The sequence below is a fragment of the Panthera tigris genome, chromosome D3 (assembly GCF_018350195.1).
Source record: "Panthera tigris isolate Pti1 chromosome D3, P.tigris_Pti1_mat1.1, whole genome shotgun sequence".
Lineage (NCBI taxonomy): Eukaryota > Metazoa > Chordata > Mammalia > Carnivora > Felidae > Panthera > Panthera tigris.
Window position 1 is genome coordinate 86,727,196 of NC_056671.1, and position 72,089 is coordinate 86,799,284.

General features: G+C 39.3%; 1 long non-coding RNA gene across 1 annotated transcript; it reads right to left on the minus strand.

Moving 5' to 3' along the window:
* Nucleotides 1–10,189: 10,189 nt before the first annotated feature.
* On the minus strand, nt 10,190–34,249 carry LOC122232637. Its single transcript, XR_006210000.1, has 3 exons — nt 34,159–34,249; nt 33,799–33,910; nt 10,190–11,725 (listed from the first exon to the last, which is right to left on the minus strand). It is a non-coding gene; the product is annotated as an uncharacterized LOC122232637 (long non-coding RNA).
* Nucleotides 34,250–72,089: the final 37,840 nt, after the last annotated feature.

Here is a 72,089-nt window from a genome sequence, read left to right on the forward strand (position 1 = left end):
TCTGATAAAAGGCAATAAGAGGGCAGACTTTGAAATAATCCCAACCAAGGGATGTTAGGAGATGAATAGCAGGCCATGTCCCGACCAGGAGGTTAATTGCTGAAACACAAAATATCCTGCGGGAATATGCTGCTTGGAGGTATGATCTTTCAACCCTGGGGTGCTAAAATCCTGGTTCTTGTCATCAGATATTTTAATTACATGCTCTGTACAAGAATTTCTGTATCACGATGAATTTGAAATCCTCTAATTACCTAGGATTTAAAAAGCAAACAGAAAATGGAAATGTCAGAGGTCAATACAAATAAAAGCAAGAATCTGCGAAGCCTGCCTGAAGAGGAAGCAGGAATCAGAGGACGAGAGTTTGAAAAGAGCTAATTGGCAAAGTCCAGTCTTTAACTTAGGCAGCGATTAGAAATAATTATAATGAATAGAGCTTCATGATTGTGATGGGTTAAAAATGCAACTTTTTATTTCAGCAAGTAATTTCAACACACTTGAAATGTTTACATTATAAAGAAATTATAAAGCTGAATCATGACATTTTTATGCCTAAACACGATTTTTGTACTGAAATAGTTGTATTTAAAAAAAATAGCCTTAATGTTTATTTGCAAGTTTTGCAATATGGCCCAGTACGTTCTTTTTTATGATATAAAACGTTATAGATTTGAAACCTTTATGCTCCTCAGTTCTCTGGGTTACCGGGCAAGCTTGCTGTTTTCCCACTTGACTTTCTTTTCTGTCTTCCCAATATAGGTCTCTGCTTGGCCTCTGTCATGAATATGAATTAATTCTCATCCTACTTCAGAGGGTTGTTTAAAAAGGAAAATAGAACATTTCCAAATTTATATAATTTCCTAACTAGACTCCTTAAATTCAAATTCATGCTTGTTCTCTTGGAACCAGAGTTTTTATGAAAATCTTCACATAAAATGCTTCGAGATCTCTGCACCTGTCTTCCGCATAAACACCAGCGATCTGAGAATGCCGGCATGGTTCAGGCTCCAGTGTCCTTTGCCTGCACGATCTCATTAGGCTTCTAACTGGTCTTTGAGCTTTCTTACTTGCCCTGCCAATATCAATGCCTCACAGCAGCCAGAGTGATTCTCTGGTCGAAGCCTTCGCTGCTGTCCTGTCTCACCATGACCTCGTTTATTATCTCTCTGCTTTACTCCAGCCACAGTGAGTCTTTGCTTCGCTAAAAATGCCCAGCTCCTTGGGCCTCAGGTCTTTTGCACTGACCATTCATCAACCTCGGAATAGCTTTTCACAAGCATCCTCCTGACTTCTTCCTTTACCTTCTTCTCTGCTTAAATATCCCTTTTTAAGTGAGGACCTCACTTTCCCACCCTGTATAAAATAATCACCCCTCCCATCTTGAAACTGGGTCTTTCTGTATCTGTACCTGCTTTAATTTTCTTCTGTGCATTCATTCTCCCCTAATAAACTACATATATATTTTTTTCTGTTCCTTCCATGACAGCAGGGATACTTTGTTCCTAGTAAACAGTCAGGTGCTCAGTAAATAGTTGCTGAAATCTTTGAGTACATGAAAACTGTGAAAATTGGTTTCTCTTTTTTTCCCTTTGGCTTTGCTACTCCTAACATTTATTTTCACCGTTCAAGAACTAGGGTGTTTTTTTGGGTCTTTCTCAGTATCATGAAAATGCACAGCTTCTGGGGTCTGAAACAGGCATGATGTTCCCTCATCTGCCTTACATTCCTGGAAGATCGTTAGGGGCCATAGCTGTCCCATTCCACATTCTGTCATCGGTGCTGATCACAGAGCCTGGCACATTTTAGATTCTCAACATTCAGTAAATGGCTGAATTTTGCAGAAATATGGTGGAATAATTTATATATAGTTAGGCAGATTCAAAGAGTTACAGAATGGTATGCATGATATGATAAACATTTGCAGGATAAAATTAGAAACCAAAAAGCATCGTGTATATAGGAATACTTCATTTTGTTGTGTCTGGCTTTATTGTGTTTCTAGGATTGTGCACTTTTTATGAATTGAAGGTTTGTGGTAGTCCTGCCTCTAGGGTCTGTCAGCACCATTTTTCCAAAAGCATTTGCTCCCTTTGTGTCTCTGTGTCCTATTTGGGTAATTCTTGAAATATTTCGGACTTTCTCACTACGATGTTGTGGTCGTTGGTGATCAGTGATTATGACTTGCTAAAAAGCCCAGATGACGGCTAGCATTTTTTTAGCAGTAAAGTATTGTTTAAGGTAGGTACATTGTTCTTTTAGTCATAATGCTATTGCACACTTAATAGACTACAGTGCAGTATAAACATAACTTTTATATGCACTGGGAAACCGCATAATTACTAGACTCACTTTATTGCAATATTTGTTTTATTGTGATGGTCTAGAATGAAATCTGCAGTATCTCCGAGGCATGCTTGTATTTACATTTCTTTAATATGTTTGTGTAGGTAAAGTAAGGGTGTATTACTCAGTAGTTACTAGTTCTCAGTGTTTAAAAAAAGAAAGTGAATTGGAGAGGGCAATGGGGAGACCATTAATTATATTTTAGACTCTCCTGAATTTAAATGGCTGGAAAAAATCTCTAGATGTAATTCTAACAGAGAGCTTGAAATACTGGTACTGGTTTATTTTTGTCCCATTGCTTTATACAGAGTGTTTAAAAGACACAATAGAATTATAATATCAGTAGTGTAATCAATAACCAGCAATACCAAACGGTAATCAATATTCCTATTTACAAGAAGCCAGTAACAATAAAGTGGAAAATAAAAACATTTTGTTAGGTTTAAGTATCAAGTGTGGTTTTCCCATTGGTATAAAATGAGAAGCTTGCTCAGTTTCTTGGTTATTTGGGCTTTGAAGACTTTCCAGTCTGATCTCAAGTGATTTGTTTCTGGGGTGGGGTGGGCAGGTATTTTCCTTGCTCTATTAGAGATAAGTAATTATGCATTCTTATGTATTCCCACTTAATATCTGTATAACACCATTAAATATGTTCTGTATACAGATGCTCCGCAATTATAACAGGAACATATGGTGTTCCTGCCTGTTACTGCGGGAGTTTAACTCCTTGAGGTCAAGGGCCTTGTCATTTTATTTCTGTATGCCCAAATTCTAATATAATGCTTGGCAGCAGTAAATGTTCATATCTATTAAATTATTGCATGCATTGTGTGGTCTGTGTTGCCGTGGAGGTGAATCATTGAGTAACACTGAGCACACTCAGTTTTTACTTAGGTGACTGGAGAAAACTTAGAACGTTCTACATATTCTAACTGCAGCAAGAAAGTAGGGCTAAGGAACAAATTTAGAGGTGGTTCTTCATGCTGGAACCAGCTCTCCTTGCAGTCCTGCTAACTGCCTGTTCTAGGTGCTTCTCTCTGGCACTGTGGCCCATTGTCTGTGTTCATCCCACTTCACCAAATTTAGTGCCAAAAATTCTCAACAAGGCATAAAAATGATCAGTGGGAACGTCATCCTCATGAGTTTTCTCCGTAAGAATTCTGAGGTTATAAAAAGATTTTCTTCCCTACTTCACAAACTTCAGGTACAAACAAGGAAATGATTTTGTGGGTATGTGAGAGAGGCTTTATGTCGCCCCTAGTCTGGGTCGCATACTTCCTGGATGTCCAGAACTGACTGTGAGCTCTTAAATCCCCTGTAGCAAAATTGCATAACAGGGTTATAGATAGAATGTTTTCATAAGATATAAAAATAAAACCACTATTTAAGCATATACCAACATTGTAGAGAACATTCATGATTCGTTTACTCAACCAGTCAGTGGTAATTGACTACTTATTACATCCCAGATACTGTTCGAGTCTCAGATACAACATTAAATGAGACAGACCTAGTCTCACGATGTTTAAATTCTGGAGTGGGAAAGTCAAAGAGAAATAGGGATGGTTCCCACGGGGTAAGTTTAATCAAAGAAGACTAAATCAGGATTAGAGATAGAGAGTGGTGGCAGAAGATATTATTGACCGTAACATAAGAGCATCAGACCGTTCAGATTTGGAGGTATTGTTTTGGTGGGGCAAGGAATGAGGTTATTTGGAGAAGCCGTGGGAAGCCTCCTCTGGTTCAAGAGTCTAGAGAGTTGATATATTTATAAATCATGTGTGCCACTTACTTCAGAAACATAATTGTAGTATACTTTTAGGTGTTAATGTGTTATGCCAACATTCCCCAGGGATCAGGGCACAATATTTGACTTTGATAATTAGGAAAAGTTAGACATCTGTTATTTTAGGTCACAAAGAACCATACTCACCCTTGTAATCCTATCACTTTTTGCTACATTTATTTTGATGCTATGTTATTAGGCCCATGCGTAGTTACGATTGTTATTTCTTCTTGGAAAATTGATTTCTCTTTCCTTCTGTAATTTTTGTTCAGGTGTTGAAATTCTAACCCCCAGGACCTCAGAAAGTTACTATATTATCCAAGTGGGCTTTTTAAGAGATGAGTAATTTCAAGGGAAGCTGTCAGGGTGGACTTCAATAGGATTTGACTAGTGTCCTCAGACAAAGAAGAAATTTGGGGACGCAGAGGACAGACCACGTGAGGACACAGCAGGAAGGTGGCCTTCTGCAAGCCAGGGAGAGGAGCCTCAGGAAAAAGGAAAACTGCCAACACCTTGATCTTTGACTTCCAGCCTTTAGAAGTTAAATACTAACACATTAGAAGTGTTAAAAAATTCCTCTTGTTTGAGCCACCCAGTCTGGTATTTTGTTATGGCAGCTTGAGCAGACATATGTAGTCCTAGAAAACTAATACAGTAATGTCCTCTTTCTTCCTGATTTTATATATTTATGTCTATACACATACACATACCTATCACACTGCAACTTTCTTAAGAGAGTTCAAAAACAGTCAATGATTACCAGTTGTATGTGTATAGACATAAATATATAATGAGGTGTATATGTGTGTGTGTATACATACATATATATATATATATACACATACATATATACACACATATCTACATATATATACACACATATATGTGCTTTGTTCTTCCTGATTTGATATATATATATATGGTGTCTGTGTATATATTTATATATATATGGTGTGTGTGTGTGTATATATGTATAGTGTGTGTATATAGTGTGTGTGTATATATGTAGTGTATGTGTGTATATATATATGTAGTGTGTATATGCATATATATGGTGTGTGTATATACATGTATTTTTGTTTGTTTTGAAGTCTACCTGGCTCATACTAATGTGAGTACTCCAGCTTTCTTTTCATTGTTAGCATGGATATCTTTCTTCATACCTTAATTTCTAACCTGTTGGAGACTTTTTATAAATTAAGTTTCTTATAGATAACATATAGTTAGGTCTTGGTGGTATTTTTTTTTTTTTTTTTTTTGCGATGGGGGGTCCTTTTTGAATCTCTGTCTTTTAATTGGTATATTTAGGCCATTCACATTTAAAGTGGTTATTGAGGGGCACCTGCCTGTGTGGCTCAGTTGGTTGAATGTCCAACTCTTGATTTCACCAGCTCAGGCTATGATCTCATGGTTCGTGAATTCGAGCCCCACATCAGATTGAGATTCTCTCTGACCTTCCCCTACTTGAGCTCCCCTCCCCTCTCTCTCTCAAAAGTAAACACTAAAAAAGTAAAGTGGTTATTGAAATAGTTGATTTAATGTCTGTTTGTAATACTGCTTACACATTTGTTCTTTGTCTCTCTCTGACTTCGTCCTCATATTCTGCCTTATCTGTTTTTAATGTAGCACATATGTGATCCCTTTTATTTCCTCTTTTACTGTATTATACCTATCTTGTAAAATTTAGTGATTGCCTTAGAGTTGACAACATAGATTTTAAACTACTATAAATCAGTATTTAAACATACTGCTTCACGTGTAGTACAAGAATCTTAGTGTATTTCTGATTCTTCTTTCCTGTTCCTTTGTAACGTTTCTGATCTTTCTTTAGCTGTGTCCAGCCCCCTGATAAGCCTATCAAAGCCATTCTTCAATTTTATTATAGTGCTTTGATTTCAAGAATTTCCTTTTGAGTCTTTTGTATAATTTCCATTACTATGCTTGTGTTACCATCTGTTCTTGCTTGTTCTTTCTTTTTCCATGAGCATCTTTTACATATTAATTATGTTTATCCCTGACAGATAATTCCAAGACAATTGTCATATCCGAATCTGGTTCTGATGATTGTTTTGTCTCTTCAGACTGTGTATTTTCTAGTCTTTTGGCATGGCTTGTAATTCTTTTAATGAAAGCTGGACATCTTGTATTGGGTAATGTCAGCTTAGATAAATTGTTCTTTAGTGTGAGGCTTTATTTGAATCTGTCTAGAAGTTGGTCTGTTTAATGTTTCTGTGGTATGGATGACAGAACCTTCAAATTCTTTTAGTGTTTTTGTTTGTTTTCCTAACTACTCCTCTTCAGAGTCCCTGTGATGAGCTCTTCAGCTGTAATCCACTTTTACCATAGGGAACCCTGTTGGTATGTGGTAAGGTGTATGAGGAGCACGAGTGTTCTAAATTCTTCAATCGTCAGGCTTTTAGAAGGTCTTTGTTTTGGGTTCTATAGTCCTAAGAAATGTTTCTACCATGGTTGGGTTCTTTCCCACTTTGCCCCCTACTCCTTTCCCCAGCTGCAGTATTTCTAACCTATTTTCTTGAAGAACTGACCTCTGTCGACTTTGTCTTCCCCCACCCTCTCCCTTAGGTTAGACAAGAAGGGTAGAGAGGGCTGGATTGGGAGACTGATCCAGCTTCCCCTAACTAGATAAGGCTCTGGCAGAGTCCTTTCTGCTGAAGAGTAAACCTTTGTTAAAAGAATGTGCTCCTGTATTTAACAATGATAACGGCTTCCATCCTATCAGAGCCTTTCTTGAATCTTCATCATGAGAACCTGGAGGTAAAGCCCATGCAAGTATGGGAGCTCCCCCAACTGTGGACCACAGGAATTTTTTACCTTCATGCTGGTACATGTTCAGCCTTTAGTAATTAGTCAAAAACATCATTCAAGTGTTCTTACTGGTTTTTGGTTCCAATGGCTTCAAGTCTGAGTAAATAGATTTCAGCAATGTATCTCTGAATATGCCTTTCTCTTCAGATTTTAGAGAGACCTATCACACTGCAACTTTCTTAAGAGGGTTCAAAAACAGTCAATGATTACCAGTTGTCCAACTGTTTTTCTTGTAAGGACAGATAGGAGTTCCATGGAAATGACCTTTTGGATCTGAAGCCATAAATTCAAACACATCTTTTTCCTGTCTAACAAATATCGTGTAATTTCTTATCCATAAGATTGTAAAATTAGGGGGAAAACTTCATCACAATGGGTTGATTACTTTAAGATTTTCCAATAAGGCAACTTTTGAGCCCAGATCTGAAAGCAAGTCAAGGAGAAAACCACGTGGACATTTTGGGGGACATATGATGAGAAGGAGAATAGATACAGCACCGGATAGATTTTGAATGTAGATTCCAGAGAATATTTTTTGATGGATTAGAAATGAGTCTCGAATGATTCCAACTGTTTTCTTCTGTGATCCTACACATCTTGCTGCTATATGTGGTCCATTACTCTGAGAGGTAATATTCAGGAAAGAGAGGGTAGATTCTAAAAAAAGAAATTTGCAAGGGAGATGCCTCTCCTAGATCAGAGTTAGCATAGCATATTGATGCAAGGACTGTTGAAGTAGACTGCCCGGATTCAAATGCTAGCTCTGATAATTAGTAATCGCATGATACTGGGCAAGTTTCTTAACCTCATGGAGCCTCGGATTTTTCTTTGTTTCTTTTTAAATGGTAACGCAAGTCCTATATACCTCACAGAGTTGTTGCAGAAATTACATGCATTACCTTAATGTAGTGTTGTTTCCGTAGTGAGTAAAACCATTAAAACTTGTCCTATTATTAGAGATGGTAGAAAAACTATTGTTGGTTGCTTACATGCCAGATACTTCACAAATATCATTTCCTTAAGAGGTGTTGTTAGGTGGTGGTGGTCTTGTTTTGTTTTGTTTTTACTGGGGGAAGTGTGAGCCCCAGGTAATCTAAAGGGACAGGATTCTTGTCACTGTTCTCTGCCCTCACCACTTCAGCCGCAGGGCTGTAAGGCACTTGACAGTATTACCCATTGTCAGTTTGCTGCTGCTCGCTTGTACCCATGAACACAGCCCCCTCGTAGCAGTGACTTCTATACCCACATGCAATGTTCCTGCTTTCTTGATGGGAATCTAACACTGTAACTTGTGCCAGAACAAACCAGAAACTGATCCCCAAAGTGGGATTCGGGAACTGAGTTGTTCACATATTTGAAGCATGTGTGATTCCTTTTTCCTGGAAGCAAATGGGCCAGGGTACTACAAAGCATAGGTGACCTCTCTCCTCAAATTCTCACTGCTGGCATAAAGGGATGAACAGATGCAGCTTGTGGGCCAGGTGTTCAGAGAGCCACTGACCTTGGCCTTTGGTCACGGTGGTGGCAATATTGGCCGGAAAGATTATAGAGTTACTTGACTTCTAATAGCACCAGAGGACACACACAGGGCAAAAGAAGAAATGAAAGCTTTAAGGCTATGAAGGAGAAAGCACATAGATGATTGGAAAGTCATGGTGGCAGTTGTGAAGAACTTTCTAATCTGCGGTATATGTTAAGGCACATGTGTCCAAGAATTAAAGCAGAGCCCTTGTAGAAGAGTGGCAGAATTGGAGTCTGTTAAATGGTCAAACCCGACGCTAGTGGGGAGAAGTGGCATGCTAATATATGCCAAGAACGCAAAGCCTGAGGGCTTTGTTCTCCAAAGCTCTGAATCTCCCCTGGTGACAGAACCAGACCCTCCACACCCTGCCTGGGGAACCAGCTTTTACATAAAATCTACTCCTCATGACTGGACCTGGGGGCAGATTCCTCACAAGGGGCGCCAGTATCTCTGCATCCTATTCCATTAACTTTCATAGCCTGTGTGGGTCCATAATTAGAATCGTATGCCAGCGTAGGAATCACAGACAGTTAGGAGGAGGCCTGCTCCAAGAGGAGGATACTTGTACAACCAGAAAAGGTACCAGTCTTCTGTGTTGCCATGATAACTCTGCATGGTCTAGTGTAAAGATGCTCAGAGACTGACAGAAACCCACACTGGTTCTCTTCCCCCAGAGTATGACCTATTATGATAGAAAGGGACAAGAACAAGTTCTTGGACGTGTTCCATCAAGATAAGCCGCAAGTCATACCATGTCCCCGAGGAAAAGGAAGAGATTAGTGTCATTGTCAAAGGCTGCAAAGATGCAAGGTTGTGCTTCATACCACATCCCGGTTTTAAATCACTGGTTCGGTCACAGCAAAAGCCAGATGGATCAGGGAGAACGACAGGAAATTATTGCAAATTTAATCAGATGATGTTATCAATTGTAGCCGGGTTTCTGGATGTGCTATTTGTATTCTAGCGAATTGACACAGTCTCTGGTGCCTGGTGTTCAGATCTGGCTCTAGCAAATACTTTTATATTTTCAGGAAAGAAAGCAGAAACAGCTTGTTTCTGAAAGGGACAGTAGTATATCTTAAGAGCCTCGGAGCTGGGTCAACCCTTCTGTTCCCAGTTATAATAAAGTCCAGAGGTAACTTGATTTTTTTCGAATCCCACGGAGCATTACACTTTTTCTGCATACGACGATTAAGCTACTTTGACCCAGTGATCATGAAGTAGTACCAGGCATGACTCAAAATGATCTAAACGTGCCGGGGGGTGCAAGATAAACCTTGAGAAGTTTCCGAGTCTTGTCTCATGGTGGACTTCCAGGTCTCTGCTCGTTTTGGACAAATCAGTATCTCTCTCGAAGAGAGAAATTCACATACATTTACCAGATAACCCGGGAGGCTGAGCTGGAAAGGGGTCCGCGGACTGTAGTGTTAGCCGTCCTGACACTTGAGTTAGGTGACACGATACACCAAATGTTGTTGCATGTGATTATGACCAAGAAGAAATAGTGAATATCTAATGAGCCCAATTTTGTCGACAGGAGGATGATAGTTACAGGTCCCTAGAGTTTTGAAGTAAGGCCGTCTCCTCCTTTCTACCTGAAAAGTGTCTCTCGACTTGCTACTGAGCACTGGTAGAAATTGAGCAGCTGACCAAGGGTACGAAGTGACTATACCATTTATGTTAATCCAGGTCCTCTGAGAAGCAGATGCCAACAGAAAATTAGAAACGGAGAGAATTTATTGGGGGAAACGCTTGTGAAGGATGGAAGAAGTAACCAGAGAGGACTTTCAGACTATAATAACAGTGTGAGAAGTCTGAAAATAAGACAAGGAGGGCAGGAGGACTGGATAAAGCACAGCCCCAGACTGCAGTGCAGTTTTGAGAAAGTATCAGTTAGGCTAATGGGAGGTCTAGGGTAGGGATTTATCATTACAGGAGTCCGGCATTGGACAGAGGTGGCTCAACTCTAGTACTCCCACTGTACCTACTCATTGAGTGGTAGCAGCCAAGAAAGCATGGCTTTGGTGAAAACACTAGCAGATTCCAAGGGCATGTCTGTGAAAGGCTATGAGCTAACTGCATGCTCTACGTTAGCATTTCTTTTGGAGAGACACCTGAGGAAACACCTTCTTGGCTGCCATACCACCCAAACTTCTTTTCATGATGAGGCTATCTGATCTATCAAAACATGCCCGTCTCCTTATAAACTGGAAATGGTATATATGAGACGGGCTTCTAGCAGGTCTGGAAGACCCAAGTATACTTCAAGGGCATGTGGCTCAGACATTCATGACACTTGGTTTTACTTCACTACTTCTCAATGTACAGAGGCAAACCTTTAAGGAAGTTCCTGTAATCTGATTATGGTCAACTAAAGTATTTGCATGGTAAGTTGGTACCAGGTAATATTGGGATGCTATAGAATTACAATCTAACTCAGATTAGCCTTGTAAGACATTGACGAAGAGAGTCCCCATGGGTAGAACTTTGGGTCGTACATTGGTCCACTTAGTATGAAATGAGGAAAGACTGGAGGCAAATATTTACATCGATCCATGAGCAGTGGTTAATTGTTTGGCTGTCTGGGCAGAGACTTGGAAAAATGAGACTTAAAAAGCTAGTGACAAAGACCCCTACGAGAAAGGTATATATCTTGAAAGGGGAACAAAGTTTAAAATAATTTGCATCCCACAAATACATCTACCAGAAGATATTGACGAAAACAGCAAAAAGTTTGTTCTTGTTAGGTAGACAGGATGACCCATCGGTGCATGCCAATAAGCTTCTTTCCCTGATCATTCAGGCGTTTTTTTCAATGGGCCCTTGCACAAAATGGTCATGTTGTCAGGGATGATGACTTTCTATGAGCTGAACAATGCCAAATTTCCCTTCATCAAAGCTAATCTGGCAGCTGCTTACTGCTGAGTTTCCCACCTGCCAAAGGGGCAGCTAAACTGACATGCTCTGGGAAGGACCAGTAGTGTAGATTGCAGGTTCATTACTGTGATCCCCTCTGTGGTAGGCAGCTTCCCAAATGGCTCTTAATGATCTTTGCCTGTTGGACTTCATGCTTTGTACAATTTTCTCTTATCCAGAGTGGGTTGGATATGGTGAATTCCTTTTAACTAATGGGTTTGCATGGTGAATTTGCATGGCAGGTTTGCATGGCAAAATGATGAAAATAGGCAACAAAAAGACCAACTTCTATTGCTTCTCTCTTCCCTTTCTTCTCTTCCTTGTATCTTTCCCTGGAAGAAAAAAAATGTATGTTGTGAGTAGCTATAGGGAGAGCTTATGTGACAAGGAACTGACATCTCCCTATCAACAGCTGCAAGTATGAGCTTGGATGTTAATCCTCCCTTAGTTAAGCCTTGAGATGAATGTGACCCCAAATGACATCTTGAGGGCATCCTTGTGAGAGATTCTGAGTCAGAGGCATCATAATTAACTGACACATCCTTAGCCTAAGAAACTGTAAGGTAATATCTATAATTTAAGGTGAGTTGTTGATATAATTTGGTACACGGCAATGGATAACACAGACTTTGTACTGGACCTTAACAAATCCTATGTATGTAGGAGTGGCTTCTGGATTGGCCAAGGGCAGAGAGTGGAAGGATGGCAAAGAGAGGGTTAATGAAAATCTTAGTTGCTTTGAGCTTTCGTGTGGAGCTCCTGAGACATGCCAGTCTGTACCCTGGTGATCTCTTTCATGGATCCTCCCCCTCTGAATCTTGACCACTGCCCTGTATAACACGTTAATTGCAGCCTGGTGAAAAATGTGAGAGGTACCCAGATATCTGACCTACTGGTGATGTGAGTTAAATGTTTGTTCAAGCTGCTTAATGTTGGGATAATTTGTGTATACACACACACACACACACACACACACACACACACACACACACATCAATAGATACCTACATACTTTCTCAGTTATGGAGGAGAGTTTCTTGGTATTCTGAGGACAGATTTTTAATCTCGGTGGAGGTTTGCTCTTTTTCTGTTCTCAGCATTTCTATTAGCCTCGCCGTGTGTGGACAGAATGCCTTCCCTGTTACCGTGGTACCCTGTAAATCTTGCCTCCACTAAGGTTATATTTTGTCTTAATAGGCTTCAATCCCCTGAATTCATTGGACTTACCATGTCCTCATTTACCCATAAGCAGCAGGTTTAACAGAATGTGACTCAGCTATAGCATGAGCTTGGAGACAAAACTGTGTTGTTGGGGTACTGGTTCTGTTGAGCACTGCCTGTGCTTAAAAACCACTTCTGACATTTGGTTTTTTTTTCCCTTCGTAATCAGAACGCACAAATGTGGAGGAAAATAGTGAAAATGGAAGTAGATCTTGTCATTATGGAATCCGGAAGAAGCTCTTCTCTTTGTCCTAGCAACTTGGGACTCTAGTTTGAAAGTTCTGTTGCTGAGAGGACAAGTAATTTTACCCAAGAACATAGCCGTGGTTCTTCTGAATTGAAAGTTGAAATTGCTCACTGCCCGTGTGTGTCCTCCTGTGGTTGACTTAATAGGCAAAGAAGTCACTCTACTGCCTGGGATGACTGATATTATCAGGAGGACGTTGGATTTCTGCTGTAGACAAGGGGAAAAAAGAAAAGGAGCTCTGGATCCTAGATGAGATTCAGTGTGGCAGTTCTTAGTACTCCCTTGGCTAAGCATCCAGGTCAGGCAATAGATTTATAAATTTATGGGATATATTGTTTTTTAATTTAAATCTGGAAACATGGTCCATTAAGGGTAATTCAAATGATTTAGGCACTCCATGCTGGATTACAAGGAAGTACAACCTATCTTCCCTCAGAATGCATTGTTGTTCTCAGTGTTATTTAGGGACAATCCTATGTGCTTTAGAGGTGCTGAAATCAGAGCTCTGATAAGCCCTCTTGAGGTTAGAAGAATCTATCAGAGGTGACCAAAACTCCTTGCTTCAGAATTAGCTGCCACTTGAGTGCAGTTTCATGGAAACCTAGAAATACTGTGTGCTCACAGTTGTTCCAGCGAAGTGGTAAGGACTGGGGCTTCATCTCTTACTGTATGTGGCCATCCCAAAGCTGCGTTTGTTAGCAAAGGAAAGGGAAGATGATGGTTTTATGTTTCCCCAAGAACCCACCATGCTTCAGCCTATAAGCCAAGGTGGGTGGTGCCAGCCTGCCTTTGTGGTGGCAGAGTAGAGCAGGTGTCAGTGTTTGCTGTTCCACATTACCCCAAGACCCTGTGCTCACTCATCCATCCTGATTTGTTTCTTGCAAGGCAAGCAAGCGTTTTGGACCCATCCCTTCTCTTTTGGTGATTTTATCACGCCAGTTCCATTTCCTCTTAGCCATTGGTCCTTGATTGATGCTACCGGGTCTATTCTGAAAGGTTTAACTGACCTTGAATCTCAGAAATAAATGATTGAAAACTTTCCTTCCCAGAAGACCTGAGATTCCTTATTCAAATAGACCTGCTCACCCCTCAGTGATCTTGCTCATTGCATGCCAGAATCCCTTAAAAAAAGACAAAGTACTTTTAAGTCATGGGCCCCACCTCTTCAGACACTGTGCTTTATTTGTGTTGATGATACTGATTTTTAAAAGTAAAAGTATTGGCATTTTTAAACTATGTATTTTTGATGATATAATGAGGTTTTATACTTTAGATTCTTTGATGCAGTGTTTGTGAAAGACATATGGGAAATCTAACCAATTCTATATCCCAATCCTTGAAGCAGTAGATACAGAGCGGTAAAGACTTAAAATGATGCCCATTAGTATGAAATAGATTACAACCCACTTCTCTAATATTGATCAAACATATTTAATATACCATTAGCATTTGCAGAATGATTCACTAATGTATTAAAATGCCATCGATGAAGGGTGTTAATTAGGTGTTGAAAATGTAAGCAGATTGTTCTGTCAAAACCAAACAGTGATTTCACCGATATCATAAGCTCTTAATTGTAGTGGCAGTCCTCCTTATGGATTCCTTAGGAGATAAATAATTAGCTCATTAGGTGACTTCTTACTCATATTCGCCAGCAATACCATTATTTTACATGGATTTTTTATAAGGGACCAGGAATAAACTTACACTAAGATAAAGTATATTTCTGGCATCAAACTCTTGAGTCTGTGAGGTGAAGTGATATGCATGGCTGGTCTGGACTCTTGGGTACCTGCTTTGAAAAGTTGAATGTGAAAGCATAGAGCTTAGAGAACTCCTGTTGCTTCCATTTAAAGATCTTCCTGTGAAATACCTTTAAGTGTTGGTATTAGCTAATGGTAAAAAGTAATAAATACAAAAGTGTTTTGATTTTAGAATCTGCTTAGTTGCCGTGATACAAAATTAATTTGTTATATGTTCTCTGAAGCTGATGAAAGGAGCATTCTTTAAAAAAAAACAAATGACAGGGGCTCCTGGGTGGCTCAGTAGGTTGAGCGTCCGACTTCAGCTCAGGTCATGATCTCACAGCTCGTGAGTTCGAGCCCTGCGTCGGGCTCTCTGCTGACCGCTCAGAGCCTGGAGCCTGCTTTGGATTCTGTGTCTCCCTCTCTGTCTGCCCCTAACCCACTCACATTCTGTCTCTGTCAAAAATAAATAAACATTAAAAAGACAAACAAAAAAAAAATGACAAAAAATACCTGACGCGGAAGTCTAAGTACTATTAGAAAGTGGATATTTATCTTCAGTGTGTAGTGAAGGGAACAAGATCAGAGAATGCTATGATGCTATGAGTAATTATTTGCTAGTTACATTACCAGCAGATTGAATCTCCAATGTGCTGAATGGTTTGAGTAGGATTGTAGTTTCGCTTCCTTTTAATTTTCATGAGTACCTCTCCTCTTACTGGTCTATTTTAATTTTGGTAATGTCAACCCTGGATTGTAGTCTCTCAGTTTTGCTGGTTAGCTACCACACCAGCTATTAATTAAACCCTTTATTCTTGATGAATATTTTCCACCTTCGCCTTATTGAGAGACTGTGACTTCTAGTAGAACGGATTATTAATATTATAAACTATTAAATTATGCATGTATATTTAAAAATGCTTTGTAATTTTTGTCTTTGTTTTATTTTTAAAATCTTAATTATTTCATAAATTCTGTGAGAAACTTCTGATAAGGTTTGTCAAATTTATTTTCAGGTCATCATATGTATTTCAAACCCTGTATTTTCAAATATTCTAGATGTAGATGATAAAGTCAGACATCATTTTAATGATACCTATGAGGGAAAAACTGATGTGGGGGAAAGTGAGATTGATCCAAATGTAGTTTTGCAAGAAAAAATCGTAAGCCTTTGGGAGTCAGTAAAGGTACTCATTCAGAGTTTTAAACCTGTTCTGTTATTATGAAGTACGTCTTTACCTTTTTCAAGGAGGGATTATGAGAAAATTTATTTGAATTAGTACAATTTGTAAGAAAAAAAATTTTTTTGAGGCAGATTCTGTAACAATCCTCTGGGGTGATTTGTCCTTAGGGGAGAAGCTGAGTAAGTCTTTAATGTGGATAGGACGATTTATGTTCCTCTGCACTTGAATTGCCAACTGCTGACCATCACAAACCAGCTCTAACAAATGACACACAGAGATTCCCCTTAGGTTATGCACTTTCCTGGTTTTTTTCATGAATTGCCATTTATTGCTGTGACTTGCCATTTCCTATAGCTACTACTTAGGAAGAAATAAGCAATGACCCAATCACATATGAATTCACAGTCAGTTGCTACTTTCTTCTGGATTTGAAAACAGACCTTATGGCCAAAGCTGTATTAATGAGAAATAGGAAGCAATATACAATGCCTGCTTTCATTAGAATGGGTGAATACAAAGAAAAAAACTATGCTTTGAGCTTATGTTATTAAATCTTTCTAAAAGCTTATTTGTATTAATGTTTGAGAGACAGTGAGAGTGAGCCTGGGAGGGGGAGAGAGGGAGAGAGAGAATCCCAAGAAGGCTCTGTGCTGTCTGTACAAAGCCCGACATGGGGCTTGATCCCACGAATTGTGAGATCATGACCTAAGCCAAGATCAAGAGCTGGTCACTTAACTGACTGAGCCATCATTTCTAAAGGACACATCTTTTTCTTTAATTTTATTTAAACTCTCCTTAGTTAACATACAGTGCATTATCAGTTTCAGGAGTAGAATTCAGTGATGCATCACTTACAACACCCAGTGCTCATCACAAATGCCCTCTTTAATACCCATCACCCATCTAGCCCATCCCCCCTTGCCCATGTCCCTCCGTCAACCCTCAGTTTGTTCTCTGTCATTAAGAGTCTCTTGTGGTTTGTTTCCTTCTTTCCTCTTCCCCCTCCACCTTCCCCTATGTTCATCTATTGTGTTTCTTATTTTCCACATACAAGTGAAATCGTACGGTATTTGTATTTCTCTAGCTGACTTAGTTCTCTTAGCATAATACATTCTAGCTCCATCTATGTCCTTGCAAATGGCAAGATTTCATTCTTTCTGATGGAGTAATAGTCCATTATATATATATGGACTATTATATATGTATGTATGTACATATACACACACACACACATACACATCACATCTTTACTCAGTCAATGGACATCAGCTTGGCTATTTTTGGTAATGCTGCTATAAACAAGAGTTTTCACTATTAACGTGTCACAAAATAAGCAAAACTCTAAAAATTTAAGAATAAATACAAAATTTTTTGTATGTTTATGAAACCCTCTCATAAGCACAATATTTAAGTAGCTTGCTGATTATGTCTCGTTATTCAGAGGCATTGATATTATATAGCAGTGTAAACCTACATGTACTTGAGAAATTATACAAATAACTGTGTAATAAAACATTCATGATTCATGTAGAAAGTTATGGAGATGCATAAACCATCAGTTACATTGTCCATCACATATCTCTTGAAGCTAAGTAGTTACAATCATTCCCTCTACTTCACATACTCATTGGGCATAATGCTCTATAAATCAGTTAACTATGAAACTGTTTTATTCAATGAAAGGTAAACATGAATTATTTTAGAAAACAAAGATTTGAATAGATCCAACTGAATTAAAAACCTTTGAAATTTACATTAGATTTAGGTGAGAGAGATCTTTATTTTTTATTTAGCAACTGCTTATCTCAAATCACAAAAATTGTGATTTAGTAGCCAGCTATATGCAATCACAGTTCTTGGTCTATAGATAGTGTTAAATGGTAGATGATTTTGGATGCTAAGTAATTTTGCTGTGATGTAAGGCAATAGGTGTATGAATCTTAGAAGATCTTACTAGTGGTAATGATTTGGTATTGCAAAGCATCTTTCCAGTGAGACATTTTCGGCCAAACATATAGATATATTTTCAAAGTGTATAATCAGTAGGGTAATATTCTATTCCCATAATACTTAAAAATATGTTTTTTCAGATTATGGGACCTAAGCTTCTTGTATAGAATATTATTCTTTTTACATAAACATTATTTTAAAAGCACACGTTTCTAAGACATGTAAATCTATCTTTATTTTTCCCTTTAGACATAACTTTCAAAATTATACTGCTGCACCTAAAGTGTAAAGGTTACGCTTATCCTAGGGTTCTTACATTCAGAAAACTCATAAAGTTTTAAGAGCACTAGATATTGGCAGGATCACATTACCATAGCAACCCATATCCACGGCCAACCTCCCTGAATATTTAACTTAAAAGACTTAATGATTAGGCCAGTGCGACGAGTTGCAAAAATAAAGCAAAAAAAATATTTGTACATAATTCTGGAAGTTAAGGAGTGGTTGAAATACATTTTCTTGTTCTTATTTAGAGAAATCAAAATCTTGAAGTTCAATTAAAGTACATCCTTTGTAACAAAGGCTTAAAATGTACTACTTTGCATTAAGCTATGTATTGGGGGTTGGGGAAAGAAACTAAGACTATATGAAAGCACCCAATTCTGTTAGAGAACCAGCTACTGTAATCTGAGACAGAATGTGATAGCTGTCAGCTCTTTGTGCTGTGGAATCTGATGTGTTTTGAGGCCAGAGAAAAAGCTCCACAGAGAAGGTGACAGGCAATTCTTAGGGAAAGAACAATACAAACACAAGCATATATTTGGAATGAATAAGCACTGGGTTTATTGGGCCTGAGGGTGAGGAATGGAGCAGGTGGGAACAGGATATAACACTCAAACCATGGAGTAGTACTCAGTGTAGCATTTGTTGAATGATGGCATAGTAACTTGTCTAAATCTCAATTTTTGGTTCAGGATAGCTGGCATTTGAAATGTAGAATTAGGTGGTTTTGATAAATAGCTTGGTTGTGACCATGGACTAATGAAGTAATAAACAAGAGATCTTAGATGTCGGCATATCTTCCCTGGCTCCCTAAAGCACAGTTATGGCAGATTCCATGCATGGAGAGTGAGGCTTCCTCCAGGTGTAAGAAGTTGTCCTTCGCATTCTCAGAGAGTATACCTTTCCTTTGTCCCTACACCTGTTCATGTGAGTCTGTCAATATGGCTGCCCACACACCAGATGTGAGCGACTGAAACAAACTCCGCCCATTTCTGGGAGTCTGCTGGTGAGATTAGGTTAGGGGAATTCAAATTCCAAGGAGTGTTCTTCAGCAGGCCCAGGGTTCCAGCCCATCTGTGTGTGTACCCACACACAGCACCGAGAAAACTGTCCACGGTGATTTTTAAATTCTTTGACAAAGTATACTTTCTTGGTGAGATAAGAAGGAATATTAGTTGATAGCCAAGGTGGTGAGGAAACGCCTTTAGCTTAGGGCTCAGGTGGTAGAGGTGTCTGAGGCCTGCTGAGTGACAAAGGACTGCCAACTCCTCCAAAGTGAGATGGTTTGCTTCATCCTTACATAGTGTAGCCTGGCTTCCATTGACAGAAATGAATACAACGTAAAGGAACTAGAATGAATAAAAAGTAGGAAAATGTTCTGAAAATGCCTTTTTTTCTGGTCTGTAGTTCTAGGAGATCTACGTAATTTCTGCCTTGATCTTCTGACACTGATTTACTAAAGCCATTGAGTCTCAGAAGGAGTTGTTTGGCGAGTCATGGGAGGAAGGCAAGGTGGTTATGTTCGTGGAATGCGTCTGTAATTCTCTGCTGAGGACTGATACATAATCCCCTCTACCATACTAATTAGAGATTGATTTTCTAATCATGTATTTAATTTTTTTTAATGTTTATTTTTGAAAGAGAGGGAGAGAGACAGAGCATGAGTAGGGGAGGAGCAGAGAGAGAGGGAGACACAGAATCGGAAGCAGGCTCCAGGCTTCAAGCCGTCAGCACAGAGCCCGATGCAGGGCTCGAACCCACGAACCGCAAGATCATGACCCGAGCCAAAGTTGGACGCCCAACTGACTAAGCCACCCAGGCACCCCCTAATCATGTATTTGCTTTAATCAATACTTTAATCAAAGTGTTAAGATCAGATTCTTTTTCCTTTAAATGAAGAAATCTTCTATAGAGACCACAAGCTCGTGAGAAATTGGTAAAATAAAACTAGACAACAAAGATAAGTAAGGGTTTTTTTCTCCTCAACTCAGGTGCTCACTACCGATTGGGGGCAGGAGGGTCACTAGGTCCAGTGGCTTTTTCTTGACAGGCTATGTCAAGGGTAGCTGGTCTCAGCAGAGATGGGCACTTGACCAAATTCCTCAGTCTTTTGTGGAAGTTCAGCCAGCAAACCCTCTTTGGGACCAGCTAGTTACCGTCCTGCCGTAATACAAGTGATGAGTCCTTCCTTAGCTGGGCTTCCCAGACACAGGTGACGTTCTTGTACTTTATACACATATTACTGGATTCCAACTTTGTATTTTAAATGGAGGACTGGCACATCATTTCTGATAGCTGTGTTATGACCAAGTTGTGTCGTTGGCTCTATGTTTAGAGCCTATGGGCTTCAACTAATCAGTGGTCTTGAGAGCAAAGAAAAAATTTCATTACAAAGCAGTATTAGGTGAGGCCTATTTGGATAGGCCAGATCTCCAGAGGAGCTCCTAGAGGCCCCTTGCAGGAGCCCACCCTTTTGGAGCTTGTGCAGGAGGTGAGAGTACGGATGTAGGTCTTCCAGACAAGTCTCCAGAGACTTGCAGAGAACAACACAAGCATAATTTCTCAGAGTTCCAGAGGCTGGAAGCCAGCATGGTTGAGTTCTCTTGTGGGAGCTCTCTTCCTGGCCTGTAGATGACGTGGGATATCTTGCTTGCTCTCATCTTACGAGGATACGGTGCTATTGGATTAGGGCCCAGCCCTATGTTTTCATTTAACCTCGGTCACCTCCTAAAAATCCAATTTTCAGCCTGGAGCCTTGGGCTTGAACCTAGGAATTTTGGAAGATACAGCTGAGTGAGTGGCAATGAAGAAAATGTGCTTCAATGTACTATCCTCACGTAGAGATTTTGGAAAGATGAGTGTGTTTTTTATAGTACCCATTGTCATCATAACTGTAATTTACGTTGAATAGTACAACAAATCAGATAAGAATGCTACATTTTAGGGCTGTTATAAATAGTATTTCTATGCACATATATGAAAAATACTAACTCCTAAAAATTTATTTCCGTTTTATATCAGTAGAAAGTGGCTACTTTTAAAAAAATGTTTTTAAAGTAACCACAAGATGCAGGCTTAAGTACAACTAAATAAGATGACGGGGGACTGGCATCCTGCACGAAGATGGGTTTCACAGGTGATTCCATTCAGACATTGTGCCTGGTCTTTCCATAAAGTTTTCATAATGTTCTACTACCCGGTTGCAAATATGAGAAGTGCAGAAAGTGAAGGTGCGTAAATGTGGTTTATCCTGGATTTTTAACCAATAACATTTTTTACTGCATAGAGAGGAGAAAGCTCTTCAGCATCTTATGTGCAAGAGTGCCAATAATTCTTGTGTACTCTGGGTGACATGTTTTAGACTACTGTTTCCAAATTGAGTGATGGAGGGTAAGTTCTGGATAAAGCTTGGAGGTGATTTTTGAAGGGAGTCTTACTCTTTTGCAGTCTGTTCTTCATCACCTGAAGGTTTTTTTTTGAATGTTTATTTTTGAGAGGGTGAGAGAGCGTGAGTGGGGGAGGGGTAGACAGAATCCAAAGCAGGCTCCAGGCTCTGGGCTGTCAGCGCAGAGCCCGACACAGGGTTTGAACCTCATGAACTGTGAGATCATGACCTGAGCTGAAGTCTGACACTTAACTGACTGAGCCACCCAGGTGCCCCCATCACCTAAAGTTTTAACAAATCCCAAAACGTATTACAGATTCTTACCTGTGCCTACCAAGAAGAGGTCAGGAATCTGGTATAATCAAAAGATGACTCAGGTAAGACACTACCCTCACACTATTTTTATCCAAACAGAAAATGGCAAGATGTCATGGCTAATATCTTGGTTCCTTTTCTTGATGTTGATTTAGGAGAGTGAAATAAGTTGTAAATCAGGAGACTAACATAGACTGTCAATCTTTCTTTCTGAGTCACATTGTGTTAGCCACCATTTATATCTGTCATAAAGGATCCCGATGCTAAAAACAGATTAAATTTCGAATTCTGCAAAGAAAAACATAAATTTAGAATGTAGAGTCATAATTTTAAAATGGTCAGTGTAATCTGGATGGAGAGGAAAGTTGCTTATCAAAATGGTAGAATACAGATATTACTGATGAATCTGTGTCAGCATTTATTGGATAGAAAAGAATGGCAAATAGCTATAGATAAGTTATGTGAACAATAGCTAAAATGCAGACAAACTGAAAATCTATTATTTCTCTAGCCTTTCCGGTATCCAAAAGACAAAAAGTAAAAACCCACCACGTTTCCTTTAGTGGGCATTCAATAAATTCCTTTAAAATGGCTGCAGTAACCTGGCTTATTTGGCCTTTCTTTTGAGGGTCTTAGGTTATGATTTAGCCAGTTCACAACTGTTTAGAAGCTAATGATTTTCCAGGTATGATGGCCATTTGTTGCTATTCGCTGATTCCTCTTCTGCCTGAATTGTGCGTGTTTTTTGTTGTTTGTTTGTTTGTTTGCTTGCTTTTTAACCCGTTCTGTGGTAAAGGAAGTAGATGCCAGTATCCGGTAAACCTTCCATGTAACAGCACTTAGTAAGTTTGCTGTCGCGTTAAGACAGCCTCTCCTTGGTACCTCGGTGGAGAAGAGAGTTTACACTACCGACAAAAAGAATATTTTTAAACTACATATTTTGAAAAAATGAACGTTTTTTTTAATCTTGCAGACCTGTGTTGTCTAACGTAGTAGCCAATAGTCGTGAGTGGCTATTTATGTTAAATAAGAATTTCCTTCCTCAGCCTCACTAACCACACGTTGGGGGCTGAGGAGCCGTTTTACCACAGGACGTTTTTGTCATCATGGGAAGATTTTTTGGAGTACTCTACAGATTTAAAAAAACAAACCTATTTTCACAAAGGTGTAAATCTCTCTGAACTGTGAATTTCTCTGGTATAAAACTTCATTATACATGAAGCTTTATGTGCACAGGCGATAAAAACCGACAAGCAAACATAAAACATCACCGTGAGTTACGCAGTTTTGCCATTTGGTAAAAACTTCTGTTAGGTCGTTTTACCATTGTTACCCTTCGATGCCCGTTTAGACTGGCCAAGCGTTCAGACCCCAATAGTAGTGAAGATAATAGGGAGTTGCGATGCGGTGACAAAGCGCCAAACGTCAGTGCACCTGCATCAGCTGACTCCGTACGGGCGCCACTGTCGCTCAGAACACAGGGACACTCTTGTTCGTGAAGAAACGGGATTCTGCAGCCTTGTGGCGGACGGGTAGGTGCGCTCACTAAACTGTTCTCAAGCGAGTAGAACTCTTGGCCCCGCGCACACCATGCGGCCTCGGAACTGGAGATCCGCTCTGTTCGTTGTGATGGCAATGGTGATGATCCAGTTGTGGGCCAGCCCTGGAGAGCTGTGTCCCAGCTTTGTCCAAGTTGATAGGAAACCCTGCAGTACGTGAAGACAGTTGCAGAGAGCCCTATAACAACGGTTTCTCGAGATCCAGGGTGTCAGAGCCCGTAGTGATCTAGAGCTTTCTTTCACGTCCATTCGTACCTTTTCTGCAGGTGCCAGCCTGCTTCTCAGGTGCCTGGGGGGAGGGCTGAGCTCCCCTTCAAGCACGGGGTCTGGCTCAGGTTCAGGAGCATCTTCCCTTGCCAGCCACTGGCCTTCTTGCTGGATTTCTTTTTTCATGTTAGTCCCTTTCCTTAAATTCTTCCTCAGGATTCCCCAGGATCATACCGAAATTAAAATTGTCTTTACCCTTCCACACCAAGAAAGGCTGTTGATATCTGTGCTCCAATCATAAACAGGATTCGTTTAAGTCTCTGCCCCTCACCTTCAAACATACAGGAAGTTTTGGGAGGGCCAAATGACCACTGTGCCAGAAGTCCCCTGTGTCCGATATCTGTTTCAGTGAAGACTATCGCTACTTTTTTTGTAAACCATAATATATAACTTGTGCAAGGAAGGGGGAGGTAGGACCTGATGTAGTCCTACTCAAGTTTCTCTCCTCCTAGACCATGCGATTCTTCTTGGATTTCCAGTTTTGGAAAAACTGTTTATGTGAAAATAGCACCCTTTACATCTCAATCTTTCATAATTAGCCATCTTTTGTTAACTGTTCCACTAGACAACTGATCAATCTGAAAATAAGTGATTAAAATTGCATTTTGATTTCCTGGTTTGAATTAGGCATTAGAAATACTTTCAAATTAGACAATTTCTTTTTACGGTGGGAGATATACACTTGAACCTGCCCACTGGACTTAGGATATGTGCTAAATGGAAAACTAAAGATAGATCATACAAATTCAAGGCTTCCAAAAATATTTGTCATTACAGTATCAGATAAAAAATTTCACAGAAACATTCTGAACAGTTCTAAATATTTTGAATGTCTCAGACATTTCCATGTGAGCCAGGAAACAGATACATTTATTCTCTTTACCTTTTGCTTAAATGTACAGCTGATGCAGAAAAAGGAAACATCGTATATTTTTATTTTTAACTCACATCTAAATTAGATGTAAATTTGTGACAGGCTAAAATGCTTGCAGTATTTTTCAGTTACCATAGCCACCTGAATTATGAACTTGCTTTTGGGAAGCTCTATCTTGCCCTCAGGGGCAGTTTTATTAGATCATTAGAAACAGACAAGTTCCATTTAAATGATCAAGTTTTTCTAAAAATAAATGTGAAGTTGGCAAAATTATCATTGTTATTTATCCTCTAATTTCTCAAGAGAAAAAATCTGAGGAAGTTAGGAAAATGAGAAAAAAGATGATGAAAAAGATTTTAAAAAATCTGACAACCCTATATTTAGCAATATATCTCATTGGGGACAATTTCCCTCTTTTTGGTTAACAAAGGTACAAAAACACATGCTATAAAAATATTCCTTATAGTTCCATTGTTGCACTGTATCTACTTTTTTCACTATAGGTTTCATTTTAATCAACATGCCAATGTATCTCCTAATAGATTGTTTTAGAACACTTTACATTTTATAGAAATATTGAAAAGATAGTACAGAGGTATCCCATGTGCCCCACACCTCGTTTTCCAGTTATTAATGTCTTGAATTAGTATGGAACATTTATTATGATAAACTAATATTTATTAACTAAAATTCATATTTTATTCGCATTGCCTTAGTTTTCACCTACTGCTTTTTTTCTATCACAGAATCCCCTTTGGGACACCACGTGGCATTTAGTTGTCTTCTGTGATCTCTCTTGGCTCCTCTATTTTTATTTTTTTGGACTTATTTTTGGTTGGTTGAAAGTTTTAAGAATACTGCTCAGGTACGCACCACTGTCAGATGAATTTACTATATGTTTTTTTCTCTGAAGACTGGGGGTATGTGTTTGGGGAATAATACAGAAGTAAAGCACACCATTTTCATCACATTGTATCAAGGACACAAACTATCAACAAGAGTCACAGTTATTGATGTTCATCTTGATCGTCTGGCCATCGGAGCCTTTCTGGTTTCTCCATTTTATTTCCATACTGTGTGTTCGTTCTCTCTCTCTCTCTCTCTCTCTCTCTCAGATTTTATTTTTAAGTAATCTTTACACCCAACTTGGGGCTTGAACTCACAACCCTGAGGTCAAGAGTCACCTGCTCCATGGGCTGAGCCAGCCAAGTGCCCCCATACTGTACTCTTTGGAAGGAGATCACCATGTACAACCCACTCTTACTGACTGGGAGTTATACTCCCCCTCCTTGAAGGTGAAGTATGTACAGAAATTATTTGGAATTTTTCTGCATGGGATATTTGTCCTCTCCCTTGCTTATTAATGTATTTAAAAACTATATCACTGTGGAGTCATGACTATTTATACTTTGGGCTACAATCCAACGCCACTCTTTTGTTACTCAGGGTGTTGCAACTAGCTATTGGGAAATCTTTCAGTTGGTCTCTGCACTCCGACAAATCCTTATGCGTGTGCGTGTGTTACTTTTAAGAACTTCCTACTTCCTGGCATTACAAAATGTCTCAGATTCATCTTGCATATTTCCTGCCCCAGCCCTACAGTGAGGCATTTCTTTGAGGAACGCTCATTCCTTGTACTGGAGAATTAGAAACCAAGATCTGGGCAGTCAGTGTGATCGTCTCGTTTTGCTTCTGCCGTTGCTTCTAGACCCACCAGCTGACAGAGCTAGTCAATACATGTGTAGTAACCTGTGTAACGTACACATACCTATGAATATTTCTGTATGTAATCACCTGTATCTACATTAAGCTGAGGTGAAGTCTGTCTGCAACTCTAACTCATTACCACATGGAACATTCTAGGTCCCTCCCTGCTTGCTTGTAATTTTCCACTGCAACAGTGAAACACCTGGCTTTCATGACACCACGTACTACTTACTTGCATTTGCTCAATTGCAATATAATGATTGAGTATAACCTGGAGAGCTGTATCATAATTGTTAACCCGTACCCCCAGTGCCTGTGCCTATACATTTTTACAAAATGACAGACAGTTTTGCATCTTACTCAAAGATCAGCCCTAAAGTTGAGTTAATGTCCCAGCAAATGATTCCCAGAGATGCCTGAGTAGTTCTTATTCTCATCCTTCAGTTCTGAGTTTAGGAGTGTGTTTGGACAAAACAATGTCGACCTGGAGACGCTGAGGGCATTGAAAGAGAAGTTTGTTTGGTCTGAATGAATTTGGCCACGCTGTAAGCCAGAAATCGTACTGTGCTCCTGTGGTGCCTCTCACCTAGGTAAGACGGTGTCCACAGATAACACAGGTTTGGGCTCATGCTGGACCACTCTGTGTGCACGTAAAGACTAAAGGTTAGAATTAAAGTTATGGATTAACATCCTCGGTTTAGATACTGTCATCCATTCCCATGAGCCCAGCCGGTGACATTTGGGGACCAGGAAGTTTGTGTTGCCCTAAAAGAATATTGCTCTTCTCTCTGCTAGGTATCTTTACGGGGCCTGTCCATTTCTTCATCATTTAGATAAATAAATTTAGCTTACGGAAGTGCTCCTGTCTGATTTTCTGTTCCTACTGACACGTGTCGATACCGGTATCTGCATATGTCTTTATGTGGCTGTAAGGTGGGCGTAATACCCTAAAAACGTGAAATCATGGTATTCTATTGTATGGAAGTATTACAATTCACTTAACATTTTGTCTGTATTTGGGCGCTAAATTTTTTTTTTTCCAATTTGGGAGAAAAATTGTCCTCTCCTGTTAGCCTAATAAATTCCGTGTGGTAGTTTTCGCCTCAATAGCATCAGTAGGCCAGATGTTAAAGGGAGCATTGCCATAATAAAGGCTCGTAGGAGAGAAACCTGAACCACATGAAATCACAGGACATCCACTGGCCCTCCTCCTTTGTTCACTTGTTCTTAGTCTTGGTGAGCCCTTGTTCCCGCTCCCAGGATTTGGGCCGTGGTCTGATGTCAGCGACAATGTCTTACGTCTATGAAGTGCGTGCCTTCCTGGGACATCGCATGATGCTTTCTGTATGGCAGATACCGTTAAATGGAGCGTTCGAGGTAATCAGAACAATGTTTTGTTGCTGCTGCTGTTTGATAACCTGTAAAAGGCCCATACCAGACCTTTCTTGTTTGAGAGGATTTCCATGCTTTCACGCGGCTCACTCCCTGTTCTCACATTGTCAGTGTTAAACAGCCCTGGTATTTCTTTGTTACCTCGTGGTTTTATGAGTGTCAGTAATTAAACTTCCCTAGGGTGTGGTCTCTGTCTTATTGTCCTTCCCCTTGTCATATCTGTAACACTGTAGCATAAGGATTTATTTATTTTTTTATTGCAGTGTAATTAATGTACAGGGTTATTTTAGCGCCAAGTACACAATGTAGTGATTTGACAATTCTGTACATTAATCACTGCTCTATTTAAACTGGCAAGTCAATAGAACTTACAGATTGACTATTAAGCTGAAATTCCGAGTTTTACTAAGTCAAGATAATAAGTTTTTGTGTTGAACGGGTATAAAATATATCTAATGTGAGAAAAAAAAAATCAGAGTATATTCAAGTTGCTTTTTGCTTATTATCCTGGCCATCTATTTTTAAGCCTTTGAGGAAAAATTCTTTAATAGTTTCGATAGAGTAAGAGGGATTATTTTGTTTAAGAATAAACAAAGCAGAACTATTTTTTTAATGAAGGGAAAAACCATATGGTTTGACACAAAGTTTTTTGATTCTACAAAGTACTAGGAAAATATATCGGAAGCCTTCAGCTACAGCAGGCAACGATTTCCAAGTGCCATTTTCTTTCATATATTTGACAGACGGTCTCAAGAGAGAGTTCTTCAAATGGTACACAAGGTTGTTAAAAGTATGGCCAACATTCTGCTTGCTTTAAATTTATTCTTTCACAGACTGAAAGCAGACATTATTATATATTTCACGAGTTAAGGAAAGAATTTATTTTTAATGAGTGATTTATTGCCATCTTGCCTTCATCATTTGTAAATAGGATTAAAACTAATTAAATGCAAGACTAGTTTTAGGGGCCTAGCCAAATGGCAGCATTGGCATTCTGGTTTTGCCAAGGGATACAAAGAGTTTTTAAGAGGACCAGCAAAGTGCGTGGTACGTTTGAAGCCAAGTTTATGATTAAGATTCTTTCATAAAAGGGTATTTGGTTGAAAGAAGCAAAATTCAATCTAGCTAATTCAAATAAAGTGGAGTTAATGAAAGGATACACAGAAAGCAGAGTGAAGCATTCTGAGACCCTGAATTGGGAACAAAGTGGTATCAGGCATTTTTAGCCGCTTCCAGTAACATTGTCTCTTTCAGTTCAAACTTGTCTGGTTGCAAGAAGCAGGAATCTCTTCAAGTAAGTGTAAAAAGAAGGGCTTAAAAAAAGTTGGTTTTTGTTTGTTTTTTTAAAGCTGTATGCGCTCCTTGGGTTATCTTGTTGGTCTCATGATTTTAAATACCTCTGCTAATGACTTCTTAATTACACACTTTATTGATGAGTCTTTCTGTGATCATTCTTCATAAAACTGTAGTCAAGTCCAGTTACTGGCTCTTTGTATTCTCCTTGCCCACTTGCCTCTATGTTAACGTGTATTCATGTGTTTACAGTTTGCAGCTTCTCCCTCTTTATATGTCTATAGAGCACAGATTTTGTTTTCTTCATTGCTCGATTCCTAGTATATAGAGTAGTGTACGACATAATGGAGCTCAATATTTATTTGTAAAAGGAATAAATAAATGGAAGTCATAAAAATTTGTATCATGATGCGTTAAATTAAAGCAGGAGGACAGGAGGCTCACGTGACTCTAATGCCCAGGCGATGTATGTAACCAAACCAGGATCTAAGCCTCTAAATACCTCAAGGTTATGGAATTGAAACCTAAGGACAAACACAAACAGCCAACTGGTACTTAAGCTATAGCCAGTCAAATAATTTATTTTCTTTGCTTCTACTTTTTCTGTATATGTCTTTTCTCTGGCTCCTGTCTGTTTTGGTGCTGCACTATTTGATTCGAATTTTGCTCAAATGAACTCTTAAAAGATAAACTGAGACGTCTTAAACATTTTAATGGTAGCAAAGTTCAGAAATTGACCTGGCTTGCGCTGGAAATGGAAAAGTATGAAAAAACCTGATTTGCCTTCATTTCCTCCCCTGGACTGCATGGTATTTTCACACTGCCACCTTCTTAGCCACTTTATTCTGCTGAAGCATGGGCTACTCATGGAAGCTCCAGCCCTGAATTTACCTTTTTTTTTTTTTTTTAGGGTTTTATTCTTTTTAAATTAATTTCTGCACCTAACGTGGGGCTTGAACTCACAATCCCAAGATCAAGAGTCACACACTCTACTTTTTTATTTAAAAAAAAAAATTTAACGTTTTATTTTTGAGACAGAGACAGAGCATGAACGAGGGAGGAGCAGAGAGAGAGGGAGACACAGAATCGGAAGCAGGCTCTGAGCCATCAGCCCAGAGCCCGACGCGGGGCTCGAACTCACAGACCGCGAGATTGCGACCTGAGCTGAAGTCGGACGCTTAACCGACTGAGCCACCCAGGCTTCCCTCTATTTTTTTTATTTTAGATTAAGCTTCTTACCCCATACCATCTAACTGTAGACTTCTGGGTTTTCCAACCCAGCTAATCTGGAAACAAAGTGGTAAATCCTTCTTAGACATTGGATTAGCTGCTGCTTATCCAGAATCCAAACCTTAGCTAATCCGTCCTATCCAGAGCCCCAAGATACACATCTGACAGTCTTTGTTCTTGTCTTTGGCAGATGCAATTTTTGGACAATGGCTACAGAAGGCAACTTGGGCTGAACTGTTTTTCTCAACTGTTTCAAAATTATTGACCTTCACTGCCTTTCTGTTGCCCAGGGAATTTCATCAGTCACTCATTTAAAAATATTTTATCATCTACTGTGTACATTATTCTACACACCGATGCTATAGCAGAAAGCAAGAATGATGTTTCTACCTCCATGATCTCTTTATGGGGAATATTCCATAGTACTTTATTCTCTTTGCACCTCTCATAATGCTTCCCGTGCCTAGATTTTTTTTTTTTTTTACACATTTTCACACTACTTAATTTATTTTGTATTTTGTCGCCGGAAGGGATAAAGTTGGTAGTCATCTGACCAATTTTCTGAGCTGATTCAAGTGTTTTTTAGTGTGTGGGGGCAAAACCTCAGCAAAGTGAAACAGGCTGCTCCCGTAAGAAGTGTAATCAATTCTATTTGAGCCCCGACTGCCTAGTGTTTAATCAAAGACTCTTCCATAACGTGTAAATTGGGTGTGGAGTATTGCTCGAGCCCTTAGACGTGAATGACCACACATCGTGCTTTTATAAGATGCACAATCGTTATTCAAACTTAAAGGAATCTCCTGTTGACAGTCTGTTTACTTGTTCTATTTTTGTGTTGCTTGTGGCCCCAGGTATGTAATGATAGCTCATTATTTTGAAATCACTTTTCATTTTACTTAAATTTCCCATTCATCCCTTGCTGCTATTAATTAATACCGGAGGGTTAGTTATGAACTACAGTTGCTAGAAGTAAGGTATTTTCCTCAGTACTCACACTTTGTTAATCGTTTTCTGAATAAAACCTTGGTTTTTGTGAATGTTAATTTTAGATGTTTGGGGTGGAGGGGTGTGTGTGTGTGTGTGTGTGTGTGTGTGTGTGTGTGTGTTGTGCACCAGCTGCAAAGTGGGTGCTCAGGTGAAATTGTGATGACAGAAAAAGTGAAGACAGAAGAGTTAGAGCTGAATTCTTAGAAAATTTGTCCAGGTTAAGAATTTCTAGAGCTTTACGGAACAAGCATTGATTAGAATCAGCACCAAATCAGAAGTGGTGAGGAGCACTCCAGCTATAGGAGTTGGGGAAGAAGTTTTCATAGAAGGTGGAAGCTGTGTACAGAAAATATTGATCAGCTCCAGCTTAAAGCCTAGCTGGCTATTGGTGTTGGTTGTTCTTAGCATCTGTCTTTCATAATCTTAAGGCATTTATAGGCTTAGATTTTGGTTTGCTTATGTAGGCTGCGATGGTATTAGGGCCACATCAGTCTAATGGCCTCCTTGCTTAATTAACAATTCCCCTTTTTGGGTTATCTTCTCACATATGAGAAACTGGCAAAAAATTTGGTATCAGTGTCACTCTGTCACCATCAGAGTTAAATTGATCTTGACTCCTTGTGAAACCACCCTAGGTGATGAAGTCAGATCAATGGAAGAATTGCTTCAGCTACTTATCTTTTTGTTCATCTTGTTTTTGTTTCTACAAGTGCACTGAGCCCATCTGATGAGTTGCTGATGGCTGCAGACATGTCCTTATGGCTTTGCAGAGAACATAGTGCACCGGGACCATAATAACTACTGGGAGAATAACAAAAAAACTGAAGTATATACTCCTTAGCCAGGGGACCCTTAAATCTAACCAGTTGGTATCAAATAGATCATGTACCTGAAGGGGCATCAATTTGTTTCATCAAGTGATGTGTTTGTTAATTTCTTATATTTCCTATAATATCAGAAGTGTTGATCCAGGTATAGTAGGAGGTGTTTTCTGTGACACACGACTCCTCGTTGAGTGAATAAGTAATCTAAAGCAACTCTATTGTCTAAAACCACCGTAGCAAGAGACTCTAGGGACTTACGTTTCGCATCTGTGGCCCTAATGGTAGGTTCAGCAATACCTGCCAGAGTTCAGGAGCATTGTCTTTTTGTGCATTAACAGAAAAAAGCAAGTGGCAAAAGGAATAGAGGTTCCATTTTAGAGATGAAGATCTTGACCTGTGGTCTTGATCTTGGGCGAGCTGTCTACTTTAAGGTGCTGTCTTCTTCAGGGAGGAATCTCCTTAGTCCGTTGACATTTTAGATCTTCAGCTTGTGTGCATTTCCAAGAGTCTGGAGGAGCCCATTTTAATTGTTGAATGTGGACCCAAGGGTTTAAGTCCTTGATGTTTAGCTACTGTGTCGGTAGTAAAGAGAACCTGGCGTGGCCCTTTTCAGAGAGAGTCAAGGGCAGGTTTTGTTCTTAGTGATTGCAAGTCAGGAGGGTTGGAGAAAATTGGAAATGTTTGTGGAGTTTGGAGAGTTATGGCTGGATATCTGAGGAAACTAGAAATCGTGATCCAGTTTGGTTTTGCAGATAAAAAACAAAACTGGAAATGATGACAGGACTAGAATCTGTTATTCACAAGCTTATGTTAGAATTTTCTACTGACACATAATTTTTTCTTGTACTATCGCCTTCATTTCTATTGAAGATAATCACAGACTAATCTGCAGAATAAATCTAGTCTCATTAAAGTTGGCCTGATTGTTTACGTAAGTGAAACATGAATAGTGATTGACCATATAAGGCTCTTTCGAAATCTGCTTTGCTGAAACTTATCATAAGGAATCTCTGAAGCAAATCATAAGAGACTTAAGGATAGAGAGCAAACTGAGGGTTGATGGAAGGGAGATGGGCGGGGAATGGGCTTAAATGGCCAATGGGTGTTAGGGATGGCACTTGTTATGATGAGCACTAGGTGTTATACGTAAGTGATGAATCACTTAATTCTACTCCTGAAACCAATATTACACTATATGTTAAGTAACTAGAATTTAAATAAAATTTTGGAAGAAAAAAAAATGAAAAGGAATCTCAGGTTAGACTTTTATAAGTCTTTCAAGGTTAAGAAGCCAAGACAATAACTCACCATTGGACTTTGCCTGCAATGCCTATAGATTTGGGAAAACTCCTCTCTCCTTGAGGTTCCCAAGCCTGCCAAGAATGACCTTCCCTACTCACCTATTAAGGCTGCTGAGAACCCTATAAGCAAGGCACCAGGCTGCTTTTTTCCAAAGAGTTTTTACTGGCTCTGTAAAATCCACCTTAGTTGGCTTAGTTTCTTAAAACTGTCTGAATCACAACTGATTTTATGTATATTCTCAAATATGGTATTCCAGCCAAAGCCTTGGTAATTAAACCAATGTTTCCAATTCTGCCCTGATAGAAGGAAAACAGATTCTTATTGAACTTAAGCGAATTACTATTATTGTCAGGATAGTAAGAACAGTTATTTACAGGAATTCAATAAACTTCTGAATTCCGGGGGGATCAAGTAGAAAAATTAGGTGTTTCCATTCTGTTCACAGAGGTGTACTTTACAAAATTACTGAAAGTCATAAAGAGCTTAAGAGAAAAGATTTCCTTACATCTAGAAAATTATAACATGAAGGAACCAGCAGTGTTTCTAAGAAAAAATGTAATCATCTTCATCAGCTCATTCAATTCCATACTATTCTTGTTCTACTTGAGTCCAGTATTCCCATTAGTTCTGGAAATTCTTACCAAGTTGTTTCATGATCTTATGAGAAACCTGTACTCTAGAGTACCTGCCAAAGTTCTCTCATGACTCTCTGAAGATGAAGCATCTTTGTGAAAGCATCAGAGTAAAACCTGCCTGTAAATGATAAAAAGACTTTTAAAAAGTGGTCACCGTTAAAGATCAGATGAGAGTTCATTTGATAAGTAAATAGTTCTGTGGCTGTTTACAGCCACAGATTATTAAGGTTAAATATTTTAATTACGGTTAATAATTGGACATGATAGTACTGACAGATGTCTAGAAACTTTTAACAATTTTTGGAATACCCATATTGAGAACGTATATCCATATATATGTAATTTAAGTTTCTTAACACTTCTTACCTGACAATGCTTCCCAGTAACTGAACATACCAAATGACCTAATTAGTTTAATGTCACTTGTTTACAAGGTGAGAGACAAATCCTTCAAGATTTTTCAGGGATCCTCTTTGAGGTGAAAAATTCCACTTAGAATTTTCCATTAGAAAAATTCCATTTAGAATTCCATGTAGTCAATTCCATTTAGAATTTGACTTTGAGAAGTCAAAATGTCAAAAGGTTTGAACATTTGACTAAATAGAATCTCAGATCATTATGAAAGAGTAATTATTTAAAGGGAAGAATATTTTAAAGGCAAATGCACAAGATTAAATAGTTGTAAAACAAAACTTCGCTCCTTTACTATTGAGAAAACTGGCTTTTCTTAAGTAATGAAGACCAGATAAGGCGAAGCAGAGTAAATTATTTAGATAAGACACTAAATCCTTGCTCTCTAGACAGATTACTCAAAAGGTCAAAACCAAATACCTTTTACAAAATTGCTTATCAAGAGCAGACCAATAGTAAAAAACAAACAAAAAAAAAAACAAAAAAAAACAAAAATAGATGGTGGTGTGGATATAGAGAAACGGGAACCCTTTTGCACTGTTGGTGGGAACGCAAGCTGGTGCAGCCTCTTTGGAAAACAGTGTGGAGGTTCCTCAAAAAATTAAAAATAGATCTACCCTACGACCCAGCAATAGCACTGCTAGGAATTTACCCAAGGGATACAGGAGTGCTGATACATAGGGGCACTTGTACCCCAATGTTTATAGTAGCACTTTCAACAATAGCCAAATTATGGAAAGCGCCTAAATGTCCATCAACTGATGAATGGATAAAGAAGTTGGGGTTTATATACACAATGGGATACTACTTGGCAATGAGAAAGAATGAAATATGGTCTTTTGTAGCAACGTGGATGGAACTGGAGAGTGTTATGCTAAGTGGAATAAGTCATACAGAGAAAGACAGATACCATGTGTTTTCACTCTTATGTGGATCCTGAGAAACTGAACAGAAGACCATGGGGGAGGGGAAGGAAAAAAAAAAAAGGGAGCGAGCCAAACCATAAGAGACTCTTAAAAACTTATAATAAACTGAGGGTTGATGGGGGGGGTGCTGGGAGGGAGGAGAGGGGTGGGTGATGGGCATTGAGGCGGGCACCTGTTGGGATGAGCCCTGGGTGTGGTATGGAAACCAATTTGACAATAAATTTCATATTTAAAAAAATTGCTTATCAAGAGCAGACCAAAAGTAAAAAACAAAAACAAAAAGAAAACAGACAACAAAACCCCCAAAAACTGTAACAGAAAACGAAATTTTAATTTTGCACCAGTGTGGTTTTAAAACTCTTTTAAAACCTTGAATGAATCCCTTCCATTTTTGCTTTATCACACATAAAATTTTGTGTTCAAGATGTCCATAAATGTCTACAGTGTTTTTTGTAATATCGAACAGGTTTTGTCCTATGTTTTTTCTCTTTTTCCAGTCATTCTACTTTCCTGCTTTTCTTAAACAGTTGTTTCCTTTGACCCTTATTATTTCTAAGTAGTTTTAATTGCATATATTGATTAGAATTCTTAACCCCTAGTTTTCACTAGGAATAAAGTCTTCAAAGAAGTAAGCACTCGTGGGTTCTTGTTACACTAGCATTCAGTGAATCGACAAATTTATGAATACGTTTAATAATTTCTGGAAATATATTCTTCCTTGTACTATTTCAATGTAGCATAACACATGTTTAATATTAGGCCCAAATATCTTTACTTCTTCTTAAAAGAAAGCCCAAAGTAGATAAATCTATGTTCTGTAATTAATGTTTCAATATTCCTTCTTATTTAGAAATGACCGAGGGGGGCGCCTGGGTGGCTTGGTTGGTTAAGCGTCCGACTTCGGCTCAGGTCATGATCTCACGGTCCGTGAGTTCGAGCCCCGCGTCGGGCTCTGTGCTGACAGCTCAGAGCCTGGAGCCTGTTTCAGAGTCTGTGTCTCCCTCTCTCTCTGCCCCTCCCCTGTTCATGCTCTGTCTCTCTCTGTCTCAAAAATAAAATAAACGTTTAAAAAAAAAAAAAAAAAGAAATGACCGAGGTATTCAATAAAATAACCATCACTTAACATAAGTTCAAGGTTTCCAGTTACCAAGAAGACTTTGGAAACTATTTTTACATAGACATACCAAAAAGCATAATACTGTTGAAAAGTTGATTTATAAACTTTCACCTTACATCTGTTGGATGTATTGTTAATAGTTACGTTTAGATTACTCGTGAAAATTTCATGAGACATTAAACAGCCAACCATCATATCATTTTCTTTACAGAAGATTCTGTAACAAAGATAACATAAGCATATTTAACAGTTAGTAAACCTAGATAAAATAAAAGTATTACATTTAGTGCTAATAACTCTAAAGATATGCCTGCTTTAATTAAACCAACAAACTTAAATGAGATTTTATTTACTAAAGATTATTATAGATCCCATGGACTTGAAAAACATTTGGGTTAGTTTTCATATTTCTGAGAGCATGCTTAGTTTATACAGGGTTTGTTTGCCTCTAAAACAAAGTTCTTTATGAATTAACATCGTCAGAGTCATCTGGATGTGGAAAAATATCACACATGTGTGACGTGCATGCCCAGACATACTTAAACATCCAGGCAGACACATCTTACAACTTTTGTTTTAAAAAGAAAATTAGCTATGAGATAACTTTAATAATAGAAAACTCAGTAGTTTGTAAAAGGGCAGTTGAATCCAAATTGTGTTTTTGGCAGGGAGAGTAAGTTTAGTTTACCTACTCACATGGCTAAAGATTTACTGGTATTTGTGGGAAAGACTTTTTAGGATTTTTCCTTCACCTAATTTCCAAATACTAGCGTCTCTCTGTCTTGTCTTGTTCCTGTAAGAATTACCTCCCTGAAGCTTGCATTTCAAGAGATGGTTCTCGTTCCTGAATGAGACCAGGCAGGACATTACATGTCAGGGGCACAGAGAAAGGATGTTTCTTCCAGAAGGTATTTTGTTTTCTCACTCCAGATCTTTCTAATATTGCAAGCCTTTTGAGGTGAATAGGGGAGGTTCGGAGATTGGTAAAAAGGATTAAGTGGGCTTGAAATGTTTGCAACGCCACATTTCTGTTCTTGTAAAGACTACATTTGCCAGATACACACAATTACTGTTTAATTCCTCAAGGAATTGGGGTGCAACCTATGGTAACTGGACCCTGACATAGGCATCCAACTACACTGTCCTCCATCTGCTGCCTTATGTCAGGGAGAAGATCTTCAGTGAAAGTGGAAGTCAAAGATCCCTGTGTTCTAGATTTAGAGCTCTTTTTCTTTGGAATGTTATAGTAGGTCTTTCTGCAATGGCTTCAGAAAGTCTTTATTTACTTCAGAGTTCTTAGTTTCATTTTAGCTTTAGGCAGAAGGCTTAAAACAATTCCTACAAGCCTCTCCACAGCAGCTTTCAATTCGGCCAACTTTGGCCTTACAGCTCTTGCCAGGTGGACTGGAGAGACCCTTCTGCTCTGAGGCTTCTGTCCAGCCCACCCCCAGGTTGTTCCTAGAGGCTCTTGCTCGGTCTCCTTACAAGAAAGAATTCAAGGACAGACCAGACACGATGGTTGAGTGGTACAAGTAGAAAAGTTCATCAAAGTGAGTGTTCTCAAGATCTGGGAGCAGGCAGGCTCAAGGGAGAGCTGCTTCCGGAGTTTGGGTTTCTGTCTTTCCTTGACAGTTGTTACCTAGGGAGTAGAATACTTATTGCTGGGGGAGGGGGTTTCTTGGGAGCAGGGTTTCGAGCATTTCCCCCCCCCCTCCTCCTCCTCCTCCTCCTCCTCCTCCTCCTCCTTTTTAACATTTTTTTAATGTGTTTATTCTTTTTTTTTTTTTTAACATTTTTTTAATGTGTTTATTTTCGAGAGAAAGAGCACACGAGGGGGAGGGGCAGAGAGAGAGGGAGACAGAATCTGAAGCGGGCTCTGGGCCATCAGCACAGAGCCCAATGCGGGGCTTGCACTCATGAGCCACAAGATCATGACCTGAGCCGAAGTCAGAGGCTTAACTGACTGAGCCACCCAGGCACCCCTTGAAGTAAGTATTTGAATTCAAAATTTGTCCCTGACTTAGCTCAAGTGATCAGTCATGCTACTTAAGCTCAGGAAAGAAATTTCAGGTCAATAACGGCTCACTCTCCACAATTGTCAGGGATGATAGAATTGCCCTGTACAGAGGGTGCTTGGGTGGCTCGGTTAGTTAAGCACCCAACTTTGGCTCAGATCATGATCTCACGGTTCATGAGTTCGAGCCTCCTCATCAGGCTCTGACCTGTGAGTGCAGAACCTGCTTCAGATCCTCTGCCTCCCTCTTACTGCCCCTCCCCACTGCCCCTCCCCCACTCACGCTTGCTCTCTGAAAAACAAACATTAAATAAATTGCCCTTGACCTCATTATTGCAAGCAAAGCAAAAAGGATGAATTCTGTATAGTCACTAATACATCTTATTGCACTTTGATTATTGCTCTGTCAAGGTAAAGGGTTAATACAAAACCTTAAGAAGCAATTTCCTTGGGGCACTTTGGTGGCTCAGTAGGTTAAACATCTAACTCTTGATTTTGGCTCAAGCCATGATCTCATGGTTGGTGAGATTGAGCCCCGTATTGGGCTCTGTGCTGATAGCATGGAGCCTGCTTGGGGTTCTCTGTCTCCCTCTCTCTCTTCTGTCCCTTGCTTGCTCTCACGTATTCTCTCTGTCTCAAAATAAATAAACTTAAGGTAGATTTCTGATTTTTTAAGGTAGATTGAGATGGTTAACATAGCTTATTCAGCTGTTTTGTTGTTGTTTTGACCTGCAGAGTTGGGGCCATAGTTGAAGTTAAAATTGTAAATTGACTTTACTAAAGATTGAGAATCTGCTTAGGATATTTTTTTCACTGCTTTAGGATATTTTTTACTTTAGGTAAAAGTTGGTAATAGCTTAGCCCTTTGTAGTAAGTATTAAGTTCTCTTACAAAGGTATCTTGAAAATAAAATTGACAGGATTTTTTCTTGTATCAGATAAGCACATGCAGGGCATAGTGCTTTTGTGTATGGTCCAAAGGATTCTGGCTCATGCCAAAAAATATTTTTCTCCTAGGTGGAGATGTCACTATGAGAATTAGGCAACCTTTGGATGATGACAAGAGATCATTATTTTGGTTTGGAACATGGTTAGAGTTGCTTTAGTGACATGGCAAATCATGAGACCAAAGTCTTCTGGAAAGCTCAGTATCAAAGGGTATGGAATTACACTTCTCCAATAGAGCTGGTAGTAAATAGAGTTGGTGATTTAATCTACTTGGATACAATTAAATTGTCATGTGTGTAGACAAATATCTTGGTTTGGCCTTAGAGAAAAAAAATACTGATTTTGTATTTTTCTGTAAATCACTAAGAGTCGATGTTCTTGGAATGAGTACAGTAGAGTGGGGTGTGGGGGGAGAAAGCCTGAGCAATCCCAGAATTTTATGGCCAAGTAGAGGATGCTGAGATGAACAATGGACAGAACAATTGTGGACAGAGTTGGGCAAAACTAGGACGGTTAATCACCAAAGGCAAGGGAAGGGGGTGTTTCAGTGAGAGGTTGGGGGTAATGTCAAGAACCAATACTCTGAATGTTACTGAGTATGAAAACATAAAGTCTAATGCAGGATTATAAGATTATGTGATATATACGTCATAATATGTACCAATAGGCAGCATTTCCTTTTCTGCGGATATAGTTTTCTGCTATGCTGGATGTGTGTTACTTCGGTGTGTGTATTTGATGGATAGGTATTAGAGGCAGATAATTTAAGTGAAATTTAAATCAAGTCAAATACAAATAGAAATCAAGTCAAAATGGTGTTCAAATAATTTGGAGAACATTCATGATGCTTACTGGTAGGTGCAGTGTAAAAGGCCAAGAACCCACTAGAAAAAAAATAACTTTTAAGTTGTTTTTATGGTGATGAAAGGTAGTGGAAATTTAATAGCTTTGACAATAATATTGGAGTAAAGAAGAATAAATATCATTTATCAATACTGATGAATGAGACCCTTCATGACTACTTAGGTTAAAATACCATCATGTGCTTACATGAAATTCTCCTGTGGAGCCTCTTGTGGTTAGGCCAGCATCATAACATTATCCTGACCTCCTTTTTTTTTTTTTTTTTTTTTTTTTTTTTAAGCACAGGAGCTAAGAGTATTCATTCAAGTTGTGATAGGAGCTCTCATTTGGTTTGAAATTTCAGGGTCCTATGGTCTGAGAGGGTTAGATCTACTGTGACAGAACTTAGTCCAGTCTAATTCTTGGAGTTTTTACACGGTTAGAAAGAAAATCCTTGTGCCAATCTCAGTGGTTCTGTATTAAGACACTCCACTTCCTATTAGTGATTCATCAGTCACCCACTGTGAAGATGCCAGAAATTGATTTTATATGAATAGAGATTTCACTGATTTTTGGATTCCCCATTTACATTTCAATAGCTGAAAACTATGTATACATTTAAATTAAATCCTAATGTTTATCAACTTGGGCTTCTGTCATTGAATCCATAACCCGTAAGACCAATGGAAGATCAGGCTTTTACAAGAGAATATATATAACCAAGGATTACTACTTTGTGAGGAAGTGGAATCCAGGACATTTATGCAGAGTTCTCCATTGTGTCCTGCATAGTACACTACATTAAGTAGGAGTCATTCATATAGCACATATTATACACGTATATAGCCCTTATCATATTTGGTCTAGACTATGGCGATAGAAGATCGATACATTATAAAAGTTTTCCTATAGATGGGAGTAAAGTATCTGGAAGTAGGGATGCTTTTCAGTAATTTTTAGGAATGTGCCATAGGAGCAACCAGCAACCCTGAGGATATCCCTTTGACTAAGTAGCCCTTGATGTTGAAGTCCTCCCCTGTCTGTCCCATTCATCAAGCTAACTTTTCCAAGAAAGCATTCTGGCTTCATCTCCTACCTACCAATCAAATTTTATCCAAACGTCATTCTTCCTGTGCTGACTCTGAACAATACTGTCCAACGCTGATAAGATTCTAGGGAAAAAATACCTCTTTTGCCACAACCTTAAACTTCCAATGCCATACCCTTCTTAGCCGCTAATAATCAGGAGAAAGTTTATACCGTGTATTTGGAACAAAAAATGAGGAACTTGGGACGATTTAAATGGAAAACTTTCATTCTGCAAAAACCATAAAACTGATCTAACACAAATTACTCACTGGAGTGGGTGAGGAAGGCATAATAGAACAAAAGTCCCCTTACTAGACTCTGGTGTGCCTTTCTTGGATAAACATTAGCAATTAGATACCTGATCGATATTAACCATTCAGCTCTGTGAGAAGTGTGCCCTGGGATATTTATAGTCTTTAAACTCAGTTCATATTTGACCTTCACTTGTAATATACTATCATTTTGCTTGACAGTGAGTGGTATAACTTTGATTTAATTAGAGGTGGTAGGGATTCTAGCATAAAGGTGCAGCATTGAAAAATATATCCTGCAAGTATCTCAGATACATAAGTTCAGATCAGATAATTGACCATTTAAGGCATATTAGAAAGTGAGAGAGCCCTTATCACAACTTGAATGGATACTCTTAGCTCCTGTGCTAAAACAAAAAAAGTAGGTCAGGATAATGTGATGGTGGCCTAACCACAAGAGAGGCTCCATTTGAAACTTTCCATGGAAAATAGGACCCTAAGACGTTGGATTGGAATATTTGGTAAGCCAACCCCAAAATACCCTCCACTCCAAAACACCTTTGAGTTCCTCCAGATGGCGGGGGTAGATCTTACCTAGACATTGTGTCATGGCCCCACTTGAAGCATTGTCTGGCAAGGTGATGCTTGTTTTCCTCCAGACCCATTCTCCTCTCTCCTGTCTCCTCATTTCCTCCAGCTCTCAGTGTGTAGCCCACAAGGAGAAGTTCGAGCCTTACACAGAAAAGGAATTCGTATCTGGCTGACATTCACTGACAGGAACTGGAATATTAGGAGTAGGCCATGAGGGAATTAGGCTCAGGGAGGAAAAGGAGAAATAGAAGACTGACTAGACATGTCGGTTCACTATCACCACTGTAACAGATAAACACAGGGCCTTAAAATGACATAAACTTTTCACCTTACTGTTCTGTAGGCCAGAAGTCTAAGATAGTTCAGCAGCACAGTGCTCGCTCTGGAGGCTCTGGGGAAGAATTCATTTACTTGCCTGTTCAGCTTCTAGAGGCTTCCCGCTTGCCTGGGCTTGCGGTCCCTTACTAGTGTCACAACAACCCCTTCTGATCTGCATTTGACCCTCCTGTCTCTGTCTTACAGGAGCCTGTGGTAACATGGGGCCCACCTGGATTATTTCCCCATCACAAACTTGGAAAACTGACCATCGGGGCAGTGATTCTTTCCCACGTGGGGTAACGTGTTCCCGAGTTTCAGGGATTAGGCAAGGACATCTGGGGAGCGTCGTTCGTCTGCTTACCACAACAGGAGGGAACTAACATGAGGAAACTGGTCAATGACTTACGAGTCAGTGTTTTTCAGGGACGCTTGGGACTCCTCCCAGTGGTGTTCTGGGATATGCCCTGAGATCTAGACATAACTGTGCCCATAGTGAACCAAAGATGCCAGAGTGAGGGGGCTCAGGCTGTTGGATATATTACGATAAATACATTAAGAGCAGCCAGAGAAACCATCGCTTGACTGTGCTCTGCAGGGGCAGTGAGTGTGCATCACAGCTGAGGAACTCAGAAGTGAGAGAACGTCGTGTCCGCAGGGAGACCTCACCTTATCCCTCAAGGTTGCTCACTGAAAACCCGACCCTGAGAAACGGCTCCGTTCGAGAGCGGTCAGGAGCTTGCCTTCTCGGCGCGGCCCGCAAGGGAAGCAGGATCGCTCGGGCCCAATGGCAGACTGCCGCTCTCCACACGGTGGTGGCCCTGATCACAGACGCTATGTAAGATGGGGTATTTTTAACAGACCATATCGACACCACCGCCGGCCCTTGGTGTGTGGCCTTTGATCTGACAGCTGCTTTCTTTTTTAAAACTGTCATCGGGGAGGATTGAGAACAGTTTGCCTCTAAATAGCAAGAACAGAAGCAGGCGTTCATGTCTTGCTGCAGGGCCGTGTGTCTTCTCCCGCTGTCGTTCGTAGTAGTAAGAGGGACCTCAGTAATCTGGACGTTCTGAAGAGTGGCCTGTCGGTTCGCCCTATCGTTAACATTGTGCTAATAATTAGACCCGGTGACCAGGATGTTGCAAGTATCCTCAATGTTCTGTCAAAACTCACGTGTACCAGAAGTGGGAGAGAAACTCCGTGGCCACTTGCATGCCAGTAAAATCTACAGTAAAAATAACAGGTCTCGGCCTTGCTGGGACACTTGCCTCCGAGAGAAAGGGAGAGTTGCCGCCCCCTGCAACCCCTACCCCTGAGAGTAACTGACTGGTTGATGTCTGTGGACTTTGAAGGCCACACGTATCCCCTCTGCAAGTATTTCTGCGAGTGGGACTTTCCCAGCTGTTGGCCTGTCTGCCACCCCTTCCTCTGTTCCCGGCCCTGCTCTCCTTCCACCCGGTAGCAACTCCTCTTCCTCGTCCCCTAAGCCCCAATCTTTCCTCCATCTCGCGGTAGTTGCGAGGGGTCTGTACTCGTTTTCCTTAGCGCACGTTGGTCTGAAGCACTAGGAGGCACGCTTTCATGCCCACTTACCAAATGTGGACTTGGCCTTGGAACGCTTAACATGCACAAAAGAGGGGATATTGGAATGACCTTGTTTATTTTGCTAACTGGGCTAGATATTTTGCTGACTACTTCGTCATGAGCTCGAGGACACAGTTGAGCACTTTTCTGTATTGGGACTGGCTCTGCTATCGTTTGGCTTTTTAAGTTTTCGATGTTTGGTGTCTTTATTTTTTTTTTTACTCCTAGTTAAACCATAGGATGGAAACGCTTTTGGTCTTACCACTTATAAATGATGAATAGCTAAGTGTTTTTGCTGACATGATTAAGAAATTAAAACAGAAGAGACTCATAAATATGGAGAACAAACTGAGGGTTGCTGGAGGGGGTTGTGGGAGGGGGGGTGGGCTAAATGGGGAAGGGGCATTAAGGAATCTAGTCCTGAAATCATTGTTCCACCCTATGCTAACTAATTTGGATGTAAATTAAAAAATAAAATAAATTAAAAAAAATAGTCTTAAAAGTATCCTGAAAGATGACACTATGAAATGCTTAAATTGAACTTTATTTATTTATTTATTTAAAAATTTTTTTTTTTAACGTTTATATTTATTTTTGAGACAGAGAGAGACAGAGCATGAACGGGGGAGGGGCAGAGAGAGAGGGAGACACAGAATCGGAAGCAGGCTCCAGGCTCTGGGCCATCAGCCCAGAGCCCCACGCGGGGCTCGAACTCACGGACCGCGAGATCGTGACCTGAGCTGAAGTCGGACGCTCAACCGACCGAGCCACCCAGGCGCCCCTTAAATTGAACTTTAAAAAACAGGACAGGGGGCGCCTGGGTGGCTCGGTCGGTTGAGCGTCCGACTTCAGCTCAGGTCACGATCTCGCGGTCCGTGAGTTCGAGCCCCGCGTGGGGCTCTGGGCTGATGGCCCAGAGCCTGGAGCCTGCTTCCGATTCTGTGTCTCCCTCTCTCTCTGCCCCTCCCCCGTTCATGCTCTGTCTCTCTCTGTCTCAAAAATAAATATAAACGTTAAAAAAAAATTTTTAAAAACAGGACAGGGCTGGACACCTAGGTGGCTCAGTTGGCTAAGTGTCTGACTCTAGGTTTGGGCTCATGATGTCACGGTTTGTGAATTTGAGCCCTGCATCGGGCTTAGCACTGCCGCTGTGGAGTCTGCTTGGGATCCTCTCTCCCTCTCCCTCTCTCTCTGCTCCTCCTCTGCTCGCTCTCTCAAAATAAACAAACGAACTTAAACAAGCCAGGACAGTCCTGACCACACAGGGAATGAATGAACAGGTAACATTTAAGCATTACGAAGCTTAATTGGGCACATCGTTTGATACTTTTGATGCTCTACCGCTTACAAGCGGATACTTTTTTAAAGTCTAAAAATAAGTGCTCTTTTGGGCAAAGTGGTTTTCAGTCTTTTGTTTGAAGTTCAGAGTTAACCTACTTATGTACTTGTGTGTACAACAATAGATTTCACTACACTAGTTTATCTACGTACAGCTTGCTTTGGGTCACATGCCGAAAGATATGTTCATGTGTGATGCATTGCCTGTGTGATGCTAATAGAAGTTTTGTGGGGTTTTTTTGCTAAATATATTTCCATTTTTACTGGAATAAATGATGTCTTCAAGTTTTAGTGGAGGCTAGAGTAAGAGATAGTACTCAGCAAGATGTTCTGAGAAAGATTGTGTGATCTGAGAGGTCTGATACCGAGATAGGCCACGGAAATCTCCAGCACTGTGTGAGTCACAGCACACAGCTCTGAGATTCTGAAGCAAAGTCTTATCTCCCGTGAATCAGAATAACTGAAAACATCTCATACTGCTCTGCTGGTCACCGGTAAAGCCAGAGACCATGGCAATAGTCCCAGAAGAGAAGAGAATGAAGTATGTTCTGTATGGAGAAATAAGTCTGATAAAACTTGCAGAGAATGTGAGGGATCTCTCCGGATAATAGCAAGAAATCTACTTTGGCTAAAGAGAAACACTCACGTTGACGAATAGCGAAAAATGGTTAAAAGTTTGAATCCTTTGGTAGAAGATACTTGATGACTAAATGAGATATTGGGACTTGATTCAGCAGCCAGGAGAGAGTCACTAAATGTTTTCAGTATCGGGAAGACGGTTAGAATCCAGTCCTCATGTGCTCACTGAATCTACTATCATGACAAATATTAATCCGTCAGGTCACCCAGAGGGATGGTTTTCATTAAATTCTATATAGATTTTAGGAAAAAATGACTTCACTATTAAAAACTTCAAAATAAGAAGGTAGCTCTTCCTCCAGAATTCAATGACTTAATTATGCTTTTTCAGGTCAGATATTTGTTTCATATAATTAAATATGCAGCAAAATAGGAAACAAATCACATTTAACTTATAGACTGTCAGTAGGATATATTATCAGGGAAGCAAAATTCTAACTGATGAATTTTATTTTCAGTCTTTATTATCTTGCTGAGTTCAAAATTCCTTATTTCAAGATCACTGTCACCACCCTTGTTTCCAGGGCGATACTCAAGGCCGTTGTTTGAAACCGAGACTGAACTTGATGTACATTTTTTTCCCCTTTCTTTGAGGTTGAATTCTTAGTGTTACCAAGAATAAAACAAGACAGGAGCTAAAGTATCTGTTTCATTGCTCTGGGTAGATTAAAACCTCTCTTTTACCCAGTACATGTGATATAGAGAACATTATAGAATTGAGGTTCCTTCTAGCCTGGGTAGGACACAGAATGACCCGGAAAACGAGGGACTATGCCTTCTGGGTAGTTCACAGAACTGGTAGTCACGTGTAACGAACCATTTGTGAAGTGCATCTCCATGGTGCAGTCTCCCCTCGAAGCCCTACTGACAATGCAGTCTAGTCTTCCAATTCTCAACACCTGTGGGAATGTTAGAGCAGAGGTATGATGAGTCCAAATAGACACTTTTTGGCAGATGAAAACAGCTAAGGTTGTTGAAATTTCACTTTCAAAGGCATTCTTTCTCAAAATGGCAAAATAAAACGGCATGTACTTTTTTTAATGCTTAATGTTTAATATGAAATTAAAGGGTCATACAATTAGAAAGGATTTAATACGTGGGGCTTGGTGAGAACCACAAAGGTACTGGGTTTGAACACCAACAAGGGCTCATCCCAGCCCTGTTAATTCTTAGCTCTGACTTTCCTTCTAGCATTTTTCCTGTGATTGATATTAGCTGGAAATATGGGTAGGCCAATTTGTCCTTTATAGTATTCAAGAACAGAAGGAAAAATCTGTAACAGACAAAGGCCTGAGGATTTTTAACATGTTTAAAGTTTGAGAAGTCAATGATTTTCCTTACTAGGAAAAAACTCAACTTAGATCGTTATTGATAGGTTGGATTTCATGGTAAATATAGTGGTATATCTGTGTTTTTATTTCTATTAGATTTACTCAAAAACCCATGTATGTCTTGCCACACTTATAGACTGGAGTTAATAATTCATACTGAGTGAAGAAATACTGTGTTTTGTAGTGAATATGTCCCTGTTCTCCTCTTGGGAGCAGTTAAAACGTAAGCTGGAGCAAATTCTCTCTCTATTGTCAAATTGCTTCATACGTGACTTTAAATAAAAATGAAAGTCCTGACAATGACCTGCACATAGGAAGGTAATTCAAATCAATATGCCAGAACATTCTAATTAGTGGCTTTTATCTCTGCATACTGATTAATAGTACCCCCTCATCTTCTAAAGTATCCTGTTCAAACAATAAGTAATGGTCCCCCTGTTTATGAGGCATTCCATAATCTGGCCCCTGTAGTCTCTCAGATCTCAGCTTCTAGTTCTCAACCTGACTTATTCTTCAGAAGCACAGGCTTTCTTGTTACTCCTCACACATAGCAGGTAAAGCCCACCTCAGGGCCTTTGCGTTTGCAATACTCTCTGTCCAGAATGTTTTCCCATATATCAGTGTGGCTCCCTCTGTCGCTTCATTCGGGTCTTTACTCAGTCAAGCATTTGCTGTGCATCATACAGTCACGCTGTTCAAGAGAGAAGACCCATGCCTTGTTTTTAAGAAGAACAATAAAATACTAGCGGAGTATAAAGATTTGTTAGCTAGGTAACTGGAGATGGTGTGTTGGGAACACTAAGCCAGTGCAGAGGTAGCAGCTGCAGGAAAGGGCTTATATCCTTTGGGTTGGAGAATGAAGGGAAAAGACGGAGACTGTTAAAAGTGTAGAGCATAGAAGATAAGCCTTGCAGAGCCTGGTCCGGATTATTAAGGGGAGGGTGCTGCTTAACCAAGTGGTGTCTTTGAGCTTTCAGGAAGGGATCCGTTGAGCTAGGGTTAGAGCATCTCTGAGGAGGGGCCAGCAGCCAGCCAGTGCAAGTACTGCTGTGGGGACATGGGAAAATTACAAGATGGGTGCTGCAAATGTCGGGGGGAAAAAGCGGCGGTAAGTGATTCAGTTGGAATGTTCTGCAGTAAATCATGGCTGGAAGGACTCTGATAGAAACCGGAAGCAAGCAGGATGTGAGCAAGAAGGAGAATGTCCATTCTTCCTCCTCCTATCTTAATTTTCTTCGAAGGAAACTTGGAGGGCCCTGTAAGGAGCCTGCTAGATAAGCAGGGGTGTGGTTTACAAAGTTCTAACGTTAGCATTTACCAAGTAAATGTGGAAGGGTGAGTTTGAAACTCAGAGACGAAGGTTGAATACTTAACACAGCCATCCTTTCTTAAAATTTCGGTACCTTTCAATATTTGCTGTTTCCTCTCCTGCTTTATTTTTCTTGTTAGTGCTTCTCATTTAAGTACCATATAGTTTTATTTTCAGTGTTTATTGTCCATCTGCACTATTAACAACCTAGAAAAATTCCTGGCACAGAGCAGGTCGTCTATTCTGAATATTTATATTAATAATAAGAAGCAACACCCATAGCAGTAAACAAGCTACTATTCCATGTATTTAACGTAAGTACTATAGACTCAAGATAGTATTTATGTGCTCCTCTCTGATCACCCCTATAAGGAAATCGGTGTATAAATACGTTAATCAGCTTGCCCTAGGCCACACAAGTGGGAGAGTCGGGGTTTGAATCAAGGCAGCGGACTCTTGTGAAGCCTGCAGTCTTCCCTACCATGGTAAATTGAAAGTGCAAACAAAAATACTAAATGTACTCTTCTAATTATCCGCACTTCACCAAGTCTAACTATAATCTCCAAAAGCATTACCATATGTCAACTATGCACAAGCTTAATAATTCAGAAGAAATAATGTTACTGGATGTATCTTTACAATTATAGCCTTAAAATGAAGGGTAAATGTAATTGGCAATAGAGTGCCCTTTGAAAGATGTCGCCGACTTTAATAGAAGGAAATTTCTTAGGGCTTAAATAGGCTTGCCAGAGTCCAAAATCTTTGGAACAAAGCCCTCGCTTAGTTCAGTAAAAACAAGAATTCAGCTCACAACAGTGGTGCCTTCATTAATGTAATGTCAAAGTGTTTGCATTATGAGTCCAGTCTGCTCAGTATGGTGCACAGAAAACTTCTTCCGACCCAAACCTCTGTTTCTCTTGTGATTAATATTTTATTAAGCATTAATAAATACAAAAAAGAGTGCCTAGAAGGAATACAATAACATTCATCTCCATAGTCACAGAGGGAGATAATCTTTCTTGATATACAGCATATCCACACTACTGTAATATTTATCTTAGTTTTTCCCTCAAATTTTAAAACTGTCTTAGAACAAAGAGTTTACTTAAAAAGACAGTACATCTTATTAACCAAATGGAGAAAATAATTCCATTTCAAATGACCCGAAATGCTTGTTCAAATCTGTTAAACTGTTTCTTCCTCCGTTGGATGAGGACTTGGTCTGTCCTCATGGCTATGTCTATACTCGTGCGAAATAAAGCAGGGCCACAAGTCACTGTGGAGGGGCTGAGACTTCCAGCCGGCTGTGCGTGGCTTCTCACATGTGCCTTGGGACACATAACTGTCTATCCTTCCAGCATCTTTGTTTACGTTTCCACATCTTTGTGGAATTTTCCCAGGCTGTGGAAGTGTGTGTAATTGTATTGTTTACAAATCACAGAATTGCCAATTATTCTGGCCATTTTAGTAATAGCCCTGGTTCATCGAGAACAGAGCCTGTGGCTTAGTGTGTCTGTCTCTCACTGACACTCTGACAGGTCTGTGAGCTAAGTATTCTGATGATTAAGGATAATAAGGTACAGGTCTACCAAGTTGAACTAGAGGACTGAGACCACCCAGATGGTTGGTGGGGTATGTGAAGAAGAGATAGCTGACTCCATGACCCTGGTCTTAACCTCCGTTTAACCCACAAGCCAGAGGGCACAGAGCTCGAGTGGCAGAGAGAGTGGAATCGAAGGGGTCTCCGTTAAAATTCCATGTCGCTGGGGCGCCTGGGTGGCTCAGTTGGTTGAGCGTCTGACCCTTTGTTTCAGGTCACGATCTCACAGTCATGCTCGGTACTGAGCGTAGAGCCTGCTTAAGATTCTCTCCTTCTCCCTCTGCCCCTCCCCTGCTTGCGTGCATGCTCGCTCTCTCAAAAAAAAATTCCATGTCATTAACATTTGTGCACTTTCTGCAATATTTAGCATCGCTAATGTGAACACTTTCCTTTGTGGATTGGGATTATTCTCTATCATAGATCAAGGGTAAGCAAACGATAGGGCCGAGGAGGTGGATGGAATCCTGCTTACGGCCACCTCTGTGCTGCTTCCGTGGGGTGTCCCCTAGAGTCAAGCCTGCACTCACTTGTCTCGCGTCCCCTGCTGGCACTTCCAAAATGCAGGGCGAGTCTTACCACTCGTGTTCAAGAAGTTGCCACCCCAATACATTCACACACTGTGCCATTAATAATAGGACTCCTAATGACTGATGTAACCTGTAGCAGTACGCCTGTGTGGCGGTGGCATCCAGGAGATCAGTGTTCCATGGGAGAATCTGTTCTTCACTTTGCATATTCGTTTTTTAAAAAATATACTTATTTGTCAGGGTGCCTGGGTGGCTCAGTCGGTTGAGCGTCCGACTTCAGCTCAGGTCATGATCTCATGGTTTGTGGGTTCCAGCTCCGTGTCAGGCTCTGTGTTGACAGCTCAGAGCCTGGAGCCTGCTTCGGATTCTGTGTCTCATTATCTCTCTGCCCCTCCCCAACTTGTAGTCTGTGTCTCTCTCTGTCTCTCAAAAATATATAAATATAAAAAAAATAAAAAATATAATTTCTTGTCAAGTTAACATACAGTGTGCTCTTGGTTTCAGGAGTAGATTCCTGTGATTCATCGCTTACATACCACGCCCAGTGCTCATCCCAAGAAGTGCCCTCCTCAGTGCCCATCACCCATTTTCCCCTCTCCCCCACCACATCCCCCATCACTTTGCACATTCTAAGCAACAAAACCGAGGCTGAAACAATTAGCATGTAGTCCTGGATCTAGTGGGAGGGAGAAAGAGAAGGGGAAAAAAAGCATGTTGTAAAACTTAAGTTGTAAAAACAAAATGATTTACTCTGTAGTATTGAATATATCGGAATGAGTAGTCTTCTAAAACTTTAGTTGCTATGGGCTTAAATGCTATCAGTCATCTGCTTTCTGTCTGTACTCCTAGTTTCTTGTCACCAGAAGTTGGGGCTGACACTCCTCAGTGAGCAGAGTCTCTGTTTTAGGTTAAATCAGAGGACTGCTACTTTCAGAGTCATCCCGGGTCTGTGGATCCTCTTGGGTTTGTCCCGTGACCGTCTGCGTTGAGATGGAATGATTTTTCCCTTGAGTCCAGTCATTATTGAGTTACCCATCTCTGAGTCTGGAACAGCTCAAAGCTCACTTCACATTTGACTGTGCTTGTCTCTGAAATGATGAAAATGGGCTGGAGGCTTGTTTTATTCCTTAGGTAGAAAATGACACGCCTTCTTTACCTTCAGTGAGCTCAGTTTTTCCGTCATGTGTGTGGGTGCACACATGGCTTTTACTGACTGGAAAGCTCCCTTCCCTGGACCTAAAGTAATAGATTCTCTTTATTAGGATGATTCGTATCAAATCTGCACTGAAAAGAGGCTCCCCACTGTACAAAGTCGTAACTCATTCTGCAGATTCCATTGCAATCCTTTGAAATCAGTATCCAGGAGACAACATTTAATGGTCTAATTTATTTTTATTATTTAATTTTTTTATTTTATTTTAGGAGTGCTTCCATGTTCCCAAAATTTCTATAAAATTATTTCTTTCCCAAGATAAAGTACATTTTAATAAATTTTATTCTGGTTGGGATATCACAAGAAAAAGACATTTAAGTGGTGCCTGGGTGGCTCAGTCGGTTAAGTGTCTGACTTTGGCTCAGGTCATGATCTCCTGGTTCGTGGGTTTGAGCCCCACATCAGGCTCTGTGCTGACAGCTCAGAGCCTGGAGCCTACTTCAGATTTAGTGTCTCCCTCTCTCTCTACTCTTCCCCTGCTCACGCTCTGTGTGTGTGTGTGTGTGTGTGTGTGTGTCTCTCTCTCTCTCTCTCTCTCTCTCTCTCTCTCTGTCAATCTCAAAAACAAATAAACATTGAAAAAAATTAAAAAAAAAGATATTTAATAAAAATATTTGGGGAGGGGGGGACCTGGGTGACTCAGTTGGTTAAGTGTCTGACTCGGTTTTGGCTCAGGTCATGATCTCATTGTTTCGTGAATTCAAGCCCCTCATGGGACTCTGTGCTGGGAGCATGGAGCCTGCTTGGGATTCTCTGTCTTCTCATGCTCTCTGCCCCTCCCCCACTCTCACTGTCTCTCTCTCTCAAAATAAACTTTAAAAAGTCTATATATTTTCAGTTATTTCATTCAGTTTGTTATTGGCACATACGTGTGTGTGTGTGTGTGTATAATAATTGTAAATGCTTTGAATTCATTTTTCGTAGATGAAAGATTTTATGTTCAAGAACGAAACTGAGGTTATTTGTGAAGACCATCTCTGGGAAGGTGTTGGCTCTTGGCCTCTGGACTCTCTCTCGAACAAGTAGGGGGTAAGAAAGATAAGATTTATGATTTATTTCATATCCAGTATGCTTGTTCTTTAAGAAAAGGATTGTGGGGGACTTTTGTGCAGCCATTATAATGGCTTTTAATCAAAATGAATTTCCTTTGGAGTATCTTAAATCTTCCTGTGTTGGTATTGAAAGGATAGTAGGTAAGTGTTAGGCATGGTTTCTGGTCTTTGTGTATGACTGCCTTGCATGGCTATCGAGACTAGCAGTGAATCTTGTTCATGGCAAGTGTTGACCTTAAAATTGGGAGGATTTAGACTCCACAAAATGTTGTGTATGTTTCCATTACCAGTGTGAATTTTTAAGTAGTGATGTGAAATATTCTTGAGAATACGTGCTTAAATTTTCATAGGAAAAAGAATCTTGGTTCTCAAGGAAGGTCAGCATCAGATACGTTTGTATATCAGATTAACATTGTTTTGGGGGTGGCTCAGTCAGTTAAGCATTCACCTCTTGATTTTGGCTCAGGTCATGATCTCGCTTTATGACGAGCTGTGAGGTGGGCTTTGTGCTGACAATGTGGAGCTGGCTTGGGATTCTCTTTCTCCGTCTCTCTCTCAAAAGCAAAATGAAGCAAAACAAAACTTAAAAAATACTAGAATTGTTTATGGCAAGTAGTAAACAATTTTTTTAAATTTTATATTTAAGTAATTTCTGTACCCCATGTGGGATTTGAACTCACTACCTGAAGTTCAAAAGTCATGCGGTCCTTCATCTGAGCCAGCCAGGCACCCCAATTCAGTAGACATTTAAAAGAGAAACTGAAGAGTGTGCATTTCTAACGTTGTTCATTAAAATTTCTAACATAATGTATTTTATTAGAGCCTCAAATACAATCCGTTCCAAAAACAAACTTGGCAATCTCCTTGGTATGTTCGTCTCACAGGAGGCTGGATTTGTAAGCCTTTTGTATACATTACAGGACAGGTTTCTGTTCCGTGTTAAATAAAAATCCGAAGCTAAAGGGGGGGATTTATCCATAATTGATGCCCCCTATAGCAGGACATTTTGTGAAAATTTGAGAAATTTAATGAGTTTGAATATTTAAATTAATACTTGAGTGAATTTCAATCAGTTCTTTAAAATTCTGCTTTGTATGTTTTGTATTTATTGAGACCAACATTGCACCTCTATTACGTGTAATACAGGAGCAGCCAAATATTGGGAGGAAAAACCCACATCAGATTTAAAATATTTCCTCATGAATTTGGTATTTTGGGGGAGATAAAATGTCATACTTTCAAACATGATACATCTTGTTTATTTCCATAATCGTTGGAATAATTTAAACATGCAAATACATATTTGGACAACTCAATAGGGAAAAAAATAAATGTCTGTCAAGACTGTTAATATTGTGTAACGCTTGTAAACATTTCAGCAAGTCTTTCAACTGTGTTGGGAATAATTGTGCCCATGTAAGTTTTTGATCAAGGGTTTCAGTAAAAATGTTTGTCGTGATGAAATGCAGCCTATTCTCCAGTAGATTATTGGCTCTTTTGTGTTGCCATGGCTGATTCTCCACCACCTTTCCGATGCTGTTTGGATAGACGGTTTCTTCAGTGAACTGGGAAGTATAAATTGGAAATATATTGAGCAAATTGTTCAAGGTGTCTTGTTCCAAAGAAGGAATAATTCCTCTGTTAATATTTTATAGCTTCATGCTAATGAGGAGATTCTTTAGCAAGAGAGCAATTTAGGCCACAAAGTAGAAGTAACTTTGTAACTAGGAGAAGAAATGAACACTGAAGTCTTTGCGGGAATGTTGTGGGCTTTTTCAGTGTTTTCAGCCTCTGCTAATAAGGCATCCCGCTTAGTTATCAATCTACTTGGCCATCACTAGCTCAAGGCTTGATTTTAAAACCTGAAAATCTTCCCTAGTTAAAGGAGAGCTGGGATGAGGCAGAGGTACATTAAAGGAAACAGTACAAATGAGCTCTGTTAGCGATGATCAAAAGCAAAATGTGAAGAAATTTTAGCAGGAAGAGGAGGGCTATCCTTTTCTAACTGGGGCTAATGAGTATTTTTTCCCCCTTTGGATTCGACTAAGGATCACACCTCAAAGCCCCTGGGTGGGAGGTTCTCGTTCTTGTTTTGGTTTGAAATTTTATCCTCAAAATGAAGTTTCTAAAATATATTAACAACGTGGAAAGAATAGTGAATTGGAAATCGGAGAGCTAAGCATCTTTTTCGGGCTGTGCCCCTAACCGGCTGTGTGACTTTGAGAAGTTACCTGACATTACCTGCATCAATGGTGTCATCCCTAGAATGAGAACATGGCAACCAGGCTTCCATCCTATAACATGATTTCATATTTCTTTGGAATCATATTGCCCTTGGAGCTGTGTTAAAACCTCGTCTTTTCTGTCTGGGGGGTTCATTTACTTATGCTTCCCTGGTTTAGCAACACGATATGGGATCACTGTGCAGTAAATATTTTTTTTTTTTTATCAGGTAGTAACTCTTCAGCAGGCCTTCCTAATCTTATGAGCCATGTAACAGATACACCTGTCACTGATAAGATGTCCTATAAAATGCAAATATTACTGTTTTTCCACAGACTTCCATGTCTAATCATGACCTTGAGAACTAATGTGATACCATTTTCACATGCTGGAATTTGACCTTGAAAAAACAAAATATTTGTTACATTTATCCAAGCTGCTTTTTTTGGTATCATTTTTTAATTTACACTCTAGTTAATTAACATATAATATAATTGGTTTCAGGAGTAAATTTAGTGATTCATCACTTACATGTAACACCCCGTGCTCATCAGAAGTTCCAAGCTGCTTTTGAGTATTTTGCCCCAACTCATCTTGGGAGATCTTCTAGTAATTGTGTTGCACAAGAATTCATGCAAACATAACTTTTGATTAAAAGATGCTAATATTGCCAATTTATGGGATGTAAAGATATAAGAACTGCTAGAATAGTATAATATATGAAATGAAATCTTGTTAGTATGTTGTCATTAAATTGAATTTGTTTAAACTTGGGAATTCTTTGTATATGGGTATTTTAGAATACTGGCACATTCTATAAAAGTAAGTTTCAAACTGAGGTACATATAGCTCTGAGGATAGATTGAGGGTACATGAACAAGGGCAGTTTTATGAAATTGGATTTTCAGATCAACTTTATGTCAAACATACATGCACTGCAATATAATTTCATATGAATATTAAGTCTTTTATTCTAATATACCCAAGGACAGAGGGTAATTACTGTTGTTTTATTCTGTTATTATTCCCTAAGATTAGGTGCAGTGTATGTTAAAATAGAAGACAAAGGTGTAAGACACCTAGTGAGTGTGTTAACTTATTAGTATTTATCATTGCTTATTATTTAACACACAATACAGATTATGGAGAACATTTTGTAGAGCACATAGCTATTTCTGTGAGTTTGGAGACATTTTAATGGCAATGGATGACTTTAGATAAGAAAAATAATCTTCAAGGGATTTGCTCAGTTTATTATGTGAATAGCAGAACTTTGAATTTCTGTAAAAGCTAATTATCTCTTGCTTTCCTCCCTCTTTGTGGGTATCATCCTGAATGAAAGACATACACTAGACAATCAGAAGTTTTGATACTGCTTTGACTTGGTCCTTCAGTGCAGAAATAGTCTTAAGAGTGAATATTATCCAGTCCCTGCCTTGGTGGGGGATGACTTGCTAGTATGTGTTCCATGGATCAACTTAGGTAACAAGATGACAACATTGGTCCTTGGAGCCAGTGGCATATATTAAAGTGTGTCTAAAAGAGGGAGCCGGGCATCTGTCGAAGCAAGTTGCTGTGTGCAGCCCACATATAAGGGCTTGTATATAACGAAGCTACCTACCTCATGTTTGTTTTCAAAATCTGACTTATTTTAAGACATTTTTTTTATCTTTGATTTTTGAGCCATTTGATTGTGTGATTCTTTGCAGTTTTGCTCATCTTGTTTTTTGGATTTATAGAGATTAGTGGGTCTGTAGGTTTATAGTTTATCATACTTGGGAAGGTTTTAGCCATTATTTCCTCCAGCATGTTTTTGTCTCCCTCTTTTACTGCTTCCTTTGTGGGAGTGGGGGGAGTCTGGTCGCTTATACAGTGGACGGTTGGAAGTTGTGCCACTGACCAATGATGCTTTTTTCATTAAAAAAAATTATTTCCTGTTTCACTTGGATAGTTCATATTGCTATATCTTCAAGTTCAACTATCTTTTCCTTTACATATCTAATTTACCATCAATCCCCTCCAATGTGCTTATCATCTGACATATCAGTTTTTAGCTCTCAAATTCCATTTGAGGTCTTTTTAGATCTTTCATGTTTGTACTTAATTTGTTAACCATGTGAAATGCAGTTACTATTTTAATGACCTTACCTGCTAATTCTGATGTCTGTGTCATTCTCAGTCTGTTCTGAGTGATTGATATCTAACCTCACCCCCAGCATGGGTCATTTCTTGCTTCTTTGCATGTCTGGTTATTTTGACTGGATCCCAAACATTGTGAGTTTTGTATTGTTGGATGCTGGAAGCTTGGTGTTTGCATAAATACCTTGAGGTTTTGTTCTGGACACCGTTAAGTTTCTTGGAAACAGTTTGAGTTGTTGGGGGTTTGGTTTTTAAGATGTGTTAGGTGGGAGTTGTGATTAGTCTCGGACTGATTATTCCCCAGACTTGAAGCAAAAATGTTCTTGGTTCTGAACCCAGTACCCTGTGAATTTTCAATTTTCAACATGGTTGGTGGGGACAGGTGTTATTCCGGGCTCAGTGTGAGCACTAAGCATTGCAGCCCCTGTCTTCTCATTTGGTTCTTTTTCCAATGCCTCCTGAATTTTCCTTCCCTGCGTGCACTCATCGTTAGTTTGCTGAATAATTGCAGAAATTCTCAGTAGATACTCAGCCTTCTTCTTGTTTCAGCTCTTGACTAGCCTGTCCTGTAGTCTTTAGCCACCAAGGCCTCTCTGGACTTGCAGTTCTGCTGCCTCAACTTTTCCAAAACGCTGATGAGAAACATTTGAAGCAGAGCTAAGCGGCTCGGTCGTTAGGTCCAGGTATGAGAACAGAGCTGTCTAGTATTCACGAGCTGACCCCAGACCAGGAAGCCATAAACAGCTATTGCTGAAATATCATACAGTTGTAATCTTGTGTTTTTGTTGTTGTTGTTTTGATGGCATTGTGGCTGTTAATTAATGATTGCCTGTGCAAGAGGAAAAACAGATATTTAATTGAGGTGAAATATTATGGCCAAAGTGATGGTTGAAACACAGTCCAGTCCCACTGTACCTTTGGGCAAATTTGAGATGATCTAAAGTATTGGGGTTTGAGATAAAAGGGTAGGTGTAACTATTATGAATATAAGTACAGATCTACCTTTATCATTTGAGAATATATTGACTTTTTAAAAATCAGTCATGATAAATTACAGTAATTTGCAGTTTTAATTAATATGGAATCGTGCTGTGAAATAGTCAAGATATTGTTCATATAGCTAAGTAATCAGCGTTTCTATGGGGTAATAATCTCAGTCACTCTGGAACTGCTACTCTTTACATTGTTAAATCCAGTTTATGACTTTTCTATCACAGAACAATAGGGAATGCATTGCCTTTGCACTTGTGATAGGACCATGGGATTATGACAGTTAAGGAATCTGATGATCAAAATGATTTAGTTACTTGCTCCAGGTTCTTGTACAGCTTGGTGATAAAGTCATTATGACTAAGTTTTTGTTTGTTTTAAAATATTTAGCTTCTTGTACTTTCCCAGTCTTTACCATTTTATCATTTCTTGTCTGTCCCTTTGGCTATAGCATTTAGGAGCAGTACCTTTATTAAACAATGTTCTTTAGCTTTGGGGAATGATTTATTTTTCATATATATTTCAGAAACTCTTTAAAGTTTTCTTTACTTGCATAGAATTCTATTACCTTGCTCCCACATCCAACGAAATCAAAAATCTTTTTCCTCATGTATTAATTTAATTGCCAAGAATATCAGTAATATTTTGTTTGTTTTCAGAATCGGTTACAAATTTGACTATTGCAATCACAGTAACTCGCAATTAAAAGGGTTTTAAAAGACTAGTATATGCTACGTGTTTAACAAAACAAATAAAAACAGTTTAAAAAACAAAATTAGTACGTGATGCTCTAAAAAGTTGAATAGATCTTTAATGAATATTTCTTCTTACCCTCCAATATTCAATTACATTTCATAGTAGAAAGACCTTAAAACGCTAACATGGAAAAGCAATCTATAAATCTTATTTTTAAAAGTGAGGGATAATATAAAATAATTACTATTTTTAAGATAAACAGATGAGCTAGCCAGAAAGTGAGAGAAATTCCTCTGGGCCAACAATGAAGATGAGGTGGAAAGGCAGAATGGTGCGAGGTCCCTCTGGCATCAGCTATCCGGGGGCACAACCAATCTCAACATCACATAGGCCTTCTTTAATGATCATATAGGGTGGAACAAGAGACAAGGTTTTGAACCTTTGTAAAGTATGAAGGTTTTACTGCAATTCTCTCATAGAGCCAATTTTATTGAAGGGCTACAATTTTAGTGAAGAAATGGAATCGAAAATAATTCTGGTCACTGTCAAAGAGACCGTATGAAATCTTGTCTGTCTTCACTTGACTGCTGAACAGGATAAAAATCACACCTAAGAATTGGTAACAACAGGCCTGCTTTCAATGTAATGTTCAAATATGCAGTCTCTGTGTTTTGCAGGAAACCTGAAGCTAAAAAATTAATGAGTGATGCTGGGTTTAAAATAACCTCGGACACCTGGCAAAACAAAAATAAAATACTGTGGAGAAACACATGGTACGATGCTTTCACAGTCTGAATCAAACCACATGAGAAAAAAAGTTTCCAGGAGTAGAGGTCAGCAAAAGAACAAACAGCAGAAACAACCCCCGATTTGCAGTCCTTGAATTAGCTCCTGTGGATTCCAATTAGTATGTTTACATTATCAAAGAAATAAAAGTAGAAACAAGCAGGATATATACCAGATCAAATAAATATACCAGAATATACCAGATCAGGGGAAAAAAAAAAAAAGACAAGACAGATTTTAACAGAAACAAAGAGAAATGAGAAATTTTCATTTAAAAAGTAAAAACAAAAATACATACGGATTCTTCATTTCAAATGCAGGGGCTGGATTAAATAGGAGGTCAGATAGTATACACAGCTGAAAAGTGAATTGGTAAACTGGATGATAGAGACCTAGTAAATGGGAAAGTGAAGATCAGAGGAGAACAAATTTAAGAGTGGCAGAATGAGAAGTATGATTCGAAAAGATCATGCATGAAGCTTTTCTAAAAGTCGATATAAGACATGAATATTCAATTTCTAAACAACTCCACAAAAGAAATTCACAGATGTGCACAAAAATAATATACAAGATGCCAAAATGCTGATAGGTATAATGACATATACAATTGTAGATATAATATGCGTTGTAAATACTTATACATACATATATATATATGTATATGTATTAAATGACCTTCTAAAGAGAATGGCGAATTATGTGTGTAATATTCATGAAGTGAATATGCCAGAGAGAAAATGGATTTATGCTGAATTTATAGGAGCTTTATGATTGCACATGTCAATGTGGGTAAGTTTCAAAACATAACATTAAAACAAAAGCAAATTGCAGAATGATTCATTCAGCGAGACACTGTAAACAAATTTCAAAAATGTAAAAACTCTGTTGTCTTGAGGTTTCACACATGAGGTGGCAGTGTAAATAAATGCAGAAGAATGACAAATGCCAAATTCAGTACAATTTGTAACTGTGCGTATGTATGTGTGTGTAGTGAAATGATCAAAGGAATAAATGGCACTTTTCCCACTCTTTTTATCATTTTCTTTTCCTGGCAAATTGGGTATATGGTTATTTTCTCACATTATCCTCTGTGCCCTTTAGATGTGAAATAGTTTATCAGTCTAAACAGAGAAAATGGTACATAGTGTTGGAGACAGCAGCTATTGACGATACTTGAAGAAATTTTGCTCAAAAGAGGGGAAGGACAGAAAGGAGACAGTAAATAAGAAGAGTGATTAGCTTTGGTTTGTTTGTTTTGTGGACTTTTTTGGTTTTTCTTGAGGGGCTTGGGGAGGGGACATGTTTGTATGCTAAAGGAGGGACCCTTTTCTAAAGTGAACTCTTGAGTATGTGGAGAAGAGGAGTCCAGAGAATAAGGAGACATCCTACTATAAACAGGAATATGGGCCCTTCCTTCTTCCATTGCAACCATCCATTCTGTACTAATTATCCAAGACAGATGTCCTTTTACCAGCCCAGGATCCTTCAGTTTCACTGAAGCATATTATCCTTCTAGCATTTTGTGCAGCTTTGGTGGGTTGGTCAATACGAATGTCTCTTATTTCTTTTATTTGTTCATTTATTTATATATTTTAATTTTAATCCTGATATAGTTAACATGCAGTATTTTATGAGTTCCAGGTCTGCAGTAGAGTGATTCAGCCCTTCTGTACCTTACTCAGTGTTCCATCATGATAAGTATTCTCTTAATCTCCTTCGCTTGTTGCTCACATCCCCCCCACCCCCCTACTCTCACCTCCCCTCTGGCAACCACCAGTTCTTTTTAAGAGTCTGAGTTTTGTATCTTTTTTTTTTTTCTTTCTCCATTTTTTTTTGTCATCTTAAATACCCCATGTGTGAAATCATACGGTATAGGTCTTCCTCTGACTGAGATTTCACTTAGCATAATACTCTCTAGACCCCTCTGTGCTGTACATGGTAAGATTTCATTCCTTTTTATGACTGAGCAACGTTCCGTTGTGTATGTACCACCTGTTCTTTATCCAGTCATCTACCAATGGACACCCGGGCTGTTCTCGTAATTTGGCTGTTGTAAATGATGCTGCAATAAACAATGCTGTGTACATCTTTTTAAATTAGTGTTTTCTTATTCTTGGGGCAAATACCCAGTAACAGAATTACCGGATCATATGGCAATTCTCTTAATTTTTTGAAGAAGCTCCATACTGTTTTCCACAGTGGCTGCATCAGTTTGCATTCCCAACAACAGTGTACAAGGGTTCCTTTTTCCCTATATTCTCACCAACAGTGGTTTCCTGTGTTGTTTGTTTGCTTGTTTGTTTGGTTGGTTGGTTTGGTTGATCTTTTTTAGAGTGCACAAACAGGGGAGAGGGGCAGAGGGAGAGAGAGAATTCCAGGCAGGCCCCATGCTCAGCACCCAGACCGACATGGGGCTGGATCCCATGACCCTGGGATCATGGGAACATGACCTGAGCTGAAATCAAGAGTTGGACGCTCAACCCGCTGAACTACCCAGGCGCCCCTCTTGTGTTTTTTATTTTAGCCAAATGCCTTTTGTTTTTGGTATTCCCAGATGTAGCATATAACCGGAGGTAGATAGTGTTCTTAGGCTGAGGCAGACCTACAGTGATTTAGTTGTTGAAGATAAAATTTCTTTCTTTCCCACACAATAGCTTAAGCTGGTTCTGGTTTACAAGGTTATTGAAATGAATGATCTAGGATATTTCCCTCCTACTTACCCACCATGCCCTAGGGCCTTGTCCTCGTCCGTTTGAACAAGCTAAGCGTAAAGCCCCGCTGTGTTCTAGCGAGACAGGATAAGGGGGGAGCTGGTACTTGAGCATCAAGAGTAGACTGGGTTTGGGCCACGTCACTCACACTCCGGGAGAATGCAGTCACATGGCCATGTGAGGCAGGGGGTGGGGGTGGTGCGGAGAGGAAGCTGAGAAATGGTCATGAGATCAGGAAATACAGTAGAGGATTTTGTCAGACAATTTGTTTCTCGTTTCCCCAAGTCCCTTTGCTTTCTTCATGGAATATGAATCTTGACCTGATGACCTGATGACACAGGGAAAAGGCAGGTTAGCAGTGCCAAGAGTAAACCGAACCCTCATTTCTGCTTCTTAGATCACTGTGGCAAGCGGTTTCCTCTTTTCTTATGTGAGGTTTTTCAGCTTCTCCTCAATTCTTCTGTTAGCACTTTCATGTAAATCTAACATACGCTTTCTCTTGCTCAGGTTAACCAGATTTGGGTTACCTGGCTTACATACAAAGAATACTAACAATTACAAAATAGAATATGAAAGAGAGGAAGTCACTGTGTAATGTACAATGTGGGGGAGGGCTGAAGCATCATTTGTAGGCAGAACATTATGTACTCAGGGAGCTTCCAACGTCAGAAATGTCTGCATTATTATTTGCAAATATATGTTGTTTAACCCTGTTTTTGGTACAGTCTGATCCCTTCTTACGGTGTTCATCTGTAACTTAATTCAGCCTTCACTACTAACTTACGTGCGTCTACACATGTGTGGATTAAATGCATGTTTTTAAAATGCAATATTAAATTCCATTTGACTTTCGGATTACACAATATTGAATTGCAGGTGCTTGTATTTCATGTGGATTGGGTAAGAATCTGTATTTTTAATTTTTTAAAAAAAATTTTAATGTTTATTTTTTAAAGAGAGAGAGAGAGAGAGCACAAGCAGGGGAGGGACAGAGAGAGAGAGAGGGAGACACAGAATCAGAAGGCTCCAGGCTCTGAGCTCTCAGCACAGAGCCCAACGCGGGGCTCAAACTCAGGGGCCAAGAGATTATGACCAGAGCCAAAGTCAGATGCTTAACCAACTGAGTCACCGAAGTATCCCTGGATATGTGTTCTTTTCTTGTTTGTTTGTTTGTTTGTTTGTTTAAGAGAGAGCATGCACGCATGGGGGAGGAGCAGAGGGAGAGGGAGAGAATCTTATGCAGGCTCCATGCCCAGTGTAGCGCCTGATGCAAGGCTCTATCTCATGACCATGAGATCGTGACCTGAGCTGAAATCAAGAGTTGGATGCTCAACCGACTGAGCAACCAAGGTGCCCCAAAACTTATTTATGTATTTTTTTTACAAGTGGGCATTTAAATTGCTCATTATAATGAAATAGATGTCTATTTAACTACCCAAAGCATAAAAATGTATAAGTAAACCCCCAGAACTAAAAAGTATAGGTCCTTTGGGACTTTTGGTTCATATATTGTTGAAAGACAGACACACACACACATTCTACATACCTTTTCTAAAAATAATCACTTTGTATCACTAGGGGCTTATGTACTTTTTATTTATTTATAATTGTAATAGGTGTCATATCATGTGGGCTCACTAGAATTTATCTAAACTGATAGAGATTTGGATGTTAAGTGATTTGTTAATGATTTGCAAATGATTTATACCACAAAGAATAATGATATAGATTTAGAGTTTTGTAATTTACGACTTACAGGTCTTGTTGGGGTAGGTGATATGTTGTTGATGAATAAAATTCCCAAGATTAAATAAATGCTATGAAAATGAGGATTTAGATGCATAGTAAGTCAGGATCATATTTTTGTTGCCCTAAAATACAGTTTTATTCAGCTGTGAAAGGTCTTAGAAGAGGAAAACTGATGGTTTGTTTCTCTGTCCAATTCTACTCTACCTTAGAAAAAAAAAGATTTTTGAATTCTGAGAAGTAGCTGTAAATAAAGGCACCAATAGAAATAGCTTTAAAATTAATTAGTAATACTTTTCTCCTCTCCTCAAATTATCATAGGGAACTAAATTACGTAACTATCATAGATCTCTGCAAAGGAAGTTTTTAATTAAAACCTAAAAGTCATTTAAGCGATCACACACAAAAGATTATGAATATAAATTCTTTTGTTATTTTCAATATAAATTGTTATCATTTGATTGGATCGTCTTGTGTTTTAGTATGTAAAACCACTTTAAATGCAAATTCAAATAATGACTATACACAATTATTTGTATGTATTCATTGCTATTCAGAACATAAATCTATGGAAACTTAAGAATAAATATTAAGTCCTTTTTTAAAAATAATTTCTCACTTTCTGATATGTAAAAATATGCCCCATCAGTTTAACTGTTATGACCCAGGTTTTTGGGGGAGAACAATGACCATATTGAATATGCTGACACATTTGGAAATAACATTGAAAAACATTAAATTTACTACTTATTTAAACAAGCTTTGAATAGATATACTAGTTATTCAAAGGCCACTTGGCTTAGCAACATTGACAAAGCCATGACCTTGTTAGATGCTCTACTAATGATGACCTTGACATTCACTTGAATAAAGAGCTCTTCCAGGATTTTTTTTTTTTGGGGGGGGGGGGGATGAATGGATTCATCCATGTATACATTTTTTTATTTTCATTCATTACAATTTCAATATTAAAAGCTTTTAGGTGATGAATCATAAGCATCTTAAGGAAACTGTTTCTCTTTCAAATTTTGGCTCATATTTAACCTGAATTTCAGATACTCCCAATTTCTGACTCTCAACATATTAACAAATCATATAATGTGCATATTTAAAGTATTTTTCCTAAGTTAGTAACTTCATTGGCCCCACACTTTTATATGCCTCCCTTCCCTCTTCTGGGAAGCATGTATGAAAGAATGTCATGAATATGAAAAGCTTGTGAAAGTTCAATGGTGTCTTAAACTCACTGTACCAAAACTTATCACTGATAGGGAACAGTTAATATCACGAATGTGGCATAAAATTCAGCTTCTATTAATAATGAAAAAATGTCTTCATTGGACCAAATGCCACTTAGTAGAGTGTGATTTATATGCCTGCTGTTTAAAGAATATTTTAGAGAGTATATATCGTAATAGAACAGCATTTGCTTATTAATATTTCTCTGAGATTATACAAAACAAGTATTGTTCAGAAATTTCTCATGGGAATTTAATGCAGCCCTCCTACATCATAACTCAAGACTAGCAAAATCCAGGAAGGGTTGTTGGTCATTGACAGATGTACAGGAAATCCCAGTGTTGTCTCCAACAGGAGAAGACACATTTTTTTTTTATGACTCCTCACTAAAAGGTATTTAGCAGGAACTTCATCTGCCCAATATGTTTTCCTGCTTCCTTTAGACCAAGGGCCAAAGAGAACAGATGATACTCTACTCAAAACGTGCTTCTATGTGGTCCTTTAGAGGATCAGGCAGTCCTGAAGATTATCAACTGGTCTGCACTTCTTCAGATTTGTTCTTTACAAGAGATGCCAAGGGAAGGAGGGAGGCAGGATAGAACTGATTTGACTGAAGCACCCTGTCTTCTGGTTTGGGACTTGGGGGTAGAAAACAGAGAACTTTTAAGTAGATGGTCCTTTCTTACCATAATGTATAGGAAAGTTAAATAGTACAAAAGGAAGTCAAAGGTTGGCTTTGCAAGAAAGTGTTAGGTAGTAGTATTTGGTTTTCTGGAACAAGCTTATTTTAAGCAGTGAGAGAGGGAAGTGTCTCATGATAGAATATCAAACACTATGAAATTAAAGGACTGTGATGTGAACAGAATTACCCACAAGACACCAGGAGCTCTCAGAAGACCTGAACAGGAAAGACACGAAGTACTCAATGCGTGATCTCCAAACCTGTACTCCTCGATGGGTATAAGTGACATAACAGTTTTATCCAAAAATGGCAAACACTGCTAGCCTTATAGTCAATGCAGAGTAAAGTTTTTTGAAGGGAGAGATGTCCTAAAAGGAGCAGTTCAACAAATATCTACAAATGCACTTGCGTATGCTTAACTGAACACATGTATTAACGGCCTGCCTGTTGTCGCTTTCTGGTGGGAAGATCCTTGATTTAAAGGATGACCGAGGGAGGACTTTGCCTATACTCTGGGTACCAATGGTTTGCTAAATTTTAGCCACCTCTTGTTTAGGCTGTATTGATATAGCTGTAGCTGAGAGGGCAGTTCTTATAAAGGACTTTAGCTTTTGTTTGTTTCTGGCTTATCCGGCTCATGACACTGTGCTGTGATGTCCAAATGTTTTGCTAGCACCCTTATCGTTTGAACTACGTTCCATAATAAAGAATGCCATTTAGTTCTTGGAGTCAGCAGGAAATGCTGGTATGTTCATAAGGATGCCCAAGGTGATTTCCACTAAGAGCTGAGAGAGAAGACTTGAGTTGTATATGATTTAAATATTTTGGAAGGTCCTCCATGTTATTCTTTGGAATATTTGATCGCATGCTGATTTATGTTCCTGATCCTTAATGCACAGTGCATTGGACAGGACTTCAAGGAGGCCTGAAGTCTAATCTCCACTTTTTATTAGACCATAGTAAGTCGGTTTTCATGAAGCTTAGTGACTTCATTTGTAAAATAAGGACGCACCTATTTTGCACAGAAGGGGAAATAAGGACGCACCTATTTTGCACAGAAGGGGTCCGTGTGAAATGAGAAAACATATACACTAAGTTGTATCTGCCACATGATCTGTTGCATGAGAAAAGGTGATTAAATCTGAGTTTGTCAGCTGGAAAGTGTAATCTTCTAGTGCAAGTGTGCAGAGGTAGGCTTGTCTACATCATTGGTCTTCAAACTGGGGTAGCACTTTCTAGGTTCTAAACCTCCATTTCCCTTCTGAATGGATCAATCTGAGAACAGGGTCAAAGCCAGCTTCATCCCAGATTGCCATTCTTCTCTGGTATCTCCTCTTTCACACCATCTTTTTCCTGCTGTGTGCAAGAGACAGACTTTATATACAGCCAGGCTTTGAATCCACAGTGACTCTCACCCCCCAAGGTTTAAAAAGGTCTCAGAAATACCAAGAAGACACACAAAATTAAAAAAATATATATATACATATATATACACACACACATATATATGTATGTATGTATATATATATACGTGTATATATATATATATATACACACGTATATATATATATACACATACACGTGTATATATATATATGGTTCCAACAACCTGATAATGATCTAATAAAACTTTCATAAGATGGGTGATTTCCAACTTTGCTTTCAAAAAAAATGGAAGAGCAATCAAGCTTCCAGCTGATAATTATGAAGACAATTGCTATAAGACTAGCCTCATAACAATGTGGATGTTTTAGAGAACTAAGCGTCATAAAAGCAACACCCATTCCCTTCCCGCCCCATTCACTTCTGTAAAATAAAAGTGTAGGCATGGAATTGATGTAGAACCCTAAGCCTAGCAAAAATAATGCTCCCCTTGGATATATGAACTAATTAAAAGCACCATTAATATCACTAACAGGAGAATTTCCAATAAAATTATAATAATCAGGTATCAAAACATATTTGTTACAGGTTTTAAACTCATTCAAAAGCATGTTTGAACACAGCCATATGGTGTACAAAAAAAAAAAAATTAAATATCCTTTGTATTCTATTTGCATATCTTCAGGGTTAGTTAAGTCCTAGGCACCAGCTGCAGTGTGGACAGAGTGAAATTGAGTGCAGGTTCAGGGTTTGATTGTAGGAACTCTCATTCTCACTGTGAACTCCCCCCCCCCCCCCCCCCAGCCTGTGTCCCCCTTTGGCCCAGGAGCAGTTGAGTCCTAGCCTCTGGTCTTGGTGTATTTTTTTCCCAAGCAGAGTCAGAGGGCTGAGAGTATGTGAAAATACGCCATTCAGGGGTGCTTGGGTGGCTCAGTCAGTTTAGTGTTCCACTTCCGCTCAGGTCATGATCTCATGGTTTTGGGGGTTTGAGCCCTAAGTCCGGCTCTGTGCTGACAGCTCAGAGCCGAGAGCCTGTTTCTGATTCTGTGTCTCCCCCTCTCTCTGCCCCTCCCTGCTTGCACGTGCGCTCTTTCTCAAAAGTAAATAAAAATGAAAAAAAATTAAAAAAAATATGCCATTCAAGTTAAAAGCAAAATCAAAACAGGTTTCACGGTTACCAAAGTTTAGAGAATTGTGACTAATATTAGCATTTTACCTCAGTGCAACAGCTTTACATCATCCTAGGTGTTCTTAGTAGTAATCGTTCTTAAATGGGGAAGATTAGGGACTAACTACAAGTTTTTTCAGAACACACGGGACCACAACCCCCTCTGCACCCTAGCGCGTATCATTATTCTGTCCCCACATACTCCTTAATTGAAATAATCATTAAGCCATGTCAGGCTGTGTTTTTCAGTGTTGAGAAAAAAGGTGAAAATATAAGTTCTTTATTTCAGAGTTTACTAATAAGCACATGAAACGTAATGGTTATATTTAAACCTGAAAAATATAGTAACAACGATGCTTTGTTACCATAAAATGTATCTCCTATATTTGTAGTTAAACAGATTTTGTTTGTATATATTAGAATTTTTTTTTTTTAAATTGTATTTGGCACTAAGAAAGCAAGATCCTTGTATTTCATTATTTTGGGCTCAGGAAGCAAGGTAGGCAGTAGTTCCATTTAAGGCATTTTATCTTTCTTTGCAGCTATGTCCTGCTTGTTTTCACTTTGCCCTCCTAATAAGTTTTTCAGCTTTAAAAATTACGGAGATGTGGAGAAAATTTGACATATTTTGCCCAATTATTTCTAATATTTCAGATTATAGTTTCAAGGTAAACAGTTACATGTTCACACAAAGAATAAATTCTCCTTTCAAATAAGTCTATGTGCTTTTCTTTTCTGGCACAAAAACTAATTATTTGCTTCTATGCAGACTGATCCCTTAAGCTAATAAAGATGACCTCGTGGTCTGATACGTATAATTTCTCACATAAATTCGACTCATTTAACCTCAAAAATGGTATTTTTCACTTTTCCTTTAAAAACGTTCTTCATATTTGCAAACTTACAACTTTAAAGACGTCAAAACTAGGCAAGCTGGAGAAGACTCCATGAGACTTGGGGGTATAATAGAGCAGCTTTGTTGCCGAAGATTCTGCACAAACATATAAAAAGCAGTGGCGATGAATCCGTAAAAGAGCATCTCAATAATAACCAGTTGAAAAACCTATTTCTAATAGGGAAGTGTCCGAAGTTCTCTTAGCACTAACGCAGTTTAGTTGAATCACACCTACACTCCACTTGGATTCTTTCTTTGTGGTCAAAAAGAGCCATGGTGTTGGACATACTGTGGGATGGATCTCCCTAATTCTCAAACCCCTAGGATCCGTGCCTTGTGTATACCCTTTCTCTTCAACATGAGTGGAACCAATAACTTATAGACTATACAGTATAGTAACATGATGGAATGTCACTCGTGGAAAAAGTGAAAGGACTTTACACATGTAATTAAGATTCCAAATTAATAGACTTTTCATTAAGATTATTCTGGGGGAGCCTGACTTAATCAGTGAAAATCTTAAAAGTTTGATTGAGTTTTCCTGAATTGAAAGGCTTTAAGTAGCAGAGAATTTTACTGTATTGATGGAATACATGTCCACGTGTCAATGGGTGGCCTGCAGGAGCTACAGGAAGTCTAAAATTACTAAGAACAACCTGAAGCTGACAGCAGGGCTCCATAGCCCTTAATTCCATAGCTGCAAGATGATGCATTCTGTCAACAACTTAACTGTGGAAGCAGACCCCTCCCCAGTTGAGCCTCCAGATGAGAATGCAACCCAGTCAAAACCTTGACTGTAACCTCGTGAGACTTGGTCAGTTGCCTGCAGTCCCAACCATAGAGATCTTCAATCAGTGGCTATTGTTTGAAGCTGTTATTTGCTATGAAATGTAAGTAAGCTAAGACGCCTATGAGATTGACTGCAAGGGTATTGTTATTATCCAAGAGGTAATTCAAGTCCATGTTCCAGTGGTTGATACTAAAGTCATTGTTTACTAACCTTGCCTTAGTTAATCTCTTTTCATAATTTTACTTTTGCTGTAATTAGTTTTAAACTGTAAACTCACTGTTGGATATACTTATCAATGTTTCTCTAAAATGTATGTACTTTTCTTGCTGGCAAAATATTTGTTACATTTTAATGCATTGCTCACCTGTAATAGCATTTGGTTAAGGTAGACCACATTCTGGCCCCCATAGGAGAGTATCGGCTTTCAAGTCTGTTTTTCTGCTTCTATCTACATCCCCCCTTGACGAGATATACTCTCTATTGTGCTAGAGAAGGACATTTAAATTCTAGTTGGTAGCTGTGGCCAGTACATTAGTGATATTGGAGGCCAGATGATCCATTAGAACTGTTTCCCTGTCTCCGTGTCCCCTTCTCATGGTACTGTTTTATGTAATATATATGAAACTACTTGAAAAGCCTAACGGTCTAAATAAATATAAAGGATTACGGACCTGTACGATGATTTATTATTTGATATCTACCGTGTGTGATGCAAATAGCAAACTTAAGACCCTATCTCTATGTAACGACATTTGTCTCGGGACCTGTGTAGCAGGGCCACCGATCCTTTGGAGACCATAAGGCTGGTCATTTAGAGCCCTGGTTCAGGGCGTAGGACTCTATCTGCAGCAGCAGCCTTGTCAGATGCAACTTGTTTTGTGCTCTGTCACTGTCATGTTGTTCTGCACGTTTATGTCTAGCACCATCTGGATTGTCTGGTTTCCCCCAAATCCTCCCATACTTCAGTTTCCTCCCTCTCCTCTCACATGCCCCATTCCACACCAGGTGATTCTGCTTTCTTGCCGCCATATTTTCAGGCAAGAGCCTACAGGCTACAGATGGACTCCTCGTAGCCACTGTTTCCAGCACCTCATCCAGTGGCTCGTTGGCAACAAGGAGCTTCCCCCCATAGCGGCCACGGTTTGTTCTTTTTGCGTAGAGCTTTCTGCTTACTTAACAAATTCAAAACCAGGTTAGATACTTTGTTCTTTGATAAAATTGTATGAATATTCATTTGTTCTTCTGTTGGTTCATTGATCAACAACCAGCCAGGCACCGTACTAAGTGCTGAAGGCACAAAAACTGTATGCCCTTGCCTTTAATGGTTTTCTAGCTTGTTGGCGGGGGGGGGGGGGGGGGGGGGGGGGGGCGCGGGGAGGTAGGGATGGAAAATAGATCTCAGCTCCTATGCGCCCTGTTGCTCACTACTTGATTAAAGCCAAATTCTATGTCCCTGGCAGCATTTTTTTGAGGGGAAGATTGCCAGGGAAACTACCCTCTTTGCTCTGCGTGGGGTACCTCCCCCTTTCCTCCAAACTTAGTCCACATAACCACAGTAGGAACAAGTGTTGTCGGATCTATAAATGACATGAAGGAAGCATTCACAGCATCCGTTGGGACACTGGGAGAGGTTATCTGACTCCGACTGAGTGATTTTCATGAAGATCTACCTGAGGATTGTTTGGACTCAGATTTATAGCGCTATGTAAAGTCTAGGACAGAGGAGGACAAGTAATCTTGCCCAGGAGGGGA